This window comes from Dendrobium catenatum, unplaced genomic scaffold (genome assembly GCF_001605985.2).
Source record: "Dendrobium catenatum unplaced genomic scaffold, ASM160598v2 fragScaff_scaffold_1608, whole genome shotgun sequence".
Lineage (NCBI taxonomy): Eukaryota > Viridiplantae > Streptophyta > Magnoliopsida > Asparagales > Orchidaceae > Dendrobium > Dendrobium catenatum.
In genome coordinates, this window is record NW_021320070.1 from 1,960,344 (window position 1) to 2,031,642 (window position 71,299).

At 34.8% G+C, this 71,299-nt stretch overlaps 5 protein-coding genes across 10 annotated transcripts in view; 2 read left to right on the forward strand and 3 right to left on the reverse strand.

The window, feature by feature from the left end:
- Positions 1-1,457, forward strand: part of LOC110099829 (BEACH domain-containing protein C2) — a 111,554-nt gene extending 110,097 nt beyond the window's left edge. Inside the window, exons 28-30 of one of the 2 annotated variants that reach the window (XM_020827122.2) lie at positions 1-106; positions 198-320; positions 896-961. The exon at positions 1-106 is cut by the window's left edge and continues 664 nt beyond it. In XM_020827122.2, the coding sequence (XP_020682781.1) occupies positions 1-106; positions 198-320; positions 896-961 (295 nt within the window). Of the gene's footprint in view, positions 107-197; positions 321-895 lie in introns of both variants that reach the window. The other variant, XM_020827121.2, reaches the window with a different exon arrangement.
- Positions 1,458-3,247: 1,790 nt separating this feature from the next.
- Positions 3,248-7,040, forward strand: LOC110099827 (RNA-binding protein NOB1). The gene is made up of 4 exons (XM_020827120.2): positions 3,248-3,748; positions 3,969-5,263; positions 6,484-6,603; positions 6,693-7,040. The coding sequence occupies exons 1-4, from the start codon at positions 3,406-3,408 to the stop codon at positions 6,834-6,836; spliced, it is 1,902 nt and encodes a 633-aa protein (XP_020682779.1). The 5' UTR covers positions 3,248-3,405; the 3' UTR covers positions 6,837-7,040.
- A 1,390-nt stretch (positions 7,041-8,430) lies between these two features.
- On the reverse strand, positions 8,431-22,367 carry LOC110099821 (tRNA-specific adenosine deaminase TAD1). Of its 5 annotated transcripts, none has more exons than XM_028700976.1 (11): positions 22,202-22,367; positions 21,991-22,111; positions 21,734-21,912; positions 21,540-21,599; positions 20,562-20,711; positions 18,377-18,543; positions 18,224-18,285; positions 17,998-18,117; positions 17,776-17,863; positions 17,186-17,344; positions 8,431-8,545 (listed from the first exon to the last, which is right to left on the reverse strand). In XM_028700976.1, exons 1-10 carry the CDS (start codon positions 22,353-22,355, stop codon positions 17,234-17,236), a joined length of 1,212 nt encoding a protein of 403 aa, XP_028556809.1. In that variant the 5' UTR covers positions 22,356-22,367; the 3' UTR covers positions 8,431-8,545; positions 17,186-17,233. The 5 variants fall into 5 exon arrangements, with proteins under 5 accessions (XP_028556809.1, XP_020682771.1, XP_028556811.1 ...); XM_020827112.2 differs by having other exon boundaries at positions 18,224-18,300; XM_028700978.1 differs by having other exon boundaries at positions 18,224-18,300; positions 21,991-22,130; positions 22,202-22,328.
- Positions 22,368-29,609: 7,242 nt separating this feature from the next.
- LOC110099815 (acetyl-coenzyme A carboxylase carboxyl transferase subunit alpha, chloroplastic) lies at positions 29,610-59,688 on the reverse strand. The gene is made up of 11 exons (XM_020827103.2): positions 59,503-59,688; positions 53,431-53,875; positions 53,042-53,116; positions 43,024-43,131; positions 42,740-42,900; positions 41,748-41,862; positions 41,490-41,644; positions 40,438-40,489; positions 40,294-40,362; positions 38,780-38,857; positions 29,610-30,861 (listed from the first exon to the last, which is right to left on the reverse strand). The coding sequence occupies exons 2-11, from the start codon at positions 53,797-53,799 to the stop codon at positions 29,857-29,859; spliced, it is 2,187 nt and encodes a 728-aa protein (XP_020682762.1). The 5' UTR covers positions 53,800-53,875; positions 59,503-59,688; the 3' UTR covers positions 29,610-29,856.
- Positions 59,689-69,983: 10,295 nt separating this feature from the next.
- Positions 69,984-71,293, reverse strand: LOC110099814 (WD repeat-containing protein RUP2-like). The gene has a single exon (XM_020827102.2). It carries the CDS (start codon positions 71,219-71,221, stop codon positions 70,142-70,144), a length of 1,080 nt encoding a protein of 359 aa, XP_020682761.1. The 5' UTR covers positions 71,222-71,293; the 3' UTR covers positions 69,984-70,141.
- Between the last annotated feature and the right edge of the window lie 6 nt (positions 71,294-71,299).

The window sequence follows — 71,299 nt, forward strand, 5'->3', positions numbered from 1 at the left end:
CAAACCTGATTTTCAAGCAGGTTATTCATCTGCAGTTGTGAAACCCAAAAGAAGAATAGCAATTCCTGTGCCTTCAATATGCTTCCTGAATTTGCATACTCTGGAGGTACTAAAAAATATAACTCTTGATGCATTGCTTTTTTTTTTTTTAATACATGTTAGAATTTATGAGTAATTATTGCTTTAAAATGTTGTAGGTTTGTCATAGGCTGAACCTTGCTGAAGGTCAAGATGTCACTGCTATATCTCTAAACGAGGACAACACCAATCTACTTGTTTCAACTGCAGATAAGCAATTGATAGTCTTCACTGACCCAGCGGTGAGTCTTTGTCTATGGTTTTATTTTTACATACATAACACTTAAAACTATTGAAAATGCATATTTAGTATCTAAACTTCTATATTTATTAATATACCATCTAAAACCTCTCTTTTAATCAATTCTAACATTCCGTTTAAACGTTCCGTCAAAAATCACTATCAACGACTGTCTTCCCTGTCAATGGCATCCTTTCACAGTGAATACAAGTATCTCATCGCTTCAATGGAGTGGTAGAATAGAAGGAAAAATGAGATTTTAGGTGGTATATTAGTAAATATAGAAGTTTAGATATTAAATATGTATTTTCAATAGTTATAAAAATCCTTTTTTTTTTCATTTTACCTCTTTCTATGGCACATTCCAACATAAATTTAAACCAATTTTCCTGCCATACTTCTTATCAAAAAATAAACTAAAAAAACTAAAGCTTGGTGATATTTAAGTTTACATGCTTGCTAATTGCTTCGATAATCCAGCATCTGAATTTACGACTTCTGAACTCCTTTGATCTTTAATTTTTTGCTCATAACCAATAAGATTCTTTGAATATAACTTCTTTCCTTTCCTTGCAGTTGAGCTTGAAGGTCGTGGATCAAATGCTTAAGCTTGGTTGGGAAGGTGGTGGGCTTATGAAGTAGAGCACTGTGTCTTATCCATTCAATTGAGTTTTCATTGCTTCATCTTTGCCTCTTTGGATCATTTAATCAAAATTTGAAAGAACTTAACGTACATGAAAAGGAAGATTTGTAAATTTGTATGGAAAATTTTAAATATCAGAACCAGATGCAATCAAGCTTCTCTGAATCTCTAAGCTCGTGGTAATACAATTTTCCTGCTCTTGTGCGAGTAGGGCAGGGACTCTTAAGAGCTGGTTAGAGCAGTGGCAGAGAACATTTGTACAGTTCAAACAAGATAATTTTGTTCTGAGCGGAGGTGGAAATAGGAGATGATAGAGTAGTTAAAAGTTTAAGAGAGGCTAGATATTAATTCATGTAAACAAAGTGTTCTTTTGTATAAAATCATTATTCTTCGTTTAAACCCGATGGGGAAAATATTTTGTTTTTTGATAGTTCTTTATGTTGTTGAAGCCAATCAGAAATGCTTTAAAGAGTTGTTTTTTCTCTGCAATTTTTATATCCTGGTATGTGAAGGCTGTAGAAAAATTAAGGTTTGGTTTGGAACCGTTTTCTTTTTGCACTTTAAATTTTTGCTGTATATTTTTTTTTCAAAAATAAATTTTTATATTGAAAAGTTACTTTAGGCTTCATTTGGGACGGCTTCTTATTGCTTCATAAAGCAGTTTTCTAGTACAAAAATTAAAATTTTTATACTATAAAGTTGCTTTAAGAAGCAGAAAAAAAAAAGTCATCCCAAATGAAGCCTTAGCAGTAAGAAAGCTGTTCCAAACAATACCTAAGTCCTGATGGTACTGGCTATTGAAATTTTGATTAAGCTTTTGTTTGAGATGGCTTTCTTATTATTTTTTAAAGTAGCTTTTTAGTATAAGAATTCAAATTTTTTTATTAGAAAGCTGCTTTAAGAAGTAATAATAAAGCCATCCCAAACAAATCCTAAAAAAACTATCTGATGCTTTATTTTGGGATAATATTTTTATTGCTTCATAAAATAGTTTTCTAATATAAAAATTTTATTTTTTGTATTATAAAATTATTTTAAGAAGCAGGAAGAAAGTCATCCCAAATGAAATCTTAATATGAAATCTTAATGTTTTTTTAGAGCCAGAAAAAATTGGCCATTTGATAAATTCATTTACTCTAACATCTATGCCATGAATCAACTTGTCATGAAGCATCTAAAGAAGAGAGATCAAGAAGTTTGTCTCTAAAACAGAGAAGATTCTTCATTGATCTCTCTGTGAGATGAAGTAGCATCTAACAGTTGATGATAAGGGCTTTATAGGAAGAAAAATATTAGGGTTTGAAGCAATAGTCCAATGGTTGAGGTAGAAATTCCCATTGAGAACATCATTTAAAGTGCATTTGTTATTTCTTTTGTTTACAATTGTGTTCATGATCTTGATCAATCTAATCTAGGAGGTTCTAAATTATTGTGGCTATAATTTGGAATTTCTATGCCTCTCCTTATTAGATTTTCATTAAATGCATCATTTTTTTATATAATATATTATTTTTTCATTGTTTTCAAAAAAATTATATTAAAAAATTCTTTTGAAAAATTGTAAGAAAATTTTACCAAATAAATCTCGATGGATCAATTATTTTATGCTTATATTTGTATATTTAATAAAAAAAAATTATTACTTAAAACCTATTCACTTAATATCCCAAAAAAAAAAAAGATGATATGCCCAACTTGTCTATTTTTCAGTCAAAATTTTATTATTTTCATCATTTTAGATTAAAAAAATTTTAATTTTTTAGTAAAAAATTCAACCTTTTTGCAAAAGGAGATAAAGCTACCAAAATATTTATACAAATAACTCATAATAATATAATAAAATTATAAATATTATGTTAATGTGATAGCTATCTCATAATAAAACTAAATATTTTCAAAAAATATATATTTTTCAAATTTTCCAATGAATTAATGTTGGGAAGTAAGAATTATGTAATATATATATTTTTTGTATGTTACATCTAATACTTAAATTCATATATTCATTAGCATAATATTTTAATTTTTATATCACATAAATAAATACATCAAAACATAATTTATTTTATTATGTAAAATAAAATTATATTTTGACATATGTATTTTCAGTGATTTAAAAATTATAAATTTATATGAATATAAATATTGAAATTTTTGTTGTATTAAATGTACAAGAATTCGCGCCGTCCTCAAGCAGTGATATATTTATATTATTTAAAAGTAAATATTATATAAAAAATATAAATAGTCAAATATTGGAGGTATTAATTTGCAAAAATTCGTGCTAAGCCCCCTCAAAATTGTAATCTATCTGTCGGTATTTACGCCGACTCTTTGGTGTTTCAGCGGCGAGAAATCAAAACCCTAAGTAGCGCTCTCTCTCTCCCTCTCTCACAGACGCCCTTCGCCGCCGCAGCTTCAACTCTTCTAGCTTTGAACACCGATGGAAGCGCCGCCTCCGCCACTTCCTCCTCCATCAACTGCTCATCCTGACCAGCCAGCGCCGGCCTCCTGCTGGAGCACGATAGTTCAGAAGAAACCCCCACCCGCCACTCCTCTCTCAAACAGCGTCTTCAGCGACTGCAAATCGAGCAAGGGAATCTCCGTCGCCGTTCTGGACGCCAGCGCTATCATTCACGGCGATAAGTTATCTGGCTGCGCCGACAAGTTCGTATCGGTGAGGGAGGTTTTGGAGGAGGTTAGGGATCCGGTTTCTCGTCAGAGAGTCGCTCACCTTCCTTTCTTTGTCGAGACTATGGAGCCATCTCCTGACGCCATCAAGAAAGGTTAGGCCTTTCTGTATGTATCTATCGAAATTTTCTTGGATTATGTGGTATTTCCTAAAATTATTCGATATACTATTCTACTAATTGATGATTTACGGGTACTGGATAACTTTGTAACCTATTGTATTATTTCATACTTGTCAAATCAGCCCATTGGATTGTGGCGCTTTTAGTTTATTCATGAATTACTTATAATATAATTATTTTTCCACTTATGCAGTTGTCAAGTTTGCAAGGGAGACTGGAGATCTGCACACTTTATCGGATGTTGATCTTAAGCTTATAGCTCTAACGTATATGTTGGAGGCTCAGATCCATGGAACCAATCATCTAAGGGACAGTCCACCCATGCTTCATGTTGTCAATGTAAAAAGCCTTCCAGAGGCTAAAATGCCTGGATGGGGTGATAATGTGCCTAATTTGGCTGAGTGGGAGGCTCTTGAGCAAGTTGCTGAGGGTGGATCGATGGGGAATTCCCGGATACTTCCTTTGAAAGACCTAGATGATAATGTTCTTAAGGCAACTGAGGCTGCTTCCCAGCCTACAGAGCAGCAATATGAGAATCAGACTGTTTTTAGACCCAGAAATTTTAATTTTCCAAAGAGAGAAATCAAAATTGAAGGAAAGAAGATGGTTGCAGGTGGGGTTGATGCCTCCAAGGGAGAGGATGTTAATGATTTTGATGATTGGCACCCTGCTGTTAGCCGCAGTACTCACAGGAAGTACTTGAGAAGAAAGGCCAGACGTGAGTCAAGATTGGAAGCCATGGTTGATGAACATCCTGTAGAGGAAGCAAGCGCAATTGCTTGTACAAACAGAGGTCATGCAGCCACCTCCGAGGATAGCCGAGGTTCTATTGATTCTTCTAAGCATGAAGTATCCAATGATGCGCAGATTGGAAATGAGCCTTCTAAGAATGAAGAGTTGGAGAACAGTAACTTTGTGGAGAATATTGTATGTCCAGTCTTTGAGCAAATTTCATTAAGTACCGATAATTCTGAGTTTATGCAAGAACAGAAAGATCATGTCATCACCAATATAGAAGTTAAAGATGACCATAGTTTAAGTGATGGAGATGATTTGGATAATGGTTGCATTGCTGTAGAAAATGAAAATGACATATGTGAGAATCTAGCAGAAAATTTGGAAGTTTCTAGTAATGCTGATGGAAGTATGCATCCATCATTTTTTGATGATGCTAGCAGTGAGCAAAGTTGGATGATGAGATCTTTGTCAGATTCAACAGTTGCCTGTATTACTAGTGATTATGCCATGCAAAATGTTATTCTCCAGATTGGTCTTCGTCTCCTTGCACCAGGAGGAATGCAGATTCGCCAACTTCATAGGTGGGTCTTAAAATGTCATGCTTGCAATAATGTAACTCAAGAAATTGGGAAAATTTTTTGCCCAAAGTGTGGCAATGGAGGCACCTTACGCAAGGTATCAGTGACTGTCAGTGAGAATGGGATTCTCCTTGCGTCTCGCAGGCCGCGTATTATTCTTCGTGGGACAAAGGTAAATTTCCTTTTTTTTTTATCACTAGGATATCTTCCAGACATTTCCAGTTCATATATCTTAAGGTGGAAGACCTCTCATGTTTTTACAGTTCTAAAACTTCTAATTTTTATGGTTATTTCATATTTTTATGAGGTTGTTGAAAGCTTTGAATATGAAATAACTTCATAAAATATATGCTGGAGTCTATGTTGACACTTCCATGACTGGAAACTTAGTTCTATGTAGTTCCTTTTAAACAAACTTTAAAATTAGATTCCATGTAATTCATTAATGGCAGTTGGAATGAGTCTATGCAAGTTTATTGATAGAAGGAAACTTCTCACCCTTCAAGAATTGTGTACTTAGGTCTGTTCAGTTCCTTCTGAACAGATGACAAGGCCTAGTCATCCTTCAAAATAATTGAATCAAAAAACACATCTGTATCATCTGAACGTTGACTAGGGTCTTAACTGGATTTATCTAGCCGTCTTAGATTTCAGATTAGTATGTGATTTTTCTTTTTCAGCCATTTTGATCTTCAGTTGGTTATAGTAGTCAATAATATACAACTTATAAGTTTAAATTCATTCAACATCAAAAGCAACAAAATCTTTTTAGGGGAACTAAGGCTTTGTTTAGGACAACTTTCTAACCGCTTTATAAAGCGGTTTTCAGTACAAGTTTTTTTTAAGTTGGAAAAATGCAGTGGTCTACCGTTGTCCCAGATGAAGCCTAAAAGTCTTGACAATTTTTCTCTTTGCAAATGTTATAAATCATGCAATTTTTATGAAGATCTCTCTGTGGAGTGCATTTCCATTCTTTTTGAAGTTCCTTGGAAGCTATAGTTTCTTTTTGTACAAGAACAATCAACTATGTCATCTAAGTAGCAAGCTTAGTACCTGTTGTATATATATAATTTTCTTGATAAGAGTTCAGATTTTACTTGTAGTTATGAATGTGGAATGCAATTTTGTTCTTGCCTTTTGTGGTCAGCATTCCTGGGGCTAAATGCTGTGATAATCCTGATTTATAGCTTCCCTATTGTTTCAACAAAGGATCTTTATTGTTGCTGAAGGTAGATAGCTTGATATTCATTCCTAAACTTTGTGATTCTGAACAATCTGATTCATTTAAAGCATAAGCCAAGAGCTACTGAACACTCTTCTATTGTCCTTCATGTTCTTGCTTTTTTTAATGTAATCCATGTAATTGGTGATCTAAAATTCACAATTTGGCAGTTTTCACTTCCCTTGCCACAAGGTGGAAGGGATGCCATCACAAAGAATCTAATCTTGAGAGAAGATCAACTCCCTCACAAACTTCTTTACCCCAAAATGAAGAAGAAGCCAAACAATAAGGTGAAATTTATCTTCTTCTTCTTCTTCTTCTTCTTTATGTTACTTCCTTCACATAAAAGACTTTGCTTATGTTCTTTTCATTTGGTCAGGATGAAGATTGCTTGTGTGTAGATGACATCTTCTCCAATGTCAGTGAGAAGAGAGCCCCTTTGAAGCCTCCTGTAAGGAAAGCCCTTGCATTGTTTGGTGGAAAGAGAAACCCAAATGATAATCATTTTTCTCGTAAACACTGAGATCTGTTTGTTAATGCTATCCAAATAGTACTTTTAAAAGCTTTTCCACATTTCAAATGTGAAATAATCTGGTTGTTTTATTTGTTTTAGTTGAATTGAAAGCAGTCAAAAAGTGTTTTGTGGGAAGAGGAAAATCTTAGTTATATCGTTTTATAGCCTTAATATTGAGGGCTTAAGAAGTCTCTCTTTTGAGTTTTTTTTCAATCAAAAAGGAAATTGTGTGATGTAATGGCTTTTCTTCTTCTTGACAAAGCAAATTTCATTGAATCATATGGCTCCTTGTATGATTTTAACATCCACAATAAATAATAGAAAATAAATTTATTATAAAAATTAATTAAAAAAATAAGAGATAAATCTAAGATAATATAGCATAAGTTTGTCAAAAGTTTTAACCTATTCTAACACTTACAAAATTGCAACATAAATAAGGCACTTAGCTAGAGGTGAAAATAACATATCATAGAGCTCAGCTCAAAAATCATTTATTAAGTTGAATTTGAGCCAGCTCGTGATGAGTTTGACTTGCTTATACCCCTACACTCACTGCCATTTAAAGCAAAAAATGCTAAGCAAGGGTGTAAATGAGTTGACTCGAGTAATAGTATTATTGAGATGAGCTTATTTAGCGTAAGACTAAGCTTGAACTCTAACTCATCTCAAGCTTATTTAGTGAGCTCGAACTAACTCGTTGCAAAAAGAAAAGTTCTAGCGTGGCTGACTAGTTTAAAAAGCTTAAACTTGGCTCATTTATGAGTTAGAATTTTACTGTTATAAATTTAGAATTTAAGTTTCTTTTGGTAAATAATACTTATAATTTAAGGAAATATATACTTTTAACTAAAATATTGATTTTCACTTCAAAGAAGTGTAAAATATTATCAAATTACGAAACCATCTCAAAGCAAAATGAAATAAAAGTTACTCTATAGACTTCACAAGTATATAAATACATTTACAACATCTTATAAAATATAATTAGAAATCTTACAACTTTTAACAACATTACATAAGAAAGTCATAGCAAAATGTTCACAAATTACAAAAATCTTTGAATATTTCCTCATTAGAACCATTGATGGTTGAACTTCGAAATAAACATGAAAAAATAGGCCGAATAATTATTTAGGATGATTGAACAAGCACTCCATTAATCGAACATACAGCTACTACATTGAACATACAACCACTGAATTGAACATAAAACCACTAACATTGAAAGGATTTGAACATACATCCAGACTTCAACATATAGCCACTAAGTTGAACATACATGCACTGAGTTAAACTTAACATCATTAAAAACATGAATGCTAAGATTCATAACTAGAAAAAATTAATCAATCAGGTATAATCAACACTTCAGCAGGCGCCCCTCGTTCCCTAAGTTGTCAAACAACCTTCTCCCAAGGAGAAGGCTTGGTTGTTAAGGGAATAACATCATTGTCCACGGAAAATAATAGAATCCCACCAATTCTTAAAATTTAGAAAGTCCAACGGCAAGATGAACTAGAATCGAAACTCAAAAAGAAACAGTAGCAAGACAACATATCATGTATTCAAGTCCAGTGGTTGTATCATGTATGTTCAACTCAGAAGCAGCAAGACTCAGGGTAGAACCAACAATACCTATCAACATTACAAACTGTATGTTCAAGTCAACAGCAGCAAGCCACCATAGCATCCCACTCCCCTGGTTGCCAATCGACCTTCCAAGGAGAGAAGGTTTGCTTATTAAAGGAACAACATCATTGTCAACGGCGAAAAATACAATCCTACCAAACCTTCAATGGATATAAAATCAAACAGCAATTGGAAGAAACAAAAGGCCGCAATAGCAAAGCACCAAAATGAGATAATAGAGGAGAATCACATAATATAACAAGATAAAGTCATAGAGAGTTCGAATTTTTCGAATCCAATTGAAGAAAATAACAGTGTACAAAAACTTATATATCTTCAGTGGACAAAAACTTAAATAGCTTCAGGGCAATCACTTGTTGGAGCAATAGAGCTCCTTATATTTTCTTACCCAAGAAATCACTCGTCGTCGCTCTAGGGCACGGAAGGAGATCCTTCTCGCACAAATGCAACTCGCAGCCATCACAAATCGCAAGCTCTCCAGAATTGTAAAATAGAGCTAGGGCATAAAAGAGATACCTTATAGGGAAGGCTTCGGAGTAGACGATGTGGGACCTATGGGTCGTTCAGTCGAATTTTTTCATCAATCGAGCTGCTCGATGAGTTTGAGTCAAGTCAGGCTCAGCTCGAAATCAAACTCGTATATTATACTAGCTTGACTAAAAGCTCGAACTCAAAAATCGATAAGCTCGACTCACAAGATCATTAGCGAGCCGAGTTCGAGCTGACTCACAAGCCGTCTTGACTCACTTACACCCCTATTGCTAACCCAAAAAAAATTAGAACTAATATTAACAATAAGAAACCCCATAACTCCCCAGCAAAATCAACTCTCTTTCCTAAGCTTTTCTTCATCAAACTCTCCACTACTTCGTTTGTGTCATTAATCTTCTTACTGAGCAACTAGCTAAGCTCTTGAGTACTAAAAGGAGGTAATGAACAAGGCTCTGAGTTACTCGGCTCTATTTATCTGGATTCTAAGAGAGAGTCTCTCACCTTCCCCTGGAAGGGACAAGCAACTGATTCCAAGCAGAGTTCAATGGCTCCTAAGGCTTAGTTGGTTTGTAGGTTAAGAGCTTTGAGTATTCAGTAAGAAGATGGAGCATATTGTCGTATATATAGTTCATCTTCAGTTCTTCGTTAATGACTTTACGTCCTGCTTTGTCAATGGCTTCCACCAGTTTTACCAATTTGCACAATTTTTTAATTGGAAAATAGGAAGAGTTTAGCCACCAAATTCATGAATTATGCTCATATAAAATTATTATATTTAATCATTAATAAGGATGTAAGTGAATCGAGTCGAGTATGTGCCTAATAAAATTAAGTTTACTAAATAAGTCTTATTTAATTCTTACTAAGCTAGAGGTTGTTTACTAAGACCGGGCTTGACTTGTTAAAAATCATAGGCTCCAGCTCGTTTGAAAAGCTAAAACTTAACTCGATTGTAAAGTTCAATTTTAAATTATTAAGTTAAAATTTTCTTCTTCTTTTTTAGAATTTTTATTTTTAATACATAATTAGTTTTAGAATATTAAAATTTAATCATAATTTAAATTAATTTTTAAATATATTTTAAATTAATTGAGCAGCTCAATGAGCTTTCGAGTGGAGCTAAACTGAGCTTGAGCTCAAGCATGTTTAGTATATAAGCTTGAGTATAGGGTCGAGCTCAAATTCATGACTCTTGTTAACGAGTCAAGCTAGAGCCAGGTCGCGAGCCGACCTAGCTCACTTATACTCCTATTCATTCATATTCTTAAAAACATATAAATAATTTATTAAATAAATTGCTCATTTTTCTTCTTCTTTTTTTCTTATTGCTAATTTTTCTATTTAAAACTAACAATCTAACCTCTTTAGGGTTTTTGTTACCCCAATTAACAACTTGCTTGATGGCTCAACTAGGGCTGTCAAAATTTGGTTTCAGGTCGAGTTTGGAACGAATATATCCCTGTTGAATCAGCCTTTCAATTTCTTTCTTCAATTGTCAGCAAGCTTCAGTCGCATGTGCTCGGCTTCAATGAAAGTGATAATAATAATCTTGATTTTCAGTATTTAGCTTCAATGCATTGGGTCATTTAACATTTTGTATTTTCTGTATAGCCATAAGAATATTAACACGAGTTTTATTCAGTGGAGTATACTCCTTTTGATGTGATACAAGCTTGGAGTTACACAAGATTATCAAGAGAATTGAACATAAGTTTAACCTTTATAAAGTTATGCGTCAATTCAAAGTAAGTTACAGTAATTGGTGGTCTTCCACTTGCTTAGGCAAAGAATTATGTGAAGAATAACCAAGACACTCTCAATCAAACACAAAGGCGAAGTAATGTAAAAGCTTATAACACAAATCCAAAAGTTAATAATGAGATGTTCACCTTGAGGATCTACTCTCTCTCTACGGATCTAGGTTGAGAGGAGGAAGATCTTCCACAATAGAAATTAAGTGGCCACTAGGAAGAACGAGCCGAGGAACGTCGTTGTCGGGAAGGTAGCAGGTGGAGGCGGCACGGAACGTCCAATGAGGGACCAAGGGGTCATTGGTCGTTGAAGATCAATGGTCCCGGCAATGAAATACACGATCCAGTTGACGTAGCGTTCAACGGTGACGTCGCACTCCCAATCCAGTTCGTAGAAAGGGGAGAGGAAGATGTCAATCTCTCCTTGTTCCTTGTAGACGAAGTCGTGATCAACTTCTGGATCGGCCATGCACGATAATCATGGGGGATGAAGGACCACGAGGAGGAAGATCAAGGAGAGAAGAAGGGTGAAGGGGGGAGGCCGGCGGCTGGGCTAGAAGGGGAAGGGTGGGGGGACGGTTTGGAGATGTGGGAAGGGGGCTAGGGTTTGGGAGAAAAAAAGTTAGGGTGGGGGGTGATGTGGTTTGATCAAAATTCTGAAATTAAGATCATATTTTGATTAAATTGAGAGGGAAAACTTTTTGAAATTTGAGTCCAAAGTGAATGCAATTAAGGCATTAATGGAGGTTTAATGGGGTGGAGCCAAAGAGGGGTCGGCGGTATGGAGAGAGAGGAGTGAAGGGGTTTAAAACTGAAATTAATTTCAATTTTAATGAGATTGGGGGAAAAAATATTTGAAATCAATTTTGGATTCCAAATAAGGGTGAGGGAGTAATTGAGCAATTAATGGGGGAGCCCAATAGAGGGGCTAGCGGCATCATGAAGGAGGGAGGGGATTTGGGAGAAGGTGGGGAGGTTTCCAAATAAGCAATGAATATTAGGAAAGAATAAAATAAATCCACTTTGATTTATTTTGAAATTGGATTCATGAATAAAACTTTCCTAATTTGGATTTTCTCTAAATGGAAAGAATTTGAAATTCGAAATTTGAGTTTCAAAAATTGAAGGTTAGGGAGAGGAGGGCCGGTGGGTGGATGACTGGAGGGATGGCGAGCCGGCGGGTGGGAAGGTGGCCGGCAGCTTGTGAGCCCAAGTAGGCCGACGGCAAGGAGAGAGGGGCTCGGGTTCTCCAAGGAAGTGGTGGGGTGAGGATTTCTTGAGGGAGAAGAAGAACGAACGAAGTATATGCAAAAAGTAAAGCCACGAACCTCAACACCACATTCACTAGAACTCACAAAGAGATCCAATATGCTCTCTCCTCAAGAACTCACAAAGAGATCTAGGGGAAGTTTTGGACTCACAAGGAGATCAACAAGAGAAAATTTTCACTCATCAATAATCCAATACATAAGAAGATGGCTATGTATATAGGCCTCAAAATGACAAATAAAACGAAAGACTAGAATGCCCCTTGGGCTACAATAGCCACCAACTACTCATAAGGGCAACAACGAAAAACTGAAATAAAATTATTAATACATAAAATGCATCAAAAGTAAAGACTCTCAATCATGGCCATTGATCTCCTATGTCGCCTCTGATAATCGCGTTGAAACCTCTTGTCGATGTCCCCATCATTCTCCATGGGTGGGAGAGAACTCGAACCCATCGAGTGAGTATTATGGGAGCTCTCGTATAGCTCTAGAAGGTCTGGATCCAATCTCTGTAGCTCCTCTCGATCAATCCACGTGTCCTCTGTTTTCGGTGTTCCTTTTCAATGAACTAGGTACCTTCGACGCCCTCCTTCCTTTGTGGAAATAATCTCATCATCTAGGATGGTTTCGATCTTCTCCGCATTGGGTAAATGGGGTAAATTGGGGAGTGGAGGGAGGCTAGGGATCTCACCAGGTGGGGTCACACAAGGCTCATTATAAAGTGGATTATTGGGGTTAAATTCAGGACCCTCGAAGGCTACTAGATCTTCTATATTAAAAGTTGGATTTATGTTAAAACCTCCTAGGAGGTCCAGCACATAAGCATTACTGTTAACCTTTGAAATTATCTTAAAAGATCCGGCGCTTCTTGCATGCAACTTCTTTACATAAACAGGAGGAAAACACTCCGGGCCGAAGGTACCTAGTTCATTGGAAAGGAACACCGGAAATAGAAGACACGTTGATTGATCGAGAGGAGCTACCGAGATTGGATCCAGACCTTCTAGAGTTATACAAGAGCTCCCACAGTACTCACTCGACGAGGTCGAGTTCTCTCCCACCCATGAAGAATGATGGGGGCATCGACAAGAGATTTCAACGCGTTTATCAGAGGTGACACAGAAGATCAATGGCCATGATGGAGAGTCTTTACTTTTGATGCATTTTATGTATTAATTATTTTTATTTTAGTTTTCCGTTTTTGCCCTTATGAATAGTTGGTAGCAATTGTAGCCCAAGAGGCATTCTAATCTTTTGTTTTATTTGTCATTTTGAGGACTATATATATAGTCATCTTCTTATGTATTGGATTATTATTGATGAATGAAAATTTTCTCATGTTGATCTCTTTGTGAGTTACAAAACTTCCCCTAAATCTCTTTGTGAATTCTTGAGGAGAGAGCAACTTGAATCTCTTTGTGAGTTCTAGTGAATATGGTGTTGAGGTTCGTGGCTTTACTTTCTGCATATACTTCGTTTGTTCTTCTTCTCCCTCAAGAAATCCTCACCCCACAACTTCCTTGGAGAACCCGAGCCCCCCTCTCCTTGCCGCCGGCCTACTTGGGCTCACAAGCCGTCGGTCACCTTCCCACCCACCGGCTCGCCATCCCTCCAGTCATCCACCCACCGGCCCTCCTCTCCCTAACCTTCAATTTTCGAAATTCAAATTTCGAATTTCGAATTTCAAATTCTTTCCATTTAGAGAAAATCCAAATTAGGAAAGTTTTATTCATGAATCCAATTTCAAAATAAATCAAAGTGGGTTTATTTTATTCTTTCCTAATATTCATTACTTATTTGGAAACCTCCCCACCTTCTCCCAAATCCTCTCCCTTCTTCATGATGCCACCGGCGCCTCTATTGGACTCCCCCATTAATTGCTCAATTACTCCCTCACCCTTATTTGGAATACAAAATTGATTTCAAATATTTTCCCCCCCAGCCTCATTAAAACTGAAATTAATTTCAATTTTAAACCCCCTCACCCCTCTCTCTCCATACCGCCGGCCCCTCTTTGGCTCCACCCCATTAAGCCTCCATTAATGCCTTAATTGCATTCAATTTGGAATCGAATTTCAAAAAGTCTTCCCTCTCAATTTAATCAAAACATAATCTTAATTTTAGAATTTTGATCAAACCACATCACCCCCCACCCTAACCTATTTTCTCCCAAACCCTAGCCCCCTTCCCACATCTCCAAACCGTCCCCTCACCTTCCCCTTCTAGCCCAGCCGACGGCCTCCCCCCTCCACCCTTCTTCTCTCTTTGATCTTCCTTCTCGTGGTCCTTCATCCCCCATGATTACCGTGCATGGCCGATCTGGAAGTTGATCACGGCTTCACCTACAACGAACAAAGAGAGATTGACATCTTCCTCTCCCCTTTCTACGAACCGGATTGGGAGTACGACGTCACTGTTGAACACTATGTCAACCGGATCGTGTATTGCCTTGCCGGGACCATTGATCTTCAACGACCAAGGACCCCTTGGTCCCTCATTGGACGTTCCGTGCCGCGTCCACCTCTGGCTACCTTTCCCAACAACAACGTTCCTCGGCTCGTCCTTCCTAGTAGCCACTTCATTTCTAGTGTGGAAGATGTTCCACCGCTCAACCTAGATCTGTAGAGAGAGAGTAGATCCTCAAGGTGAACATCTTATTATTAACTTTTGGATTTGTGTTATAAGCTTTTAAATTACTTCTCCTTTGTGTATGATTAAGAGTGTCTTGGTTATTCTTCACGTAATTCTTTGCCTAAGCAAGTGGAAGACCACTAATTCCTGTAACTTACTTTGAATTGACGCATAACTTTATAAAGGTTAAACTTTTGTTCAATTCTCTTGATAATCTTGTGTAACTCCAAGCTTGTATCACATCATATTTGGCCCATCACCTTTGGTTTATAATCTCGATTTTGTTGAGGGAATCGAGGTGGAAGATCTTATTTTTTTTTTAGGATTTTTAGGATTCAATTCCGGCTTCGTTCTCATTCTTCCTTTTATTAGAAGGTTGCTCAAACTATTTTCAATAAGCATTGATAGTCTCATCAGCAGTAATTTGAGTCTCTACTCCGTGAATTAGGAGGGCGTAGGATCGAACTGTTTCTCGCATCAGCGAAGAGTAGAACAGTCCATGGCGTAGACCTCCAAGAAAAACACCTCGCAGGAATTCAGGATTCACTACTGGAATTTGTTTAGTTTCAGACGAAAATTTTTGAAAATAATCTTTCAAATATTCTCCTTCGTTTTGACGAATTCTAAAGAGATGCAATGAATCCTTAATAATTCTTCGATTGGCAATAAATTATTCGACAAAGAGCCTTGCAAGATAAGCAAAATTGTGGATTGTATTTCTAGAGAGAGTGAGGTGCGAGCTTGACCCTTGAGAGTGGCAGAGAAAATTTAACAAAGAAGTGCATCATAAGCTTGATGTATGTGCATGATTGTCTTGTAATGATCAATGCGCTCATAAGTATCATATGATCCATCGTAAGGATCAATGGTTGGTAACTTGAACCCTGTTGAAATAGGGTGTAAGAGAATCTCGTATGTCATTGGAGATGATTCTTGGAAACTGTGCTGGGATTGAAATGGTTTCTATCACTTATCGAAAACTTAGGGGTGTCAATTCGAGTCAGCGGGTCGGGTTCGGGTCGAACCCGGAACTGACCCGGCACTGTTCGGGTCAACCCGAACCTGACCCGTTTTTAAACCCGACCCGTTTTTAAAAACGGGTCAGGTTTCTGGACCCAAACCCGACCCGATTTGGGTCCGGGTCAACCCAACCCGACACGAATGACCCGAAGTTGACCTAACAATCTAACATTGCTAATTTTCGGGTCAATATTCGATTTTCGGGTCAAAATCGGGTCAAAAACGGGTCAATCTCGGGTTTTCAGGTCAAATATGAGTTTTCGTGTCACTTTCGGGTCAATTTCGGGTTGCTGGGTCAACCCGAACCCGACCCGATTTTTAAAACGGGTTGATTTGTTCAACCCGAACCCGACCCGTTTCGGGTTTGGGTTGACCCAAACCCGAATTTTTCCGGGTCGGGTTCGGGTCGGGTTTCGGGTCGTGTCAAAAATTGACATCCCTACGAAAACTCTTCTTCGACAATATGTCGTAACTCATCACGTATAACATCACAAGGAGCTTTTAGAGTGGGTTGAAGATTTTGAAGTTGATGGTCTCAAGGTGGAGGATGTGTTGAACTTGCAACATCATCTATTTTTGGATCATATTATGGAGGAGGAGCATTAGTCTGACGATAAACATTTTCAAATTGCCAACCCATATTATGCTGATAATGTGGGAGAAGAGCTTCGTCATTTTGAGATGATATCCTTTGTTGGCCAACTTCTTCCAGTATTTGCAAGATTTGTGCTTGTTGTTCCTCCATCCTTCGAATTCAAGTTTCTAGGAATAAGGTTCTCCCCTTGAGTGATTACGACGTCCATGATAATCAAATGGGAATGTAGTTCAAAATGTGTTGGAGCGAGAAAGCCTACTGTTATAGATGATGGCTTCTTAATAGTCTCCTCTTCATTGATTCCTCCCCCTTAATTTGGCTTTACCCTCTTTTTGTTTTTTTTTTTTTCTTGTTATCTCTTGCTTTCTTCATTGCATCTAATTCTTCTCTCTCCCTTCTGGACTTGGGGACAAGTCTTTACAATTTAAGAGAAAGGGGTGCTGATTATTACATATTATTTCTTAAATATTTAATATAATAATACCATAAAAGTTTTACTATATTTAGAAATTTATTGTCAATTAAGTAGAAAGGTTCTATGTTTGAAGTCAAGGATAATAGATTCATTAGAATGTTTTTTATTAACAATACCTATAATTATATTATCTTTGAGTAACAGTATAGAACAGTTGAAATCAAAGATCTTCTGATTTTATATAAATGGTAATTAATTAATGTTTTTTAGTATTTTAATATGTTTGCAGAGTTTAAAATTGTTTTCTAACAGCATTTACTTTTGAATTTTAAAGAACCAAAATAGACGTACAGAACCAAACGAAGCCTGAGGCTTCTCCTACTGCCTGAGAATTTTAAAGGTTATTTGGTATGCTTATAATTATTTATTAAAATGAATAAATAAATGCAAGTTTCATGGCATTAGTTCCAAATTTTAGATTTCTCGTAAGAATATTTCTGAAAACTTTGAAAAGGAGAGAAATTTACCCGAAAAAGATTCAATTTCCATGTTTGCCGCTTTTGTTCTCCAAGCTATTATCTTGCAAGCATAAAATTCTCGAGGATTGGAGGTTTTGGATGCCAAGAATTGAAAAGGGGGCTGTCTTTGAACAGCTTGAGAACAGATTGATACTCAACAGCCATTTCCTACAAGAAAAAATATATATATGTTATCAAAAAACAATGAAATGAGAAGATATCAGTTCATAATGCAATTAAAATTTTGAAATAAAGCGTTAGTCACTCACAGCATGTTATCTCAAGCTTATTTTTGAATTGAATCTAGCATAAAAATAAAGCGCCTCAAATCTTAGAGAGACTGAGAGATTTAAACCTTCCAGACAATTCTCTAGATCTTTTAATTGATAGCTACTATTTTAGTTTTTGTCTGCAATGTTTTCATTTCTTGTTTGTGAGGAGTGGAAGGGGAGCTTTTCTATTTTAATTAGTAGAATTGCAGGTACATAGCTGGACCATGAAGGAAATACAACTGCAATAGAAAAGTTTAGAACTCTAAAAGCTCGGTGTGAACAAAATTTTAATCAGTTATCAGATTAATAATATAGGAAACATCGTACCTTCAGCTTACGATAAGAAAATCCCTCCACAGTATATGCAAACGATATTTCATGTTGCAATGACATAAACACTTCCAATAACCTTCTCCTACATTAATTAAATATGCATTCATAGATTACTTGTAAATGTATATATATATTAGAGAATAATATAGGAGAAAATCTAAATAGTGTGACAACAAAAAAATATCTAATGGCAACCATAATACCATAATAACATACTTGCATAAAGAAGATTCTGTTGATGGAAATTGAGAACCTTTTGAAGAAGTTCCTTGCTTTCTTCCAGTTGTTCCGAGTATAACTTCATACAATCCAGATTTATTCCAGCAGATAGAGTACCTAAGATTAGAAGAATCGTTAAAGAAAAGTCATATATTCTACATAAAAAAGTGCAGAAAGAATATTTTAAATGCTACATTCTGCGTGAAAAATAAGGCTCAAATACCCGCATGTTAAATTAGGTGCATCATTTTCCGATTGCTGAAATTCTTTTGGTGGAAGAGACGCCTCAAAAACAGGAAACTGTCAAAAAATGTTTTTCCAAACGAATAATCATGTAAATATTTAACAAATCATTAGATTTGCAATATAAAAAGACCTTCAGTTGAAATGGATTAGAGAGTTTAATGTTGAAAGAAATTGCACGATCATGAAGGGCCCTTTCTAGATGATTTGTTAAAGAAAGCTCGTCAAAAGCATGAATAGATTTTCCAATCGTCAAGGAAGAAAGATACACCGGCTGCAGAATGTTAGAGAGCAAAGCACCTGAAAAATAAACAACTGCACAGCTGAGCTTGAACTAAATAACAATAAAACTGAAATTATTATTCAAAATCAGTATCAGTTCACAAGCGGACATGATAGGAATGAGAAAGATCTCATGCCAAAAAGGTTCTCAAGCAATGCCCTCTAGAATATGATGCACACACTTCTCCTCAAAAAGTCGTGCAGTGTCCGACACGACACGCATCCAACACGTGTCGGACACACCGAAAACGTGTATAATTAAAAAATATTAAATATATATTGAGTGTGTCCAACATACTTGTCTTAAATATTTTATACAATTTTTTTAAATATAATTACTTGTATTTAAATTTTTTATTTATGTAAAATATAAAAGTAAATTTTTTATTTCCAATCCACAACATCAAATCAATCGCCCGCACTCAATATCTCATTCGTCGAATAGTCTTATTTTCATTTCTCTTTGGCAGGTCGTGACTTTGGTTTCATAAAAATGTCCAATGTCAACTCAACATCGATGTCTAACAAAATCATCTCAACATCAAATTCTGACGTTGTCTTGACATTAATGTTCGGTGCTAGCTATTTCTACAACCACAACTTGACAGCTCAAATTGTTCCAACGCCCACTTGACATCGATGCCCGATACTTACTGCATAACATCGATACCCCACTCGCAACAGTATTGTCGTATCCTCTTTTGATGCCTGAAACACGGCATCGACGCCCGACTCTCGACATCCTAATATTAATTATTTTAAAGATTAATTCTAATTAAATGACTTATTATTTCTAAATTATTTTTTAAATTACATTTATTCAATTTTTATACAATTTTTTTAAATATAAAAATTATAATAATGTGTCAAACCCATGCTCGTGTCTTATGTTTTCAATAATTAACGTGTCCCGTGTCCGTGTCGTATCGTATCCATATCGACGTATATGCGTCTGTGCATCATAGATTTAGAAGATTTTTTTAAGAAAATCAATAATACATCACTACAAAAAACTCTACTAGGCACGAACCTGAAATTCAAACTAAATAAGGTTCACTGAATTCAAGATCATCTCATGTTTACTCATAATTTCGAGAAAATCACAAATTTCAGGTGCTTAGATAACCTAGTCTACATGGCATATTTTTAGATACTTCCGCTACATAATTCCACTATTTTCAGAATTTGGCTAAGCCAATTGCAATTATGTACGAAATTCAGTGTTTGTTTATTTAAGTGGCGGCTGACATTTCAATAAAATTGGCTATTTGGATCAGCATAAATACAATTACTCATTCAACCATCTCCAAAATAACATTTTTTGCAAATCAACGGGAAAAAACAAGAAATGCATTCCTAGTTTCCATACTTCAACATCTTCCTCTAAATTTTATCTTCCAAAGTGCTTTTCAAACATGAAGAAAATGATGCAAATAACTCATTCCAATCTAAATGTTCAAAAAAGTGAAACATACGCTTCAAAAACTATTCTTAAGAAATGTAATTCTTTTGGATTCTGCTTTGAGGGTGGCGTTGTTGGAACATACTCATCACAGATTTCAATTCCAACTTTGAGTAGATTCAACCTAGGTTAATTACAAGTATCAGGGGAAAAAAAGAACTCCAGGGAATCGAAATACAAACAAAAAATAAATTATGGTTCAAACCTAAGACCTCCAATTTCAAGATAAAAGCCAAGACCAATCAACCAAACAGTTTGGAATATGGTTACAGATATCAGATCGAAAACAAAATTACTAGGGAGACAGAGACCATCCTCATAGAGTACACAGAAAATCAACCTATACATATCATCTTCAATTCAACATCAATTCCAAAGAAAAAAATCAAAATTTATTTTAGAAGACCGAGATTGCTTTTGAACTAAACTATTGTTTGTTTGGAAGTTAAATTTAAACCATAAAAAGGTTTAAAAAAAAGGATTGTCCATGAAATGTTAAAGGAATATATGCAAAATCAAGAACTTCTAGGTAGCAGATATAAGAAAATGATATTATGTTATCCAGAAAACAAACCTTGGATTCCCACAATATTCCAGCGGGTTATTTTATCAAAGCAACTCATCGAAAAAGTTGCATCACCACGTCCAGGTTTCTTTTGAACAGTTACAGAAGAATTCAAAATGGGAAATCGAAGTTCCTCCTCTGACTGACGAAAGCTTTTGACTGTTAATGGATTCATGAAGATGTAACATACTGCCATTTTTAGTAAGCTTGGAAATGGATATAAATACAAGAGTTATTGTAAATAGCAGTTCACAATGTATTGCTATTGTCGATCAGAGAATTAGATAGCTATTTTAATCTCGCATTTTACAGCACTACAAAAAGGCAGCATGAGCAGTGACAGCTATTTGATGCATGCAAACTAAGAAGGTAATTTAAATTAAATAATAATAATAACAATAAATTAACTATGCAAACAAGTTTTCTTTTTCTTTTTCTTTTTCTTTTTTTTTAGTGAGAAAATTAGTAAAGGGAACATCATACACAACTCATCTTAATCTGTTGGTTGAGAGCTTTAGCAATTAAAAGGTCTTTGAGTGAGTTTGACTTAATTGGCTCAAAAGTCCAAAAAAAAAAACATCATGCCCCGTGATAAGAAAAAAAACATTATAGTTTATCCACATATATTCTCTCTCACCCTCTCTCTCTCTCCCCTTCTCTCTCTAATTTAAATTAAATTAAAAAATGAAGAATCTGACTCTGCCCACGATTGGAAGATTGTGCCAATTTGGATGAAACTGATGCTTAAAAACAGATATTATGGCTACCAAAGCATACACAAACAGGCGCAAACAATGCATGATGTGTTATTGTATTTAAAAGACTAACAATATGCTCCAAAATCAACAAAACAGGAGTCATACCTTAAGTTCTAACAAAAAGACAATCTTTAAAAACCCAAAACACATTTCTCTATATGAGGGAATCAAATGAGTAAATTTTCCTAGAGAAGATACAAAATTACTGTCATGGAAATTGCGCACTTGCCTTCCACTAAAGAATTCTCTTTGGCGCCTCTTGACAATGAAGCAGTGTCCAATGTGCCACCTAAAGGAAAAAAACAAGCAAAACAAACGCCATAGTGCATGGACATGGCATCAATATTAAAAAACAAAAGAAGAAGGAAATCATCCAATGACATTGTAATGTAAACTAAACTCAGCACAGAAATCTAAACATACATGGCAACTGGGTGATGTACAAATGTATGTGCCAGCCAGGAATCATTTCATACTTGGAATTGCTAAAGCCCTGGGTATCCAAACGAAAAACAATATCTGATGCATTTGAATTTCTTGCGCCACCTTTTCCGTCATCACAACCATTGTTTCCAAGCCGTGCAATCTCTGAATAAAAGAACCTAATTTCTCCAAAAGATAAGCCACTGACGGATTTCGCCAAATGGTTCTACGAACTCAGGCTCGTACTAAAAGGTTACCTCAGAAGCGCTCTCCTGGCAACGATCTCCGCATGGGAGTCGTTCACAACGTCACCGTTAGGACTAAGAAGCGACTTTCCGATGCATTTGGTCCCCGTCCCGAGAGCCACGACTTCCAGAGCTGCAAGAATTAGGTTTTCCAAAAATAGAATGAGGGTTTTCCTGGGGCAAATAGGAGAGATGAGGAAAGTCGGAGTGTGGCGAAGAATACCATTAGATGGAGAAGAAAGAAGGAAAGCTGACAAGACAGTGATTTCACGCCCCTGGGGCTTTCCCTTCTTCGGAAGCGAGCGGTAGAGAGAGAAAACAGCGTTCGAGACTCTGTCTCCCCAATCCACCTCGGTTCTCGGAGATCGCCATTCCATCTTAACAAGCTGCTCAAATTAATGAGATTTGATTTTACTCATATAGATGTAATTAGTTATATAAGAAATTTTTTTAATGAAAATAGATAATGGGGATATATTTGATCAATTATACAAATTATAAGGCATTTAAATAAAAAAATTTAATTGGACAAAAATCATAAAAATAAAATTATTAAAATAAATCAATCAATAATTTAAATTTATACAAATTTTTATTGAAATATTTTTTTATTAATTTATAATGCTAATCTTTTAGTTTTAAAAAACAATTTCAATAGTTCCTTAGTTACACAAATATTATTTTTTTTTTTAATTATTGATACATCAACAAAAATCACTTTGACCGGGCATGAATCTTGATGCACTTATAATTTTAAAACTTCTAAGATTAATTTTGGAACATCCAAACTTAGATTTTTAGCAAAATTATAATCAAATTGAATGTTTTGATGGGATGAACGCAATGACACCAAAGTCAATCCAATCCGAGCCCAAGTAGGTATAAATCAAGGGGCCAAAACATATTTGAAAGTTTCAAAATATTAATTGGATAACCAAATAATCTCCAAATATGGAATGCTTATAATCGAATCGAGCGACTCGTTAACTCAACTTCAACGAGCCTAAGATCACTTAATTTAGACATCATTAAGGCACTTAAATACTTAACTAACACTCTACAAGTGAGGGAATCAATATGGACCGTCTGATGGAGCACTATGAATTTGCTTTAGATCAACTTCATATTTATGGAACATGTCACTCTTAAAATCAATAAATATATCATCACTTCATATGAAAGGAGAAGAAAAGAGAATACTAAAGAGAGCTTTCTAGCATTTTCCAGCCATCGCCTTCGACGATCACCACTGACTATTGCTGTCGACAATCACCATTGTCACCATCTCAAGAATACTAACAAGATTTAACCATGCTATTTGATATAGTTGTCTGCTTGCATACACCTATCTTTTATAATCTCAATTAGGAAAATTAAGCCCTAGTGTTTGGTATAAATTGTCCATCTATGGATATTTGATTTATGTAATCTTCATCAAGAAAAATCAGAAGTTAATTTAATCACGCGCTTCTTCAACAGTGAAGAAAAGAGGCTTCTTAAATCACTTACTATGTAGTAGATTTTTCAAATGGGTCAGGCCCTGCGATTTTTTTCTTTTCCGGATTTTTCTCATAATTTTTTTTTACTTATTATTGTTGTCTATACGTGTTGAATTTTTATATAATGCTGAGACGTAAAACACACTCTCTATCGACTCAATTTTCCTAACACAATAATTTGGTGTCGTCTATGAGAACATTTCCAACAATTTCTTCAATGGCTAACAATCAATCCCAAAATCAATAACAATAAAATGAGGGTGATAAAGTGTAACGTCCCAAAATCTAATTTGAAAGAATTCTTTTTTTTTATCATTTATTATATAATAATCAAAGCTATCTAATATCATATATCAGTAATAAATAGCAAAAACAAATTTTATAATTCAAAATATCAATGTATATATGTATTCATTACTTCATAAATCATATATAATAGTAAGAAATCATAGAACCATATCATGTCTATCCAAATTTTGAAAGAAAAAAACAACTAAAACAAAATATATGAAAACTGAGAAATCCTGGTCAATCTCAAACTGAGGATTTAAACACTTCAGAATTTTCAACTTTAATATCTTTCAATTAAGTTTTATTTGAATTTTTAATAAAAATTTATATAAATAATATTGCATATAATAAAAACCCTAAGAAATCACACCCATAAGTTAGCCTCGATGGGAAGCTAGTAGTGGACATGATCCTCATTAGAACGACCCTATGAGGGCAAGTGGCAAACAAGGTCTCCATCACAGGCCTAGGAAGGCATGCCAATGAGGTAGCTTAGAAGGGAAGTGTTAAGTATAAATTATGTATTATATATGGTGTTAAAATTTAGTGAAATGTGTTATTTTAGCTGTGTTTGGTGTAGGAAATATTCAGGAGAAGGCTAAAATTTATAAGTGTTGAACAAGAGATGCAATGCCCACAGATTATGCATCACATCATTATCATCTAGAATGCCCTAATGCCTAATTCAGATATTATGACATTGACCGCTTCAAAATTTTAAAAAGATTGGCACCGTGGTAGAGCTAAGGTCAGTGCCACATTGCATCAGAGCATCTCTACGCCAAAAATTCAAGTCACAACACTTGAGTCTTAGGAATTTAAACACTGAAGCACTGATCATCACAGCGTCGCAACGTCGGATTGCACTTTCAAGTGTCATAGTGCTCAACCTTTCCAGTGTTGAGGTGGAGCAGTTATCAAAATGAGAAGTCGCACTAACTCATCCAAAAGATGCATCAATTCAGTTGTTAACTACGCCATGTCAGCACATCACCACAGCGGAGCAAGCCTAACAACACTAAGATGCTAGTTTATTTTATAACACGACAGCACCAACACTTAGAGCGTCATAGTGTCTGAGGCCATTTTTGTATTTGTAATAAATAGTTTTTAAGTTCTTAGGTAATAATGTTCTATCATTTTTAGTAGTCTTATACTTTTAAGTGTCTTTCTTTAATTCTCCCTTAAATTAAAATCTAAAGGAGGCTAGGGAAGTGCAAGATACTTCCTCTTGGAGATCTTATCTTATATTGTGTAAGCAATTATGCTACTGGAGAAAGGAGTGTGTAGATCTTCAATTGATCATTCTTGGTGGCATTTATCTCTATTGATTCTTATGTATCTTTTTCTTATATGAATGGAATAAATATGAGTTTTTTTTTTTTTTTTTTGTTATCAATTTCTAGTTAAATCTCTAAATTTTGAGCTAATTATCTAAAAATATAGCAAGTACTGATGCAGACTATTATACTTTGAATTAGTTTGAAGATAATTTTCAATATCTCTCATTCTTAATTTAATGCGTACAATGGTTATATATGTAGTTAATATCTAGTGAGATATATTATCTTGATGAAAAAAAATATTAGAATAAATAGGAGTATTGAAATGAAATATTAACATACCTAGATATAGGATGATAAACATACTAGGTTATATGAAAATATTATAATTATAAGAAGGATGTAATCGTTCCTTTTTCACCCATACCAGCTTGATAGAGATCTAGGGATGCATCTGCTCTGATTTACATTTAAAATAAAGAGTCTTATTAGGAAAAGTATATTGTCTTGCATTCATTAATCTATAATATTGTATTTATATTAATATTCATTTTCTTGTAAGTCTTTAGTAAGTGACAAAAACTAAAAAATGGTTGCTTTTCATTTAGTAGGTTAAATCGTGCATCTAAACTAGATAGCAGTTGTTTAATTATAATTAAGTAGAACACTTTCTTGTGGGATTGACACTTTTCACTATCACTTTATTATTTTATCGACACGTATACTTGTGTATCTAGGGGGTTCTCATTATTTTTATATAAAAGAAAATATAAGCATATTTATATTACACTCTAGCTCTTTATGTAGCTCAATTCGATCACAGCCCACACCATTAAAAAGCTAGTAGTAGATAAAGTCCTCACTAGAAAGACGACATGAGAGCAAGTGGTTGACAGGTTCACCACTCATTCAAAAATCTCAAAAAGTAAAAGCCTTTGAGGGTTCAAGATTATTTAAAAACCTTTAAAGGTAAATGCCTCAAAAGGAACACATCTACATAAAATCTCAGAAGGCAACAGCCTCAAAAGATAAATGTATATCTAAAACCTTAGAAGGCATAAGCCTCATAAGATATAAGATTATCCAAAAAATCTCAGAAGGCATACACCTCTGAAGGTACAAATACACTAAAAATCTTAGAAGGCTAAAAGCCTCAAAAGGTACATGTATAAAAAATCTTGTAAGGCTAAAAGCCTTGGATGATATATGTTCTTTGATTCTTTAAAAATCTCAAAAGACTAAAAGTTGCATAAGGAATACATTTTCTGCTCTAGTTGCTCTAACTGGCGGGCAATATCTCAAAGAATGTCTTAAGGATGCATAAATGACTTTATTTCCTCTGTGGGGTAAGTTCATAAATTATAATATTCTTACATAAAGATTGAGCAATCATTATTTCAAATAAATTGAAAGTCAACATCCATCAAGCTCATATAAACATCTCATAGTCATATATAATATTAGTGTAAGGATTTGAAGATAAAACTCCATGAATTAAAGTACTTTCATTAATGTCATTTTTACATCCAGAGTTATAATAATTAACAATGATGATCTCCCAATTGGAAAAATATATATATGAAGATTCAAAATAGGATGAAAAATCTCTCAAAATAGAGTCAATCAACTCTCTTTTAAGATAAAGACCACAAATCTGCCATCAAAAATATTATGTATCACTCATAATTATGCATAAAGAATAACTCATTCTCTACAGAGAGGGGAACTAGATCTTGAAAGTAGATATCATATATTCAAGATAGTATAATGTCTCTCATGTGAGAAAAAAAAGTGGAGAAGAGAGAAAAACAAAAAGAGCAAGCACAACTTATTCTCTATAGAGAGGGTCATTGGAGCTTGAAAGAGGATACAACATATTTAAGATAGTGGAATGTCTCTTGTATGAGAAGAAGTGGAAAAGTGAAAGAAATGGGGGCAAGAATAACTTTTTTCTCTACAGAGATGGACATTGAAGCTTGATAGGGGATAACACGTATTCAAGACAGTTGAATGCCTCTAATATGAGAAGAAGTGAAGAAGAGAGAAAATAGGGAAAGAATAAATTCTTCTCTAGAGAGAGGGGCATTGGAACTTAATAGAGGATAACACTTATTCAAGATAGTGGAATGCCTTTAATGCGAGAAAAAATGAAGAAGAGAAATAAAATGGTGATAAGAGTAACTTCTCTATATAGAGGGGTATGGGAGCTTGATAGGGGATATCATTTATTCAAAACAGTAGAATGTCTCTAATGTGAGAAGAAGTTGAGAAGAGAAAAGAAAAGGGGGCAGGAGCAACTTCTTCTTTATAGAGAGGGAAACTAAAGCTTGATAGAGGATACCTTCTATTCAATATAATGAAATACATCTAATGTCAGAAAAAATGGAGTAGAGAAAGATAATGGGAGAAAGAGAATATTGGAGAGTAGTTGTGCAAAATCGTCCTCCAATTAAGGGTTATTTATTCTTGAAGGGGGGAGAAGAAAAGTTACATAACTTTAAGTGAGAGAGTTATATGTATTTAAGGAAGACAGTTACATGATATAAAGGAAGGGAGTTGCATGGATTTAAATAAAAAATTTAAAAAAAAAACTTTTTATATAATATAAAATAAATAATTAAAAAATTCCCATTTTAAAAAATATATATATTTAAAAAATCTATAAAAAAAATTAAAAAAACTTTCAAACAAAAAAGAAGTTTTGGGACAAAAAAAGGGGTGGAGCCAAAACGGCACCACACTATGATGTCAAACAGCAGCCCATTATGGCACCAAAATGACGCTTGCGGACGTAATGCACCCCAAGGCTTGAGACAAGCAATGACATGCTGCCAGCTAGTAGGTCCAATTGGCGTGATCCATTACAAGCCCAATTTCCAGTCCATACACATCTATTCTAATATTTTTGGGGCCCCGTGACCATTTTTCAACGTTATGAACTCAATTTTGACTCTTTCAAAGCCCAACAGAGCCTCTACAATTAATTTTAGACAAATTTAAAAGCTTGAGAGCAAATTTCATTGACATCTCATGCTCCAATCGACACGTCAACTTTATGAATTGCTAAAATTATGATCAATGACATTTTACAAGTTCGTGATCCCAATGGAAAGTTCACATTGATGTCTGAGAGGTTGCATCTCGTAATTATCTTGAAATTCTAATTTTACCTCACCAAAAGTTTGAAAGGCTCAGACATGTATTTTTGGGCTATATAGACTTCAACGTCTGAAAATAGGGAGCAACTAACATGTTGCCAAAAATCAATGTGATCGGGCTTGAATCTTGATGCACATATGAATTGAAAACTTCTAAAATTAAATTTGGGACCATTCAAACTCTCATTTTAGCAAACTTATAATCAAATTGAACGTTTTGATGAGACGAATCCGATGACACCAAAATCGGTCTCATCCGAGCCAAATCAAGAAACCAAAGCATATTTGGAAGCTTTAAAGCATTAACTGGATAACCAAACAATCTCCAGATATAGCATACTTATAGTCAAATCGAGTGGCTCAATGAGGCGAATCCAATGAACCCAAGATCACTTAATTCTTATATCATTAATGCATTTAAATGCTTGATGAACACTCTATAATCAAGGGAATCAATATAGATCATCCAATGAAACACTTCAAATTTGCTCTAGATCATCGTCATATTTATAGAACATGTCACTCAAAAAAATATATATACATATACAACATCATTCTTCACATGAAGGGGGAAGAAGAGAGAATACTATAAAGAACTTTCTTGCATTTTTCAACCATTGCTTTGATGACCACCACCAACTATTATTATCAACAACTACCATTGCCACCATCTCTAGAATATTGACAAATTTTAACCCAACTATTGGGTATATATTGTTCCTCTGTGGACATTCGCTTTATGTAATATTCATAAGAAAAAAGCATACGTTTATTTAACCACCTTTACTTCAACAATAACGAAAGAATTATTCATATATCACTTACTACATAGTAGATTTTTCAACAGAATTATGCCCTATGATTTTTTTCCTTTCTGAGTTTTCCACGTAATTTTTTTTTTACTTTTACTACTATTATCTATACGAGCTGAATTCTTATACAACGCTGCGATATAAAACACACTCTACCACTCAAATTTTTTGGCATACAATAATTATAAATATTGCATAGAATTTATTGAGTGCATGAACATTTATTAACTCGTAATTCACCAACTTATTGTTTATTCCTCTGGAAGTTCAACAACTTAGGCATTAGCATATTCAAACGCTCTCATAGAGCCCAACAAGCTACAAAATAAATAGACATATCACAAAATTTTTATGCATTTACCTATCTAATACTTAAAAACTTTTATATTTATTCATATAACAATTTAATTGTTCAATCATATCAAAACATATGCATAAATAAATTTCACTTAAAAGTGAATATTATTGATATTTTTGATATGATCTAAAATCTTTAGTGTTATATAAATAAATATAAAATTTTATGTGTTAGATATATAAATATATAAATTTCCTATGATTTATATGTAAATCCTCAATTAAATATAGTGAAAGTGAAACTGAGGTCGGAGAGAAATTATTCTGTGCGGTCACCAAACGGTCCAGAGGCGAATCAAAACACGCCACATCACTCGGTACCGCACTGTACACAGCAAAAAAACAACATGGCGTGTTCTCATTCGTCTCTGGATATCGTTCGATGACCGCACAGAATAATTAATCGAGGTTCGAGGCAAAGAAAGCTAAATCTAATCTAATAATATTCATAAAACAAAGAAACAAATTACTGAAAAACCTATTTCTTGTCAGCACTGGCACCAACTGCTTCAGGAGCTGCTTGCAAACCAACTGCGCTTTTAACCTTCTTTTCCAATTCCTCTGCATCTAGTGATGTAAACACACCTTCCTTTATCTCTTTTATCAAGCTCTCTATTTTATTCAGATCTTTGCTTGTCCCCTTGTCAATCTCTGATCTCAGCTCAGCTAACTTTCCTCTCAAACCAGCCATGTCAACTACCTGCTCTATTTCCTTGAAGATCACTTCATTAGCTTTCGCTACCTTCTCTACTAAAACTGGAGGGGCTGAAGGAGCTATCTTACTGCTCACTCCCAACACTTCAAAGTTTGCAGATTTCAGCATTTCTATTAAATCATCCTTAGCCTTGCTCACCTCTTTTAGTGTATCCTCATCCACCTCCTCTCCCTTTCCCACCAAATCACGAGCCTTTTTCACTAACTCCATCTTCACTTCAGCCTGTTTTTTGAGTTTTTCATTGATCTCCTTCTTGAGTATCTCTCCCTTTGTCTTCTGTTCCTGTAGGGTTCTTATCTCTGATAACATTTTAAGCTTCTGTTTTAGCCCATCAAATGATCCAGGTGCAGATAAGTTGTTCTTAAATTCCTGAGCAAGTCTGTCTATCCTGTCCTTGAGAGCTGGGCTGAGATTCTGATCAGAGGGTGCTTTGGATAAATCCATCTTGAGAGCTTCAAGTTTCTCCTGTAAGCCCATGGAAATGAAGGCATTGGTTATCTCCTTGTCGACTTCTTGCTTCACCGTCTCCACATCCTCATCAGAGAAAGCAGGTCTAGGCCGGGATTTCTCCTTGGCGTCTAATTCTACCTTCAGCTTTTCAAGTTCTGCTTCCAGGTTGGCTGTTATTTTGGAAACGTCAAGCTCCTTCTTCTTCATGTTACGCTTCATCTCGGGTTCTACAATGGATCCTTCTAGGAATCCACCAAGTTGGCGGAATTTTAAATGGCGATGGCTAAGTAGAGTATCAGTGTCCATTTCATTAAGTTCCTATGAAAATTCATCTCAGTTGAATTAGAAAAACTATAGGCATGAATAAAATAGTATAAAGAAAAGTGCATAAACTCAAAATTATATCCAAATTCTTCATTATATATAATGCCTGAATAACACGATGAAATAGAAGGAAAAGTTAACAAGACCCAAACTAATTTTCAGAACTTGAATAGAGAAGAAATAGCATCAACTTACAGTATCATCGATTGGATATCTTCATCTAACAGTTCAATAATGAGAAAAGGACCGAATTGGTCCCCTAGCATCTTTTGAAAGATCAAAATAATCTTCCACTATATAAAAATATCAACTTATTCCCTGATTCTTTAAATAGGGACCAAACCAAATTAGTCCTGTAATATCACTTTTAGTCAAGGGATAAAAATAAAACTTTAAATAGCCGGAGACCATTTTATCCCTTCGTAAAGAGTCATGAGACCATTTTGATTCTTATCTTTTTCAACAATATTACTAGAAATTTAGGTAATATCAAGATGTGATGGGTATTGGAACTATTACACTGAAAAATGAGATCATATATGCTAATAAAATTTATAAAGTTCAGATTGAAAGTTGAATGGAGATGCGTTTCAAGAGCATCATACAATCAAAGGATAAGACTTAAAAAAAAAGGTAAAGTTCATCAAACTGCAACAAGATAAAAAATACTGCATATTTGAGTGGCAATTTTAAAAAATCATTCATAGCCAAAAGGAGCACGACAAACATGGAAATGTTAAGATAGATTTTGGATAAAACTTTAAATAATACATCGAAAAATAATTATATTATAGAGACTAAGGCTTCGTTTGGGACGGCGTTTTTATTGCTTTCTGAAACGGAGTTTTAGTACAAAATTTTGTGCTAAAACTCCGTTTCAGAAAGCAATAAAAAAGCCGTCCCAAACGAAGCCTAAGGCAATAAGAGCATCATACAATCAAAGGATAAGACTTAAAAAAAAAGGTAAAGTTCATCAAACTGCAACAAGATAAAAAATACTGCATATTTGAGTGGCAATTTTAAAAAATCATTCATAGCCAAAAGGAGCACGACAAACATGGAAATGTTAAGATAGATTTTGGATAAAACTTTAAATAATACATCGAAAAATAATTATATTATAGAGACTAAGGCTTCGTTTGGGACGGCGTTTTTATTGCTTTCTGAAACGGAGTTTTAGTACAAAATTTTGTGCTAAAACTCCGTTTCAGAAAGCTGGGCCGGTTCAAGCATAACAGAAGCCTAAGGCAATAGTGGAAAATAAACATGTAAAATTTGGGCAATTAACTGTAGAATATGCACTAGTAAGATGAATGAAAAAAAAAATTATGTGAACAGACTATGAAGTGAAACCAGTAGATACAGGTACCTAGGCAAAAAGTTGTGTGAAATTTTTTGCAAAAAATAGAATTAATCCATGTGCATCACTCAATAAGAATGAATGGAGCAAACCGGCTCCTAATCCTAACCCCAAATAATAGGTATACGGCTAATGAAGTGACAATGATATAACAACAAAATCAAGCCTTTGTCCCACTATGTGGGGCCGTCTACATGAATCCTTTTTCGCCATTGTGTAACAGTTATGAGAGGAATGTTATGATTATTCGACAAGTTTTATGCTAGCTGTCGACTACCTAACACAACTCTTCACTTTTCTCATTCAGGACTTGGGACCTAGCAACAGTAATGATAACAAGTTATAAACAAGATGAAAGCATTAATGAGTGAAGTCAGAGCATGATAATGCTAAATGGGTCTGTTCTGTTTCATTGATATTCTGTTATTTCCCGCTCCAAGATGCAGTTGTGATAACAGGTAATTATATGTTAAAAACCAAATCCTCCCGAAAGACTCATGAAGAGAATGAAGACTTGCGTTTCAAACATACATATACCTAGGATGATCACGTTTTAACCGATAATTATAAGTTACAGACTAAACCGTCACAAAGCCTTATAAATAGAATGAAGACTTGCTTTCAAAACATATCATAGATGTTGCATAGGGTTATGAAGCCACGATATATATCCTATCATCATTTATTTCTAATTAAAAGTTCAAATTTAATCAGAAAAGAAGCATCAAATAAATTGCTTTTTTCTTCTTTCCTTAATAAGAAAAGAGAAACTTCATTATTTTGATCTTTTAATTATACTTTAACAGCTAATCAATGATTTTTTTCGCTTTATTAACTAATGATGATGTAATCAAATTTAATTCTCATTTGGTTTAGATTCTAATCGTTAAGTTGAAAAAAAAAAAATTTGTTGGGTATATCAGTTTGTATATCTGAATTAAAAAGAAAAGAAAAACTGATCGATTGGCATTACATTAATTTAATATCTCAGAAACAACAACCAGGATTAGTGTAAGCTAATTTGAAAATAAAAAGGAAAATGAGGCGGTTATCAAAATAAAAGCATTGTAACTGTCTTAAATTTTAAATTTACGCAAAAAGTATAGATGTTTAGATTAAAGCATTTTCTATAAGTCATAACTCATAAATAAATTTGTAGGTCGAAATTTTTATAAATGGGAAAGATTGTAATATCCCAAACTGAGGATGGTCGATTCGATTGAACCTACTATATCTATTCCATCGTTCTATTGCTTGGCGTCGAGGAAGATGTAGGAGAAGTAAATAAGAGGTCAGTTGCATTGTTTTCAGTTCATTTTTTTAATATTGATATCCGGGTTTTTAAGTAGGAAAGAGAAGAATATGAGATTAATTGATTATTTTATGAACTTTTTTATAATTTAAAATATTGTGAATTCATGAAATAATGAGTAAAGTTATGCATTTAAATTTAAAAATAGAAATTAATTATTTATGAGATATTTATATTTTAAATGAGAGAATATATATATTATATGTGTGTGTATGTGTGTGTTAAAGGATGAAAACTTATTTGTAATAGTAAATTTAAGTATCATAATAAAGAAATTTTATCTTAGAAAATAATAATAATTAGATGATGATGATCCAATTTTTTTAATTAAAATAATTAGTGATAAATTTATGCATATAGAGAGTGAAGGAAGAGCGACAGAGAGAGAGAGAGAGCACGTGCAAAGTTATTGTATAATATTTTTGTAATAATTAATAATCTAACTTCATAAATTAGATTTAGATACAAGAAAATTTCAAGTTAATGATATCTTGTCTGAAAAAATGAGAGATAGTTATGAGAGATATTATTAAGTATATATATATCTGTGTGTGTCTCTCTTATGCATAATTATAAGTTTTAAACCATCAACATTGCAGTAAGGAGTAAGAGTGAAGTATCAAATAACTTAATTCGTGATGAGTACTCATGTACATATTCTTATAGTAATAATGTTGTTTTTTCTTAATTGATTACATTGAATAAATTAATACTTGTTTAGCAATTATTATTGTAAAACTCAAGCAGTAGTTATCCTTTTCTATTTCAATGAATGGTCATATCAAAATAAGTAATAGTTAGCATGAGATCTTTCAATTCATCATCATACATAGAATGTTATTGAATGACATACAAATAAAGTGACTAAATAAATATGCTTGCATCTGCATGATTGAATGATGAAGTACATCTCTTTATAGTACAAGTTAGAGGAGTGATGTACCCGCACGTGTGAATTGAAAAATGAAATGAAAATGAAAGTAACTTCGTATTATTTAGCCAGTGTCTCCTATGACAATTTCATTGGTTATAGAAAATAATAAGACCCGATGTGTGTTTTGTATGATATATATTTATGGTCATTTTCAAAAAAATAAATAAATGGAGTTATCATTATTAAGTAAAGTTAAATTATTTCATGTTTTGCAGCAAGCATACATATTGTTTAAACTACAATTTTGTTACTGTAATTTAGATGCATTATGTGCTCACTGAGTTGAATTATGATGCACCTATATCATTGATTAGATGTACAAAAATATTATCTAAAGAAATTCAAATGAGCTGAAGAGGATAGAATATGGGTGAAAACGAGTCGAGTCAAGCTCGAGTCATGCCTAACTCGAGCTCGACTCGTCAGCCAAACCCCGAGCTCGAACTCAACTCAAGCTCAAAAGGCGAGCTCAATCTCGACTCGTGGCACTTAAAACAACTCGCAAGAAGCTCGTGAGATCACGCCCTCACCTGAAATTGCTGGAGATAAAGAGTGTATGCCGCCGGAGAAGAAGTAAGGCGTGCCGTCACAGAGCCTTGAGCTCACGTTTTGGCAGATAAAATCCCGTGTAGCAAGAAGAAGAGTCTATTTTATTATTATTATTTTAGAACTGCTTGAAAATAGCTACACTACTATTAATGTAAAGCAGCTTTTTTGTCTTTTCCAACACATGGCTGCACTTTTTATTTGTTTGGAAAAATAACTTTATTATTTTATATTTTTTAGAAACTGTTGTAACCCGCATTTATTATGTTCCATCTTTAACAATTGTTTTCTTAATATTTAAATTTAATAAAAGTAATAATTATTTAAAAAATTCTAATAGTTATTCGAGCATGCTCGCGACCTTGTAAGTCGAGCATCATCAAGTTCGAACTCGAGCTCATTGATCTCTATGCATGAATATATTTATTTAAGCAAAGCCTCTTAACCAAGTTATGCTTTCATTTGTCTTGTTCCTAAAAACGAGAAAAGTGAACTTCTTCAGGTCTTTAGTCCTATTACTCTTCTCAAATAGTTCATTCAAAATTTTCACTCATGTTTTTACTAACAAACTCAAAATTTTTCTTCCCAATTTGGTTTGTCTCTCAAGGTGTTTTTATCACTAGTACTTGATAGATAAACTATCAATTCTATTGTTGTTGCTCGTGAATCAATTCACTCCATCATCAAGCATAAGAAGGAGAATTACATGTTCAATAGAATTTTGAAAAAACTTTTGACAATTGTTGGTGAAACTTTCGATCAACTCTCTTTTAAGTTAATTCTTCCCTCCAAAATTTATCTCTCGCGTATCTTCTCAAAACATTATTAATGAGAATCTTTGGAAGCAATTCAACAGTTCTAAGGGACTTGGACAAGGAGACCCCTTTATCCTCATCCGTTCGTCATCATACAGATGTTCTTCATAAATTGCTAGAAGTTATTTTTGCCAATAAGTGTATTGAGGGCTGTTATTTCAAAATTAGGGACCCGACCATTAGTATTCTTCAATTTGGAAACGAAACTTACTATTTTGTAAGCATTTCCCTTTCAAGCTAATATTTTCAAGAGCATTTATGCATCTTTCAGTGAATTTCTAAGCTTATAATCAACTTCACAAATCTATTTTGATTTGCCTAGGTAAGTTGTGTGGTATAAATTTATTTCTTGCTAGTATGTTGGGTTATTCTTTTGAATATATCCCCTTCAAGTAATTGGGTATTCTTTTTGGATCTAAAATTTTTTAGCATGTTTTTTTGGAATCCACACATTTAAAAGATTCAGTTGAGGCTTTTTTCTTGTAAAGGTAACTGCCTGTCAAAAGGTACTAAGATTATGCTCAACAATTCAGTGCTCAACTTTATTCCTCTCCACTTCTCTTTCTTTTGAATTCCTAATAGGATTAACAAAAAGTTCGATGATATTGAAAGGAAATTTTTTAGGAATGATAAGTATTATAGTGGTGCTCTAAATCCCATCAAATAGAAGAACATTTATTGACCTAAAGATAATGGACGTCTTAGTATCAAAGACTAATGTTTCACGAAATTTGTCTCTCCATGATAAATGGATTCAGAAGGCAATGTAACTAAACAATGATTTTTTTGTTGTTGCCATTATCATTTGTGGCAAGTATTTTAACAACTTGACTCCCATGAACTTTTGGTCTGACAATGTATCTCAATGTTGCAATTTCATTGAAGGGGTCCCTAAAGATATTGTTCCTTCACATTCTTACAGCTCTTAGAAAGTTCATTGGTAGAATAATCCACTTTTTGGAAGAAAAAAAAAGAATTAATGATTGCTCCTTGCTACTCAAGTTAATGATCTTTTCACTTTCGCCAGAAATTATAACAAGTTTATTGCTTCCTTTCACTCTACTAACCATGATGGATGGATATGGGTTATGGAGAGGGACTATTTCTTTCATCTCAATGATATAAAGAACTTCCCTAATCTAAAAACAATCTGTTTAAGCTTGATTATGATAGGTACATCCCTTATTGGTTTGCTTCTTCTAATGATAATTTCTATCATTTCTTACTACTCATTTTTATATATGATGGTGTTTTACTTCCAGTTACTCTAGGATCTAAAAATCTATTGTCCCTCTCTCAAAATTGTGTTTTTTTTTTTTAAATTGTGGTTCTTATTTGTTTTCTTTATCTGACAGAAATTCCTTACAAAGTCATCTTTATTACAAAGGGAATATTAACATTACCATGCGTAAAAATGAATATCACATTTCTCCAATTCAATCTCTCTGACTATATCAAATTGGTCTAAAATAGTCCCTCAAGTACTAAATTTGGATGATCGAGGGAATAAATATGGATGGTCAATGCGGCAATAAATTTTATATCACACTTTTCATTATTTTTTACTTAAGGGGGGATCAATTTTGTATGGTAAAGGGAATAAATTGGAGAAAAGTTATATTCTTAGACTAAATTGGCCACATATGAATAACTGGAGGAGTATTTTAAGGTTTTTCCATCATAAATTCCAAGAAGCTGATTTGTTATAAATCCCTAGAAATTGGCTATTAATGTTACATAAAGTGGTGGGCGAAATAGTAAAAAAAAGTATTACCAAATGCTACTAATTTTCTAGAAAATTAGGATTTGCTTCAAAGTTGTGAGAATCGGACCGGGCGTCGAACCGGAAATATGAGAGGTTCAATAATCAAGATTTAATGGTTTGACTAGGGTTGAACCGGATGACATAATAAATATTATAATTATTTAAATTAAAAATAAACGATATAATAATTATATAATGATATAAAGTTGTAACCTAAAAAAAATTAGTTTATCCATAAACTTATAAATTTAATATAAATTATTACTAATTTATGTTCAATTTAATATAAATTATTATAAATTATTGTAATATATGTTATATATTTAGATAAAGTTTAAAACCATAAATTATATATTAAATTCACATTAAACTTTACAAGTACAAATCATTCATATTAGATTATTTAAATTTAATAAATAGATAAAATTTAATTTTTAATATGTAATTTAAAAAAAATAAAATATAAAATAGATAAATAATTAAAATATAATTACCAATAAAATGAATATTATTCTTATTATTAAAAAAATGTATAAAAATATATAATGTATATGTCTTAAAGTAGAAATTTTAACTAATTGTTACATCACTTGAGAGCTTTGTGGTGTATTGTTTATATAGCTTTTCTTATTTTCATGGTTAAGAGCACACATGGGGTGTAGGACTATGTGGGTATGATTTGTTAGTGCTTAATTGATACATAATCATTATTAAATGTTTTGCTATTATTAAATAAAATATGTTATATTTACATTAATTTAAAATATTAAATAAATTATTTAAATAGATTATGAATTGAACTGATCGGTTCGTAAAAATCAGGTCAGGTTCAATGATTGGTCGGTTGAACCGACGGATCAAACCAATACTCACTGGTTTGATGCTGGGCTAGTTTTTCATGAGGACCGAAACCGGCTATATGTCCGATTCACGGTTGAACCGGCCGATCCGGTCCCGTTTTCAAAACCATGTTTTGCTTTTCAACTACAAATGCTAGATTATAACAAAAAACTAATTATACCTAATTTTGGTCAACGTTCGGCCAACTTTTATCCATTTCAGCAATGCTCGAGAGATATAAGAAAATAGAGAAGTCTTAACCGATAATTTTTAGGCATCTTTCGACAAGGCATTAATTTATTCTATATACCATGAATGAACGCTTTGTTTGAATTTTTACCTTCATGGCCATCGTAACTGCAACCTTTATTTGTTGTGATGTCCATGTCGGATCAGTGTGCGCACCACCAAGGGGTTCCTGTGATCCAGACAAACATTCAAAATAGGAACAACTACCAAAACGTAATGCATTTCATTGGATGCTGCACTAGCATACATGATTGATCATATAGTAATAAATGGTGAATAAAAGGAAATGCTAAAGAAGGCTCTAGAAGCAAGGATGCACTATAATGCTCATTAAATAAAGTAGTTGAAAATATCATGAAAATTAATCGGAACATAATGTTAAATAGCTTGCATCATAACAGCGGATAGCTACACGTGAACCTGATGTGTTTCATTCTATTACGCCCCTTCCATGAGTTTGCTCATAGTGCTCAGTAGCACTAAAGGTCCAGCGAGTAAATAAAATCTTGATGAATTCCCTTTTAGTTCTATAGGTTTAATCCAATAAATCATTTGCATCAATGTTGTTTGATTTTTGTTAACAAATGCAATCAGCATTAGATTATAAATAATATAGGAATGACATGATGCAAAATGATTACATTAATGAGGTGCCAAATGAAAACAAGATAGTGAACATTAGAAAAGGTAATTTGGCCGTATAAAATATAAGGCCCATATAGAGGCAGGAAGAATTAATTTGAAAGGGCTTTAGTTAACATAAGAGGCATATGAAAAATAGCAAGGAAAAAAGTTGTAAGAAAATGTGGCTCAAATCATAGTTAACACCTCACATAGCAGCCAACAAGAATTAATAGAAAAAAAAAAATCATAAACACAACTCCTACCCTTCCCTATTCCTTGAGTGGCGTGATTTGAATTGCTAATATCAAATGGATTTGGATCTGGTTTAGATGCCTATCAAAACAACCACTAAATTTAGACCAAACCTCAATATTCATCAAAGTTGGATCCCAATTAAACTAAGATTATGGGTGTGAGTTAAACCTACTCGAGCTCGACTTGATAAATAGCTTGTGATTCAAGCTTCATGATCTAATGAGCCAAGTTTGAGTCAGTCTCGATTCAACTCACTAGGTCATGAGCCGATTCATTTAAAAAATATTAATGTAAAATACACTTAAAATATATTATAGTTCATGAGATTAAGTGTAAAGCTATTAAAAATGTTTAAAAATTATATCTCATTTTCTTATATCAAGTGATTCTTTATTATTTCTCTTTTAATTTTTTATTTCTTTTACAATTTTATTATAGTAATGGCTTGGATCATAATCATTTTCTCTATTTAATAATAAACGAGCCAACTCATAAGTTAACTCCAACTTGCAGAAGCACAAGCACAAGCTCAAGCTAGGGGTAACTCTAGCTTAGCTCGACTCATCAACACCCTAAACCCCGACCAATTCCGACACCACAATGCATTGGCAGAATACTTCTGCTGAAAATTATTTGATAGATCTACAAGAATACATACACGTTTTCATTTACTCAAATAGTAACAAGTAAATAAATGACCAATCGCAATAATTCAAGAACATATACCGGAATAATCCCATCTGCAATTTTGAGCTTACAAAGTTCTGTGGCTGTGATCTTGAGTTTTTCAGCTGCCTACAAACAGGAGCCATACTTAATTAGCTAAGGCCTGATTGGATAATTAAAAGAGCATAAACAAAATCAGCTTACCTTTGCAGCTGCTTTGGAAGTTTTCCATAAAATTGCTGCGCATGCTTCAGGGCTAAATTTTGAAGGGAAAAAAGGAAAAAAATGTAAATAAAAATTATTTGGAAGTCCAAGTACATATCTGCATGAAATACAAGAGACCTAGGAAAGCATGGATCGATAATAATCACATGAACTGAAATTGTAGTCTCTTATGATCCAAAAACAAAATGTACGAAGACAACAACCTTTTAAAATCACATGGATGAATAAACTACTCCAAATGATCCTCCCACTAAGATTAAGAAAAATAATTAACGGTTGTATGCACAGAACACACCGATATTTAGGAACCTTAACATATTCAATGTTGTCCCAGGCTTGCTGAAACATCACTGCTATGACATATGGTTCGAAGATCATAAATTATGCAAAAATAGCCTCTCAAGGTTCAAACAAAGCAGGATTTCCAAGGGACCAAATGTACAAGATAATATGCTAAGAAAATAAATTGTTTGACAATATTTTAGAAGTTCAAATCAAGGGAAAGAAACGCAAAATTTTGATTAACATTTGGGTAATCTTTCTAATTTGAATTAATAAGAATGAAAACCGTATCTTCTAGATTTGCACTAAGGTTTTAGCCAAGCATGAATTGTAATTATCACAGTACGCATGCCCAGTTCAATATCAAGTTTTGGCTCTATTATTACTCAAAAGTCAAGCAAGGGGGTATCCAGTAGACAAGTCTCCCACCAATACAAAAATTTGGGAATGGTTTAATTATGCAATCTTATCTCACATCATTGCAAAAAGGAGGTTTCCAATATTAGAGCCCATGGCCTCCAAAATTCAAATGAAGTTAACCTAGCAATAGCTCTAAAACTTGCACTCTAAATTAAACAATTAAAGAAAGAACCATAAATCCTATTTTTCATGTGGTTTGTGTGTAAACATGCATTTTGGGAGTTGGGAGTCGAGAATTGGAAGTGGTGAAGACTGATATAACTGAAGCAGATTACTACTGATTAATATTTTTGTAAATGTAGTTACACTACTTATGATGGTCACCTCACCTTGCAACATAAAAGACTGCATTTTCTAACATAAACAGTTTATTTGAGCAACCAATTGCAAGAGCTCCACCAGATCCACCTTCACCAATAACAACCGTTACTATTGGGACCTTCAGCCCGAACATAGCTCTCAGGTTGTAAGCTATTGCTTCACCCTGCATGCATATCAACAAGCTGAATAATTTCATGCTATTTATCTGAGACAAATATAACACGATAACCTTCAAACACTACAGAAAACTATAGAATGAAACTTACTTGACCAATTTCTTCGGACTTGAGATCAGCAAAGGCACCAGGCGTATCTATAAATGTGAGAATGGGAAATCCATGGTGATCAGCATAATTCATCATGCGCAAAGCCTTCCGGTATCTATACAGGGCAGTACAATTTCAAATGGAGTTCCACGACCTATTCTAGCATGTTAAAGATGAAGCATAATTGAGAAACATAGGTCCAAAGCCATACTTATCAATAAGGAAACTGGCCTTAAATAACTTAACAACTTGTTGAATTATTATCACGTACATCGTAGTTGAAATTAGAAAGGATATAGATGTAAATTATCGGGTATAAGATAGGTTGCATTTGAACAGAGTAAAAGTTCGTATGAAACCATTTTTAAGTCTCATTTTACATGCAACAGTCCATGGGCGGATCCACCTTAATGCCAGAGGGGCAATTGCCCCCCCTGAAAAAATAAAAAAATTCTGTATTACATGATTCTTTAGGTATGTGTCCCATTTCATGTATTTTTTAGTCTTTATTTTCATGTATTTTTTAGTCTTTATTATATGGGTATTTAGGCAATTGCCCCCCCTAAAAGTTTTAAAATACTATGATCTTTAGGCAATTGCCCCAACATAATTAAACACATTGTGTAGAGATGTTATTGTTAGGGAACGATGAACCAAATACAAAGAAAAATAGTAAAGAGAATCCAAAATATCCTTACAATCAAAATTTGTTCCAGGGGCGCTACCCCTTGACCCCCAGAAACCCCGCCAGGGGGCGCTGCCCTCTTGGACCCCCGATATCTGCGAAGCGTACAACGATGAACAAATAGGGGTCAAGAGGTAACACCCTCGGAACAAATTTTGATTGTAAGGATATTTATGAAAAGAAACTCTACACTTTTAATTATAAAGTTTGCCCCCCTGAAAATTAAAGCTAGATCCGCCCCTGTAGCAGTCATCAAAACATGGCAGTAGTAAGGATTTAACTAATGAAACCCATGATATATCATTACCCATGCGGAGTTGGCATTCCAAAATTCCTATGAATGTTTTCTTTTGTATTCCTTCCCTTTTGATGACCAATAAACATATAAGTTTTTCCATCTATACTTCCAAGACCAGTGACAATAGCCGGATCGTCATACCCTGCACGATCACCATGAAGTTCCACCCACTGGACAGCATCATCGAACAAATAATAAGAAAAGAATGAGCTTAAGCATAAGCCTGAGAAGAATAAGACGATGAGCAAACGTGATAAAATATGAGTTAAAAAAAAGTAGCAAAGAGAAAATACTTTCTCTGTTATGTTCAAAACATGATCCAGAAATGTTGGCCTATTTGGATGCCGGGCAATATTAAGACGTTGAATTGGAGTCAAATGGGTGTATAGATCTTTTAGAGCCTGCAGAAAATATGGCAAAAATACATCAAGGAAATTAAAATTAAGAACCCGAGAAGTGATTAATGATAAATAATATCTAAAAAAACTGCATAAGACCAAAAGATTGGCAGATGAAAAACAAAATTTGGAGATCCATCAAACTGACCACATAATTAATTTTGCATTTAAAAAAGTTGGAAATGTCCAATGATAATGCAAAGGCCAAATTTTATTTACATTTCATACTATTATAGCTTTTCATACTTGTTCCTTCACATTTAGCTTCCCTTGTTTGACGGTTATAAACAAAATTTTGTAAGGTCAACTGAATTTACTTAACGGTAATTGTTCACCTCACCTTTATGTCATTAAGCAATATCTTCATTATCAATGCAGAACATTTTAAGAAAATAAACATAAATTTACCGATAATATAACCTACTTCTCAAACTGAAGATCAAGATTTCTTCAAATAGATAAATGCTAAATAGTTTGAATCTTTTGATAAAGTGATACATGGGGAGATTACTACGGTACCAATTTGATGATGACCACTTAATAATAAACTCTTTTTTTCTTTCTTTCTTTCTTTCTTTTTTTCTTCTCTACCTCTCCTCTTTATTTTGCCTTGTAATCACTTGTATTCTCTATGCAATAAGATCCTTACTTCAAAGATGCGTTGAATTGGGCTCAAAAAGAGAATCGTGGAAGTGGAGCAAAAAAGAGTGGATAGAAAGTGTGTTTAGTGGGGATCCTGAGAAAGGGTTCTCAAGATGAGAGCCTTCCATATGACAGAGGATTTCCATGAATGCTTGATGTGGGCAAACTAAAAAGAAAAGATAAATAGGAGAACACCAAGACAAATGAAACCCAGTTCAATTCAATTTAGATAGCAAACATCCAAACAAACACAAAACAAACGAAAAAGTCTGAACAAACGAAACAAAATTATAAAATAAAAATACTATCCTCAGATCAACCGACAAGCGGTTTCCTCACATGCAACGAGAAGTAGGAAAGATATGATAAAGTGCTTAGGCTTGCAAACCGAGGGTCCACCACAGCAAAAGGGTCCAACTTCCTACCAAACTCTTCCGACAAAACCATCCCGGTCGGACCTAAGGTACAACGGCCGGGGTCTTCGACATCTGTTTGAAATTCAATGTTATATATATACAATTTTTTTTTGTCTTCCCCCTCTTTTTTTTCTTCTTCTTCTTCTTTATAATATATATAATATTTTATTACCTTTAATATAACAATATAATATATGATATTATATTATTATTTTATATATTATATATTATAATTATAATAAAAAGGAGAGAGAGAGGGAGAGCACAATCGGGAAACAGGGGGAAGCCCGATTGGGCATAGGTCGGAGGCAAGCACGGCTCGGGAGCAGGTCGTGGTCGTCGAGTCACCCGGCGGCGTCGGCTCAGGTGGGATCGGCGGCAGTCAGGTTGGTCGATCCTTGGTTGGATCGGCTTAGGGCACGGTCGGGCAGGGGCTCACGAAGTCGAACGGCAGCCAGGGAGTTGCAGAAGCGACGTGGGCGATCTCTGCAAACTGAAGCCGAACAGCGACGACGAAAAGGGAAAGAAAGTCGTGCTATCTCTGTGAAACAACGAAGCCAAAGCAAATGACGGAGTCGAACAGTCAGTGTCCGTTCCTACCTTCCATTTCTCCCTTCCTTTTTATTGAGCGATTTGTTGAATAGCAGTTATGAACATGAAAAGCCACGTCGTTTGGTGAGGTGGGGCCGGATTAAGAGCGTGAACTGTTTTCATTTTTTTTTTTGGTTCTATATTTATTTTAACAGTCAACACCTCAGATCAACCGACAAGCGGTTTCCTCACAGGCAACGAGAAGTAGGAAAGATATGATAAAGTGCTTAGGCTTGCAAACCGAGGGTCCACCACAGCAAAAGGGTCCAACTTCCTACCAAACTCTTCCGGCAAATGTCTCCCAAATCAGCCAACAAACATCTCCCAATAGCTCAAGAATAAGGATATAAGTGGAGTGGAACTTGCGGAGAGAAGAAGAGATTAGAAGCCAAGACGAAATAGAGGAGAGAAGAGATGGAACAAGCTCTCAAGCTTTTCCAAGAGAAGAAACCCTCAAGTTTTAACAATCTATCTCCAGTCAATCAACAACCTCCTCAAGACAAAATACTTCATATTTATATGAGAGAAATGGGAGCCAAACAACCAACTTCTACCTTCAACCAAATCAATCAGGTAAGAGGAAGAGGAAGAGGAAGGGCAGCAGTTAACACAAAACAGCTCCCAAAAATCAGCACATGAACCGGGTAGAAGAGGCCACGGGAACACAGCCAGAGAGGGACCCGAAGAGCCAACACAGAAACCGGGCAGGAGAAGCCACGGGAAAGCAGCCAGGGAGGGACCCGAAGAGCCAACACAGAAACCGGTCAGGAGAAGCCACGGGAAAATAGCCAGGGGGAAAACCGAAAAGGCAACCAGCACCCAGCTTTACTCCACGGGTACAGCACAAAGAAGAAACCGAAGAGACACAATAAGGGGAAGAAACAAGCACCACTCCACATACATTTTCATATTTATGAGCTAAGAAGTGCAATTAATCCTCCACATAATGAGCTAAACATCAGCTCAAACATTAATGAGCTAGCACCAAATAGAACCCAACTTTTTTTAGCTCAAAACCAAGCAGCCAAAGCTCAACCCGAGAGCAGCCAAGGCCCAATCCGAACGACAGCAAGCAGCCCAAAGAACAAAAAAGACCCAAATACTAGCAAACACAAGCCTTGATAGCCCAAGCACAACCTACCATAATCATTGGATGTTCTCCATCATTGGATAGCATTTAAAAAAAAAAACATAAAACACAACTAATAATGTTCAAATTACATCAAAACAAAATAAGCCAAAATATAAATGCATCAATGCTCTATTACATGTGTTTTCCGCCAAAGAGAGAGAATATCACGTAAATTTGAAAATCTATATGCATTGAAAACACAAATAGTGTGTTGAGATGAGCACAAGGTTATGTTGAGTTTTAAAAATTATTTTAGTTGTTTTGATTCATGAGGGGATTTTATTTATTAAAATACCCACAAATCCCAATATAAATCATTTTGAGGTCATATTCAAATAAAAATATAAAAATATACAATAATAATAATAATAATTCAAAATATTTTGAGTGAAGTCTATCACCCTAAAACTTAAAGCAAAAATACGCACACTACCCAATTGTTTGTCCATAGTGATAACACAATGAATAACTTTAATTCACAAAAAATCAATATCTTATACAGAATATCCCAAAGATTTATTCACAAACAATCTATTGTTAGTAAGGATGTGGCATACTGGCATGTGTCATCTAACAAGTAATTTTATCACTAAATGGCATAACATGTAAATATTTATGACTAGGGCCCTTTGACTAGATTGTTTTGTTGTAAAATGACATCATTAAATTACGATTATAACCAGAGCTCATAAGTTTTCCAATGGTTAAAAACCTTGGATTAATGAATCATGGGATATATTTAATAGGGAATAAAACCCTTTATTAGTCCTCTTAGACAAGCATTCACCTAAGGCCTATAAGGTACCTTTAGACTAAACAACATATAATTGTCGACAAGAATCATTTGGACAGGTTGAGTCAACTACCTCTTCTGACTAAGAGAATGTTTGGTTGGATTACTTTAGGGTGTAAATTATTCCAAATGCGGGAGTTTTATCAATTTTGGTGTTTAATTGAAATACAAAATGAAGCAAAGTATAGAAAATGTAATTTAAGTGAAGTATTTCATTTTGAGTGTAAACCAAACTCCTCCAATTTTGAGTGAAAATTGTTTATACCCCAAGCTTGCTTGACCGCCACCCACCACCAGCTTTTGTCCTCCGCCGCCTGTCACCGCAATCAACCATCACCATTTAGGACCTTACTCTACATTCATTACTTCTAACCAAACAAAAAATAATCATTCACCTGCATTTATTTTATATTCATCCAAACAACTACAAAGTAATCATTTTACACTCATTTCTTTTACACTTCATTCATTTTGCATTGCATTCCTTGTTCAGCCAACCAAACATCCCCAAGTAGATTAGAAACTATGACAACCAACAACAACAATAATAACAACAGGAACAACATCAAGCTTTTATCCCACTATGTGGCGTAGGTTACATGAATCCTTTTCTTCATTATGTTCTATTAAGAGTCAATTTCTCATTTAAATCTAATAAAAAAATGTAATTTCTAATATTTTTAACCATGTTTTTTTAGGTCTACCTCTTTTTTTTTAGGACTACCTCTACCTTTTCTTAACATAAGTCAATTCTAATACATCTACTTTCCAAATTGGGTCATTGGAAGACCGTCGTTTTATGTGACCAAATCATCTAAGGCGACTCTCTCTAATCTTATCTTAAATTGGAGCTACTCAAACCTTTTCATGTATATGCAGTTATGCACATTTTGTATCATGTCTCTACGAGAAAGCCACTCAACCACCTGAGCATCCTCATCTCTGCAACACATAATTTAATATTATGCTTCTCTTTTAATGGCCAATATTCTGCACCATAAAGCATTGCAAGTTTCATCACCATCTTTGATGTGAAACATATCCATGCGAAAGTGATTTGCTTAAAGAAGTTTGCACGCTTAGATTTAGAGGCAATAATAAGTAAGATCTTATGCGGAATTGAACGATAAGATAAATATTAAGTGGTACTTAGCTTAGGTTAATTCACATGCATAGAAGTTAAGTTCAAAAGATAGCCAGCTTAATCCAACATTGCATACATGGATAGTTCCAACAATAGATTCAAATACTAACAATAAGATTAGTTGCTATGAGAAGATCCCTCACACAACTCATCCAATTACTAGGTTTTAGCATAATATGATCTTCATGAAGATAATAAATTCACATTCAAGGATGCAACTATGAAGATAAAGAGTCGGGTGTCAAATTTACCCAAAGACGAGAGATACGTGCTCCGGCAAAGTTGTGTGGTAGTTGGGAATGAAGTGGGCAGCAACCACGAACCTCCTCGCACTTCGCCGAGATTAACCTTCCCCACAAGCGTGGACAGCAGTTGGTGGCTGTAGGAAATTTCCAGGACAGCAGGAAGTGATGCCGAACTCTCTGGATAGCAGTTTTGACAGCAAGAACAGCAATTTTGTCTTGTAGAAAACTTGGGACAACCACTTGGAGGACTTGGGAAAGTCCTGGACAGCAGTTGGGAGGCCTTCTTGGACCCCTTCCTTGCTGGTTTTGGCTTTCCTGGACTGGTGACAGCATCCAATGGTTCTCCACGCAACAAGTCAGCAGTTAGGAGGTCTCTCAGGACTGCTTCATGGCTGATTTGAGCGCTCCTAGACAGAGGACAGCAACCTGGATTTGTCCAATCAGCTGGACAGTAGGTGGAAATGCAGGAAACGTATGTACCATCCCTTGAGAATCCTTTGGACAGCAAATTGATGTTTGTAGCAGCAAAACTGTGGAGTTTCCTTTGCTGGAATTTCAAGACAGCCAAGTGGAATACTCAGGAATCTAAGGAAACATGTTACGGGCCAGGAGGGGGGGAAGAGATTAATTCCTACCTAATTGATTTCTTAATTAAGGTAAGAAATAAAAGGAAAGGGGAGAGGGAGAAATTATAAAATCTGAAAATTACTTCAGATTTTAATTAATGTAGGGTTAGGGGAATTTCAAATTTCAAATTTGAAATTAAATGAAATTGGGAGGGAATTAGGCCAGGAGATTTAATTAATTAGATCCTTAATTGGAGTCCAATTAATGTGATTGGAGAGAGAAAGGGGGAGAGTAATTGAGGAGCAATAAATGCAATAGGAGAGAGATAAGTCCAATGAATGGGGCCAGCCAAATAGAGAGAGGGGAGGGGAATTATGGTTGATTAAGTGGGGCCCACACATTATTCAAAGCATTAAAGAAAATCTGAATTAAAATTCAGATTTTATTTCAAAGAGGGGTTTCCTAATTTAAGTGCTAGTATTTGGAAAGCTTTTGAATTTCAAATTTGAATTTGAAATTCAATTAATAGCTCTCTTAATTACTTGGCCTTATTTTATGGAAGCAATTAATGACCTTTTGAAATTTGAATTTCAAACATATGTGTTGGGTGAAGGGGGGGCGGCGGATTGAGCAGGGGAGATGGTGGCCGGACGGGTGGCTGGCTGGAGGCCGGCGGCCAGGTGGTTGGCCGGCGGGTGGATTGGAGGAAGTCGGCGGCTTGGGCGTTCCAAGGAGGCTGGCGGCAAGGGAAGGACTCGGGTTAGGGAAAAATTACCAAGAAAACTTTGTGGGTAATGAGGCCGGCGGGTGGGGAGTTGGGAGGGAATTCGATGCAAGGAAAAATAAAAGAAAAGAAAGATAAGAGAACCGCGAACCTTGGAATCCACCAAGATTGACGGGTATTGCAAATCACCCTCCTCGGGCTCCTCTCATAAACTCACTAAGAGATCAACATGAACTCACTAAGAGATCACAAGAACATAAAATTTCATTATCAATAATTCATCATCCCCTCTCCAAGAGGAGGGAGAAGGCTTAAATAGCCAAATACATGAATAAAAATAAAAAGACACAATTGCCCTTCCGGCAAACACATGACGAGGCCCTTAAGCAAAGGCATAAATGGAAAGAAATACAAAAGACTCATAAAACATAAAATAAAATATATCAAATACAATAATAATCAAAAGTAGATCGTGGCCGTAGATCATGGATCTTCTGATGTCCTCATCAATCTTATAGAATTTTTCCTTAAGTTTGAAGGGGACTTTTCTATCACATAACAAGCCCAATGCATTCCTCCATTTCAACCATGACAATCGTGACAACAAAATTATAGTATCGTGATCAAGTTAGTTATCATTCCCCCACCATCAGTTTTAAGTGCAAAATGAGAAAATTCACTCTATTTCAAATTTACTGCTACTATACGTTTGATACTAAGCGTAGGAATAGCATTAAATGAAAGTTCTCTCTCATTGTAAGAATGGGTAAGTAACTATAAGGGTTTGCTAACAAGCACTTTCAACAGACCACTTTTGCTTTTTAAATATGATTTGCTCAATTCTACGGTGTTACTCATGTTCTACATAAGTATACATATTGTGCCGAGAAATAAAGTGATGAGAGAAGAATCGTTCCCATAAGGAGTGAAATTCTTAAATTCACTTTAATATTGCTTAATAAAATTACTCACATGTACAAAATAGCTAATTCCCCACCAAAAATAGTCTCTCACACTCATTCACAGGCACGCACGCACGCACGTCTCTCCAAGTTGACAACCCTTCCACATGAATAATAAGGCTACTATTTATAACCTTGCAAGATAGATGAACTAGCGTTGTGGCGCTGACTTGATGGACCAACGCGTCGGTTCACCATCTTTCGCATTTATTCACTGATGCAACTATTTCTAGCTGTAACGTTGGGTGATTTGGCAGCGCTCAATCTAGCATTGCGGCGCTTCCTGTATAACACCACGGCACTAAGCTCACTAGCTTTTTTTTTTTTTTTTGAAACCTCTGCTGAGATGCTGAATTTGTAGCACTGGTTCTATTTTCATGATTTTTAACCTATTTCCTACACAAAAACATATGAAATAAAGCTAATCATAATAGCTGCAATTTCGACTTAGTTATTTTTCTCTTATCACTTGCGTCTATGAGAAACCTGAAACCATTTTATAAACTCCTCGCAAAATGATGGTGGAATATCTGGAGAGTGTCTTATCTTAAATTTTAATTATATGCTAAAAATTTAAACAACAATATCCTTAAAACTCTCCCAGCATGAGGCCGAGATATAATTTTTTGTCGACTCCACAAGGAAAGATTTATATTTCCATCTTTGGCTAGTCAAATATAAGCTATAGTAACAGCAAAAGTATAATATTAGAAAAATATTAAATTACATAAAAAATTAAATATTTAATGAACTCACTAAAATTCTTTAAGTACGATCTTGCAATAATACAGAGCCTGCTCATTCACTTCTATTAGTTTATTCAGTTGTGCCTCTACATTTTGAACACGTGGGTGATACATCAAATTATGATTATTAATCCTCATATTTCACCCGTGTTAAATGGAACTTTAAAACGCCACATTCACTATCCAGTCTATCCAATTGGGACGAGAAGCCAACATTTAATTGATTAATTTTATCATCAACACCGAAGACTCTGTAGCCACCATTTGGTGGTTTATAAATTCCTGCTACCAATGTCAGGGCAATTACAGTGCCCATTACAAGCATGCAAATAGATATTTATTGATACTAAGCATGGTATGCTGATATTTACAAATCTAATACATTTTTATAGAATCACTAGTTTAAATGACTTTGAAATATTTTTTAATTAGTTCAATTCATACGATTATTTGATAGAACATAATATTTATTTAAGTACATAGAGATTGGTTTTTACATACCATATTCATCTTTGATGCATGTTAAAGAGATTAATTGATAAGAGGTGAATATCAATGTTAAACAATTTTAAATGATGATGAAAAGATTTTAAATTGAAAGAAGCAAATAAAAGGCCATATCATATGAGATAGGTTGGCAAACTATGATAACTTGCGCTGAGAGAGATAAAGGTTTTGACAAGATGAGCCTCAATAAGAAATAAAAAAGTTCCTAAATCTCATACTAGAAAGTTGATACAATAAGTTCAACCTTGAGATCGAAGGGCCATTAATAATTGTCATGTCCAATTGTCCAAACTTTGTCAATGATTTTTAGGGCCAACGGGTTAGGTGAGAACCAATAATATAAATGCACTAAAAGCCTATTTGCATTACATAATATTTCTAAAAAAATTAATGAGTAATAATGAAAAAGAAAATTAAAGTGGTGAAAGTAGTGCAAGTAATTAATAAGTAGAATATATTTCAAAATTTAACACTTGATAGATGTATTTCATTTTCTTTCAAAAACTCATGCTCCTTATTTAAAATTAAATCTTTCTTTTATTTAAATAACAAAACAATTTTTTTTCTTTAAAGTATATCACTACAATAAGCCAGCTATATCTATAATAAAAAATGCTCATGTTAGTTCAAAATATCAACATTCTTAAAAAATCCTTCTTATATGTTTGAACCTTATATTGGATTTGTTTTTTCCCATTCAGCATTTAGCTCATTAGATATTAGGATGATCATTTTTTAGAAAAGGAAAAGGGGCAGGTGAGACCATATAAAGTGACCCAACTTATCATATATCTTTTAGTATTATGGATGAATGTCCGGTTTTCGATGTAATATAGAAAAGAATGCACATAATATAAATTAAAAGCTTCTAGTATATAAAAATTTCCTATAAAATTAGTAGTTATGCAGTTTATATTAAAGATTTAAATTATGCAAGCTTACATATCAATGTTTATGCTATATCTACTAGAAGATTAAGAGGTGTAATGTAGATTTTGTGCCGATCGAGCCAAACTAATTTTCACTTACTCAATCCTGATTGGTAAAAGTCAAAATGGGTATTAGTGTGAAATATGTTTAATAGATTGTCTGCTTCTGTTACGCCTCATGGTTGACTAAAAGGAGGTCAAAGTGTGGCGTGACATTTGTCTCCACCTTAATTTCATCAAATATACACAACAATGTCGACTATTGTCACGTAATAGTGTAATACTTTGTAAAAAGATTTTTTTTTTAGGGCACAACTTTAAAAATGCTGCTAGTGAAGTTCCCATGTTAACCTTCATTCAACTCCAAGAAATATATCAGTACTGCAAACGAGAAACATTTTTGAATTTCATGGGTCATAACAGCAACTACTCCAATGATATTTAAATGAATATCTCTTTTATTTTCCTATATCCAGGAATGTGAAAAATACAGAAATAGCATTCATGAAGCTAACCTCTTGGTACTTCCTTTCCAGTAAATTAATTTGATCGCTGAAATCCAGCCCAGTATCATCTGCCATTCTGCGCACCTAAAATAACGAGGAAAGAATGAACAACAAAAATCAGTGATGACTAACAAAAATGTTTGGAGAAGCATATTATTCTAGAGGGATGTATGCTTGTAAAGGCATATAAAAAAAATAAATGGCATGGCAGACACTGTAAGAGCATTTGGTACCTTTATTTACAAATATAAATGCTATTTCCTAGGCTAATTAAATCGTCATAATATGCCAGCAGATTTATTGAATATAAGACAGATTTGCGTTTAAAAACATTTTTCTACAAAAACACAGATAGGGTACAAGCACGTATTTAGAGCTTTATGTAACAAGGAACTCACGTCAGTTATTTTCTTTTCCAGCTCAACCAACGGCTTCTCAAATTCAAGTGTAACCGGCTTAGGCTTCTCTAATAGAGGTTTAAAATGAGACAAATATCTCAAGTGTCCACTTTCTAGATTTGGATCAATATCATCTGGCCATGGATAATCGTGCTTCTGTCCCTTTTTAACCTTAGCACTAACGCTGAATTTGCACCTGCTTTTGTAGCGTGATTGTGGGAGATGCCTCAACCAAGCTCCATTTACTCCATTTGATGGATTTAGGTACAGCTCAACTCCGAAAATATCTTTTCTAACATGAATGTACGAACCAGACACAAAGCTGCAACCCTCTCCAGTAAATGATGTGGACAAGGATAAAGAATTCATCCTAAATACCCCGATATCAGAAGTAACAGCAATTTTTCAGTAGTCTTTTGTTATACTGCAGCTCAACTGCACTTCCCTACAAAATACACAAGAAATTGACAAATTGTGAACGGAAATGCATGAATTGATAAAGAAAACTAAAAATTGTTCAAAAATAGCAAAAGGCATGTTTTATGTCAAATATCATCAGCAAGTGAAAGATAATGGCAGGAGCTGAAGCTGATTAAGTGAGAAGTGGGAGAAAAGGCATTCATTACTGATGTCAAGTACCACATTGAGAGGAATTGAGATGGAGAAGAATAAGTTACTCCCAATCCAATGAAAGCTATTCTTTTACAGGCATTGCTATACTAAACTTTATTTTAGCATGTAGCCATAATTCAATCCTCTATCAATAAGATGACAAGAAATGTAAAGACCAGAAAGTCATTAAAAAAATCAACAATTAAATAAAAATCATTAAAGGACGACAAGGATTTAATGGAATCGCCTAGTTTAATTGTAAGAAAAGGTGTAAATTGTATCATTCAAAAGAATAATTAATTACTTGATGTAAAAATAATGAACTTTTGAAAGGTATTATGTTTCCTAGAGGATTCATATAAGATGATTTTTTACAAAAAAATAATTATGTAATGATTTAAATAATCCATAAGCATTCTAAAATCTAATAATGCATTAAATCTCTAAGATTTTTTTTAAGTAAAACAATTATTATTAGTCAATGAAATAGTACTATGGAGAGAGTTATGGAGCATAGGTTGCAATGTGACACTAATGTTTCTCAAAATCAATTTGGATTCATGCTAGGTAGGTGATGCAAAACTAAGAAGGATTTAAATGAATGCGATAAGAACTTGAACATTTTGAATAAGAGCAATTAATAATTACGAACGTTCGCCACTAAACGACAATAGAAAACAAAAGAGGGGAGGTTTCGCTTAGGCCAAATCACATGCTAAGAGCAAGAATCACAAAAGTAATTAGAATTTTCAACTGATGCAAATTAAGTAGATGTTCAATAGAATCCCTAGGTTAACAATGAGTTAGAAAGCATAGAAAATCAAAACTCAAATCCTATAGTTACTAAGCGAAGGCAGAGAGCTTTGGCACGACTCCTTGTGCTTGAATCACAACCTACAGGAGCAGAGGATTAGAAGAAAATTTGAATAGGGGAAAAAGTTCACCCTCGTCGTGGAGCGAAAGTGATTTTCCACTGAATGTTTGCAAGCTGCTCTTCGATTGCTTCGGACAAGGTGAAGATGATGCAATCCAGGTATTCTTCGACGGAATTGTCTATTTCCAGGTTGACGTCGAAGAATGTTGAACGGAGGATGTCAACGTTTCCTTGATCGTTGTAGACGAAGCCGGAGTCAAGATTGGGATCGGACATTCATCGATTTTGTTAGGGTGAAGTGTTGGCGGTGAAGATCTTTGCTTCCCTTAAGGATTCCTCTTGAAAGAAAGAAGTTTCTCTCAAGGATTCAAGTGGAGAAGAGGGAGAGAGGTGGCCGGCCAAAGATGGGGGCCTAGGGAGGAAAGAGGTTCAGATTTTGGGAGGTATGATGGAGGGAAATTAGGGAATGTATTTCCCCTAATTAATTATTGAACTTGGAAAGAATTAAAAGGGGAAAGGGGTGAGAGAGAGGGACGGGTCGGAGAGGGACGGGTTTTGAAATCTTCCAAAAGAGAGGAGTCAACAATTTGGAAAGAAATCAATTGGGGAATTAGGGAGGGCAGGCGGCATAGAAAGAGGGGGGCCGGCGATTTCTATAGGGAAGAGGGATTTAGGGAGAGGCTTTTAAGGTTGCTTGTTTTAGACTTGGATATTTGGAAAGGTGTAATTAAATCCAATTGAATTTAAATTCAAATAAGATTTAATTTTAGAAACTTTCTAAAAATAAAATTTCGTAATTTAGGAAACAATTCAAATTCAAATTAAATTTGAATATGAATTAGATAAGTTTCCTATCCCAAATTGGAAAGGATTGAATACAAGCCTTGATGGGGGAATTCCCGCGCGGGGGGCGGGGCCTACGGCTTATGTGGGTTGGCCGCCGGTTTTGGGTGAAGGGAAATGGGGATCGGGTGAGGTGGAGAGCTAGGGTGCTAGCCCAAAACCAAGGTGGAGGTGGGCTTGTGGTAGGCCGGAGGTGGGAGGATTAAAGGGGTGGCCGGCGGTTTAGGGTTGTAGGTGGACCGAGAGATGGAAGGGAAGGGAGGGAGAAAGAAATAAAAAAAATTACGAAGAAACTAGCCACGAACCTGGATTCTTCCAAGGTTGGTGGGTGATTTGCTTCCCTTTCCAAGAGATTTCTCTCCAAACCCTCTCAAGCTCTCACAAGAACTCAATATGCAAAAAAAAATTATCATTCATTCATTAACCTTCAAAAGAAAACATAAGGGTTATATATAGCCTCATACAATTGACGGAAAAATAAAAAGACGACTTAGCCCTTTGGGCTTACACATGACCATCTTTAAGTAAGGGGCAGAAAGAGAAATACAAAAACAAATAAATAAAAACAAGTACATTTGAGAACTTAAAAATATATCGGCAAGATCATAGCAGTAGATATGCGACCACGCCTCTGATAAACTTTTCATGCTCCGATGTCCCCATCAGTAGGTCTACTATGGAAGCTATACATTTATTGAGAGGTTTGATGGATAAGTATAGAGAGAATAAGGAGGATATACAAATAAAAAAAATAAAAATAAATAAATGAGGATCTACATATGATTTTTATTGATTTAGTGAAAATATATGATAAAATTCCAAGAGACATGCTATGGAGAGTTCTACATAAAAAAGTGGTTAATAATGTTTATATTCAAGTCATTAACGAAATATATGCAGGTGTGGTTAATTGTGTTCAAACACAAGGTGATTTGACCAAGTATTTTCCTATTTCAGTTGGATTACATCAAGGATCAGTCTTAAGCCCACATCTTTTTGCTTTAGTCATGGATGTTATCACTAGACAGTTGCAAGAGGTTGTATTCATATCGTGGATGTTATCACTAGATTAGCCTTAAGCCCATATCTTTCTCCATTATGCCTTGTTAAGAATCAAATTCTCATTTAAATCTAACAAATAAATGTCATTTCTAATATTTTCTAACCAAGTTTTTTTAGATCTACATCTCCCTTTCTTAACTTAAGTCAAATCGAAAGGTCGCCGTTTTTTGTGACCAAACCATATAAGGCGACTCTATATAATCTTACCTTCCCCTGGAACTACTCCAACCTTTTCACATATATGCTCATTTCGTATTCTGTCTCTAAGAGTAAAGTCACTCATCCATCTGAGCATCCTCATCTCTACAACACTTAACTTAATATATGTTTCTCTTTTAATGGCCAACAATCTGCACCATAAAGCATTGTAGGTCTCACTGCTATCTTATAGAATTTTCTCTTAAGTTTGAGAGGGGTTTTTCTAGCACACAACAAGCCCGATGCATTCCTCCACTTCAACCATCCAACTTGAATTCTACTAATAATATCCCCATCCATTTCACCATCACTCTGAACAATCGACCCAAGATATCTAAAATGTAAACTATCATGTGAGAACATCCATGACTAAAGCAAAAAGATATGGGCTTAAGGCTGATCTTTGATGTAATCCAACTGAAATAGGAAAATACTTGGTCAAACCATCTAGTGTTTGAACACAAGTAACACCTCCTACATAAATATCCTTAATGACTTGAATATAAGCATTATTAACCCCTTTCTTTCAAGAACTCTCCATAGCACTTCTCTAATAACTTTATCATACGTTTTCTCTAAATCAATAAATATCATATGTTGACCTCCTTATTCTCCCTATACTTCTCCATCAAACATCTCAATAAATGTATAGCTTCCATAGTAGACCTACCCGACATAATCCAAATTGATTTTGAGAAACATTAGTATCATGCTGCAACCTATTCTCCATAACTCTCTCCTATTGTTTTGAAGTATGATACATTAACTTAATTCCTCTATAATTCGTACAATCTTGTGTATCACATTTATTCTTAAAAATAGAAATCAACACACTCATTCTTCAATCATCTGTCATTTTTTAAGTCTTCAAAATAATATTAAAAAGTTTAGTAAGCCCAGAAATTCCTTCATCTCCTAAGCATTTGCACACCTCTATTGGAATATTATCATGTCCAACAGCTTTTCCACATTTCATTTTCTTTAAAGTCTCTCTACCTTCGATTTTGCTAATACACCGATAAAAAAAATCTTTATTTTCATTTAGGATGCTAAGGTAACTAAAGTCAATCGCATTTTCACAATCATAATTGAAAAGTTTAGCAAAACATATCATCCACCTTTGAATATCCTCTTCTAATAAAAGCACTCTTGATCTTCATCCTTACTACACTTCACTTGAATTAAATCCTTACTACTCATATCTTTTTGTTTGGCTAACTTATACATATATCTTTTGTGCTCCTTAGTATCTGATCAATTATATAAATCATTAAAAGCTAAATTCTTTGCATCGCATATTACTGTCTTAGACTCCTTACGGGCCTCTTAATATCTTTCCCAATTATCAAAACTTTTACATCTAAATCAATCTTTATAACAATTTTTTTTCTTCCACATTTTGATTCCACCACCAACTATTTTTACTACTAGGAGTTTTTTTCATTAATACTTCAAGCACATCTTTTGCAACATTCTTTATATTACTAGCTACTTTTTCCCACATAACATTAGCTTTATCATGCATAGACAAAATCTTATAATCTAGAATCTTACTCTCAAAATAATTTTTGTTAATATTTTTTAAATGTCTTCATCTAATCCTAGAACAATGTTTTACTTTTTTTTTTTTTGTCCCTTCATCTTATGGTCCAAAACTAATATAAATGTTAATGATATGAGAAGCCAAATACTATGATTAGTATACATTTCATAGATAATAACTAACATGCATATTGCTTCCTTTTCTCTGAATTACTTTACTCTTGTACATTTGTTCACCCAATAAGTTCTTCACATTACTCACCCAGATGTATGTCAATATTTTTTATGCAAGTTGAGCTTGATGAGGCCATTGAAGGCTAAGAGCAATAAGAAAGGAATGGTTAAGTTTAAGTACAGTTCTAAGTTATTAGTTGTATTTTGGATTTAGAAGCTTTCATTACAAGCCAATTATGTATGTAATTGTAGTATTGTTCTTCTCACAGCAATGGAAATGATAGATCGGGGAGTGGCTTTGACAATCCCATCACCGTTATACTCAGAGATTCAGAACCGATTCGTGATAGGAGAGAATGAAAAACAGAACAATTCATACTGCTGCAATTAAAAATGAAAGTTAACAAACAAATGCGCAAGTTAATCTTGCAATATAAATCACTGCTGCTGCTCAGTTTCATGGCAAAATATAAATTCAGATCGCTAAACAACAGCTCAAACAACATTTGCATTTTCATTGCTCGCACTTCACAGAAACAATAAAAAATTAAAAACTGCCATCTAGAACGAGCAAATTCAAAGGAACCAAGACAGCTAAAAAAAATACAAACGCTGCGAGAAGAAGACACAGCTCATCTACAACAGTCCGAAGGAAAATAGTCAATTAGGTCCTATCTGCGCATCTTAGCCACCATTTGCAGCCGGATCAAAGGAGACGCAATAAATTATAGCTGCAGCAAAACTTGATAAACTGTACAGAGGCATACCTTCGAATCAGCACACCGACTTCACCCGCGAATTCACTACTTGCAAATCAGAGGAATGAACTGGATAAATCTTATTCCACAGTAGGGTTTGGAGACGAGAAAGAGAAACTTCGTTCGATTAAATGGACCTTTACAAATTTTCATTAATGGAGAGGGCGGACAAAACTATGATGTTGCTCGCTCGCACACGACGCTCTGGTTGGATGGCAAGACTAACGGCCAAGATCTTGTATAGAACACATGGACGGCAGAGAGTGCAGAGACATAGAAATTTCTATGCGGTAGTAACCTAAAATTAGTTGAGTCTGGAGGGGAACAGATTGGACCGCCGCAACCCGCGGCTCCGTGTTCCGGCCAACTGGACTACGGGGTCCAAACGGTTACACGTGGCAAGCGTATATGGTTATATTTTTCGTGTGTGTAGGTGGCTTGATGCTTTGTGCTGAGGCATATGAAATTTTAGTTTATGCCTCATTTACATATAATTAGCTAAATATCTTCTTATTTTATATATTTTGAAAAATAGTCCAAACTTTCATTTTAAATATTTCCTCTCTTCCACATGTGCGGTCACCAGATCATTCGGAGGTGAATTAAAAATCTTGGTGTCTCATAAATGCTAGACACTCTCTCCTTATCTGATTGCGTGCCAGATTTTCGTACAACACTAAGACGATAAACTTTATATTTCTCCACCGCCGCGAATACTCCTGGACGCAACAATAAATAACAAAATGATGATATGACGCATCTTGATTCACCTTAGGACGATATCCGATAATCACACACAATAATTTCTTCTCCTCGACTTATCATTAATTCATCGATACCTATATTCAACAATATAGACAGAGTAAAAAAAATTAGTAGAACACAATTTGTGATTTTAAAAGAATTCTTAATTTTTTTCACTCGGGCATGAAACCAATATTGATGGTTTTTTTTAGATATTTTATTATAAAATATACAATATAAATAATGTTTACTTTCATATTCTAAAAAGTTGGAATAATTATTTGAATGGTGCCTATGATCATTACCAAATATGAAAAAAAAATGACATATTATTGTAGTGGGAAGTGCTTTATTGTTTATAAACACTAAAATATCATATTCTAGTAGTAATATTTTATCAATATTCCTCTTATAATATATGTAATTATTCTTTATCTCAAAACTTATACAAATATAGTGATGTTGATTTTATTTATTAAATGAGTAATTATTTTTAAAATATATTTAGAACAAAAAACTAAAGAGGCCTTAAGAATAGAATATTTAATTTAAGGTAGATAGTCTTCCTCGTTAGGGGTGTAAACGAGTCGAATCGAGTTGTAACAAAATTTGAGCTTGACTCGTCCCTCTAAAGAGCAGCTCGAGCTCGAGTTGAGCCCATAGAACCAGCTTAAGCTGGACTCGTCCATTTTTACTTGAGTTGGACTCGTCCATTTTCCTTTGGCATTATCTAAATCTTGGCCTCAAAAAGACAGTAACGGTCTAAAGATAGACCATTCTTCTCATTTGATTCGGGATACACGTGGCGTTCGCCCCCTCCCAATCAAGGCAAAATCGATCCTATGGGGATTCGATTTGACCTCTTTCACACAGGTCAACGTCGTCGAGCAAAGACTTCGACATACAACCTCGGATAGGTCTTATATCCTTGGTAGATTCTTTCGACTTCTTCTACATAAGTTAACAATTTCTAATTTCTGTACAAGAGGAGGGGCGCTGAGTCAAGTAGGGAAAGTCACATACTAAAAAACAACGGAAAGCCTCAACTATCAGAAAGCTATATAGAGAATAGGAGAAGGACCGCGCGGGACGCGCTGTTTCGTGGGCAGCAATTTTCGGCCCAGACGGTTCAAATCAAACATTTATGGGGTCCATGGACATGTTTTTTTGATATTTCAGACTCGATTTTGATACTTTCGGAGCTCAATGAGGCCTCTACGATCAAATTTGAGCAAGATTTTAATTTTTGGAATGTAATTTTTTGCGGTTCGGCTAATGTGAAATATTGACACATATATTTTCGGACTTCTGGAGCTTCGACGTTCAAAAATAGGTGGGCAACTAATACATCATCAAAAAAGTATATTGATCGAGCACGAATCTCGAGGCAAAAATCAAGTTGGAAACTTCAAAAATTAAATTCGGGATCACCTGAACTCCGATTTCAACAAACTTATAGTCGAACTGAGCATCTCGGAAATACGAACTCAACGACACCAAATTAAACTCAATTCGAGGCCAAATGAGTCCAAATCAAGGACCATAAGCACTATTGGAAGGTTCGAACCACAATTTGGATTACCAAACGTGACGTGCTTATGATCAAATCGAGCGGCTCGACGAGACAAATTCAATGAGCCTAAGATCATCGAATTCCGACATCATTTAGACCTTTAAATGTCTGACAAATGGTCCACAATCAAAGGATTTAATATCGGCCGTCCATTCAAACTACTCCTGATTCGCCCCTGAAATCTCACCTATTTACAGGCCATGCCACTCTAGAAATCTATAAATAGACCTCTCATTTCTCTTGAAGAGGGAGGCGAAAGCAAGGAGAGCCCCAGGCAAGATAAGAAGGAGAAGAGAAGATAAGAAGTATAGGAGGGAAGAACTCCTCGACCATCGTCGCCGAAATTCTGTCCAAATGACGCCGAAATTCCGCCCTGACTTACGACTAACGCCTGAATTCCGCCTGATCTCCAAGTGACTATATATGTAGTTTTGCCCGAATACCATAATGTCGGAGTTCTCCCCGGCCTCCGACTGACGTCAGACTTATACCAGACGTCGGGCCTCCGCTCATCGCCATATTTATATCCGACGTTGGACTTCTGTCCATCGTTAGATTTTCACCGAACATTTATCTGATGCTGGATTTCTATCCATTGTTGGACTTCTACCTGACACAGTCCTTCCAACCTCTATCGCACGCCGACTACAGTCTTGCTGACCTCCGTCGCGCGCCAACTACAGTCCTTTTGACCTCTATTACCTACCGATTATGGTCCTATTGACTTACGTCGCCTATTGAATACAGTCCTTTCGACCTCCATCTCCCGCTGATTACGGTCCTTCTGACCTATGTCGCCCCCCGACTATGGTTCTGCTGACTCACGTCGCCCACTGACTACAGTTCTTCTGACCTCTGTCGCCCGCCGACTGCGATCCTGCTGACTTACGTCGCCCATCGACTACTGTTCTTCCGACCTCCGTCGCCCGCCGACTACGGTGCTTTCGATTTACATCGTCCACCGACAAACAGTTCTCCCGACTAAACGAACACGTCAATAGTGACTCTTTGTATTCACATCATGTAATGTACTCTATAAGATGTACATCAAATTAAGGCATTCCCCCAAGGAAGTGCGTCATTTGTAATTAACTATAATATTAGTGGATTCATTCAAATTGGGCTAGGCCCCATGGTTTTTCAATTCCCCTTTTTCAGGGATTTTTCACGTAAAAATCTTGATGTCTCATAAATGCTAGAACCTAGCTCTCTCTTATCTGATTGCGTGCCGGATTTTCGTACAATGCTAAGACACTAAACTTTATATTTTTCTACCGCCGTGAATACTCCAGGACGCAACAAGTGATAAGATGAATTTCAGTGGTGAAATTCTAATGAGGAAACATTTGTAATACTCAAAAGTTTCAAGTAAAAATATAAATTTGAATTAGTTAAAGTAACTTGAAAATTTATATGAAAGTATAAGGTTTAATTACTATTAATTACTGTTAACAGCTAATTACTATAATCATTAAATTATCATTAATTAGAAAATTATTAATTAATAACTTACTATAAAGCAGTACTTAAATATTAACACAACATTAATTTAAATTAAGTACTAAGTAGCAGTAAACGAATGTTAATTAATTAAAGTGTGAAGTAAATATGTAAAAGCAGTTAAATTTACATTATCCTTCTGAAAATAAGCTACTCTTTTGTATTCCTGAATAGGTGCTTGCAAAGGATGTGACCTTGTGATTGTAGTTATACGTGTGGGACTTTATTTATTCACATCAATTGATTTTCACACAAGCAGGAGCAAGGAGAAAAGGTTGCTTAGTGCTTACGAGTTCTGTGGGAGTAAAAGGACTATTCTGTGGAGTAATTGAAGTCAGTTTTGTAGTGAGTAAAAGGACTATTCTGTGGAGTAAATAGCAAAGGAAGAGAGAAGAAGGGAAATAGAGAAATTGAAGGAATAAGGAACCAAGGTAAGCATTTTTATTACGTTATAGTTGTGTATTGTAAGTTTCAAATATTGGTAAAAGTTCTTAAGAAGATTATACTTTATGTAGTTAAATAGCAATAATTAATGTCAGATTTATCTGTGCTCCATTGAACATTCATATGAAAGTTAAATATATAAAAAAATGATAGCTAGAACCTTAAAAAATTAATTGTAATATTCATTACAGGCTTCAAATAAAAAAAATGATCATAAATATGATTTTATTTGTAAATATTTATAAGTTGATACAATTATGATTTCAATTATGTTATTATTTATAATGTTGTATTTAATTTTTTTATTTAAATTGTATAAATTTATGAGCTTCATAGCTTATTAGCTTGTATACTGACTCTTGTTATAGGGAAAAATAAGAAAAAAGTTGTAGTATATTAAAAAGGTTATTGAATATTTAAAAATTTTTTTAGCAATATTTGTGAGTCTTCATGTGAGATATTTAAACTATTAAATTGTGGTGATGTATTTTAATTTTCTTAGAGGCTCTATAATTACTTGTGCAATGAAATTAGGACTATATAGATACTTCTATTTATTTAGAAAATGTATTGTTTAGTGGATGGATTACATACAAGTATTCAAATGATGAAAAATATTAGATGTTAAAAACTATGAATATTATGTTTATCTCTATGAACTATGTGTTACTGGTAAGGAATTTTGTTGGATAGATGTTACATTGATTATCCTAGACATTTTAATTGTAACATAGTAAAGATTGGTTATTCACTTACGTTAAATGAAGTCTGATTGATCTACATAGGATAATGGGTCGATGAGCTTTCATTTAAATACTGTGATTTAGTATTATCATATATTGATTCATATTATACTGATTGAGAGTTAGTTAGAAGGAGATCATTATTGTGATAACAGGTAATGAGTGACGATTATGTTTAATGAGTCAATGTTTTACTATTTTGATATTATACTAGAAAAATAATGATTAAGTAAGGATGTCTTATTTAATTAGTGTGATCAATACTAAAATGCATGTTATTTATTTATTATTATTTTTATTGTACGATTTCATTACTTTATTGTAACAATTTATTTATTTATAATTATTATATAAATTTACTATTATCGCATTACTTTACTGTTAGTGCCACTTATTTTTCTAACAAGACTATACTGATAATGCTATCGATATGGATATCACTATTGTTCAATACTACTATTGATTCATTGTATTGAGTAGTGATATTGATTCACTGTACTTATATTGAGTACGTGATATATTGAGTGTATGATTAAAATACTAATTATTTGATGTCGTTATAATATTTTATTATATTAATATGAGTTTTACCACTTTATACAATTATTTTGTTGATTGATAGTATAGATACGACGCTTGCTTTACTTATTCGACATCCATACTATTTTACTGATTTCCCCACTATACTGCTTTATTGATTTTTATGTCGTACTATTTTATTATTTACAAATTATATTGCTACTGTATGTGAGTTTTACTATTTATGTACTGATTCATGGTCATATGACTGTTATTGTTATAAAATGACTTATGACATGCATACTGCTTCTTTACCGTATTTTGAATTCGGTTATAGACTTCAGTAATATGTTGGGCTATTTAGTTCATTATATGTGGTTTAAATGAATTTAGGTCATACCAGATGATCATGTGTGTGAGATTGATTAGAACATAATTTTCAAATTTATTGTTGGTTTATTTCTTTCTATCTTTTAGCTATTATTTTATACTCAATATTGATGATGATAGATTGTAATTGTATGATTCATGAGTATTGTATATGATTTTGGAATAATAATGATGTTTTGATTTCTAGTTATTTTTAGCTGATATTATATTGATAAAAGTTAAATAGATAGTTCTAATGTTAATTATAAAGGATAAAAGAATAATTCTTCCAAATTAAATTCCCGGGCGCCCTAATATGTAGGAAAAATATGACCATCAATGATCAATTGACCACCATATACTAACATAAGCGATGCAGCTGATTGATCCATCTTGCAATAGTTGTGTAATGAAAATATCTGCTAATGGATTAGTATAAAGAGAGAATTCAAACTCTTATATCCTAATACTTTATATGATCATCGTTAAAAAAAAAAACTTCTACATTATCTAAAATGGTACGTGCCTAATTAGTTCCGTAATTAAATTTACTAATCTTAAGACACGTGCACAATTAATGTTGAGACTAGAGGTGTCAATTTCGGGTTACGGGTCGGGTTCAGATCGAACCCGAAATTGACCCGGCACTATTCAGGTTCGGGTCGACCCAACCTGGTTTTGCAAAAGGGGCGATTTTCTGGACCCAAACCCGACCCGCTTCGGGTTCGGGTCAAACCGACCCAACCCACGGACACCACAGACGAGACATGGCCTCTGGACGCCGACGACGCGGAACTGCCGGACGCAGGACGCCGACGCGGAACTGGCCTGGGCCGCCTGGCCTCGCCGCCTCGGGACGCAACGCACGCGAAAATGGCTGGCCTCGGGACGGCGCGGAACTGGCCTGGCCTCGGGACGGCGCGAAACTGGCCTGGCCTCGGGACGACGCGGAACTGGCCTGTCCTCAGGACGACGCGGAACTGGCCTGGCTTCGGGATTTTGGACGCAGCGCGGAACTGGCTTGGCCTCAGGACTCCGATGCGGACATTCCGGACAGAGGTTGTGTGCATTCCGGGTCATTTCGAGTTATTCCCGGGTCAAGCTGAACCCGACCCGCTTCGAGTTCAGGTCAACCCAAATCCGAAATTTTCGTGTCGGGTTCAGGTCGGGTCCAATATTAACAGTTCTAGTTGAGACACATGCTTAATTAAATATTTTTTGCTAAAATAGGGTATGATAAATAACTGGAATGATAGAAGTACTAAATATTTAATATAAGAATCATATATATAAAGGATTTAGCTGCTTGTGCGGTATGGATTAGATGGAAGAGAGGATAACAACAAATTATAACAGATTTGTATATTCATGAATTAACATTAAATAAAATCTCTTACTCAAATATTTTGGATCTTAAACAAAACAAACAATAACAAAAAATTCTCCTAAAATATATAAATATAAATAATAAATCCAAAATTGTTTAAGGCAATGTGATATACTTGAAAAAAATGGGAAATCTAACTATTGCAAAAAAAAAAAAAAACATATATAGAGAAAATAAACTAATTGTGCGAGATGGAACCGTTGAAGATACGGTCATGAAGCGCACTCATTAGATTTGTCTCATCGAACTGCTCGATTTGATTATAAGCATGTCAAGTTTGGAATTCGTTTGGTAATCCAAACTATGCTTTTAACCCTCCAAATATACTTTGGACTCTTGATTTGGGCTCATTTGGGCTTGAATTTGACTGATTTTTGTGTCGTTAGATTCATCTTTCCGAGACATTCTGTTCGATTGTAATTTGCTGAAATCGGAGTTTAGATGGTCGCAGATTTAATTTTGTAAGCTTTCAACTCAATTTTGCCTCGAGATTTGTGCCCGGTCTACACAAATTTTTGATGATATATCAAACATAAAGTTCTCCTAAAGATTTTAAATTTAAATTTAAATAATAAATCCAAAATTGTTTAAGGCAATGTGATATATCTTGAGGGGGACAAGGAACAATAATATTCAAACACAAAACTTCCAAATCTACCAGATTTAGAAGAAGCTTTACCATCCCAGATTAAACAGTCAGTATTGCAATATACTATAGGAATAACAGAAATCTCATTTAATAGCGATGCAGGCAAGTATACAAGAAGAGTCCAGGCACCATTAGTAATGAAAGAGGATACCAAGGTGCATAAATTAGAGGTTTGACACCACACATAATAATCTCTCCAAAATTTCTCCACTACATCACGTCAGAGCCAATCATTGCCTAAGTAAACGATTAGCCTAACATTTTTTTTTTTTTTGGGAAATTATTAGCCTAGCATTCATTTTATTTATTTATTTGATTGGTTTTAACGAAAATAATTTTCAATCGAATTTTCAGCGTATCTTCTACAGTAATAATCATAATTATGGACATCCAACTACTCTCCAATTTATTCTGAATTGAAAATATACCTATATATTATAATGAATTTAATATCAGCCCTACAGAATAGATTATACCGTGAAGGAACTATTGGCGTCCGCCGTTCCACAACAGCAGCCATAAGTTTCCCGAAGCGGTAGCCGCTAATTTATTGCAACTACGCTTTGGCTCCTCGGCCTTTCCTATTCATTGCATAAACCTTTATAAGTTACTGTTGATTCCATGCCCCACCTGTCCACCTCTACGTGGACCTCCGCCAGCCCTGTGCTGCCATCTACGTTGAATTTTTTTTTTAAGTAATAAAACTATTTATTCTTATAATATTTTTATTATATTTGTTTTGGATTTTAAGTTGTTAAATTAAAAGTTGTGAAACAAAAAATAAAAAAATTGATTGTTTTTTTTAATATTACAATTTTGATTTTCTGATTATTTTGAATTTTATTAGTTAAAGTTTTTTTTTAATAATAGATGAAGAAATATGCATATGACTAAGAAATTATACTCTTAAATAGATTATACCATACTTTTATAACTCATATGGAGAGTAAGACTTCATTTATCATAACTTTTTTATTATTTTTTAAAATAAGTTTTTTAGTAAAAAATTCTATGTTTAAATAAATTTTTAAGTAAATTGTCCTAAATGAAACATAAGTATATTATTTACTTGGAAAGTTAAGTAATTTATTTTTATTATATTTTATCATTCAAGTTTTTTGAATTGCTAAAATTCAAAACAGTTAAAAAACAACACTTTATGTTTTTTCATCATAATATTTATCTTTCGTCTCGTAAAAAGATGTCATGCTCATGCAATGATTAATAATTGTTACTCATACAATGCATGAGTTCACTCAAGCTTGTTCGTTATATGTATGCATATAATTAAGGTTTTGTTTGGGATAATTTTTTTACTGCTTTATAAAACAGCTTTCAAGTACAAAAATTTATACTTCAAGAAATTTTCGTCCTAAAAAGTCGCTTTATGAAGCAGTAAAAACTCTGTCCCAAAAGAAGCCTAAATTAACAGACAAATTTGAAGATTCTCTCAGCACAAAAAATACGAGTTTCATTGAAACATGAGCACACATGCATCGAACTTAGATGGCATGAGTTTTTTTTACTATTATAAGATCTATAAATTCGAATATAAGTGTATATTCATTGATGCACTGAATTTAATGCACATTGAATGACATGTTTTTTTGATTAAATATTATGAAATAGAATCTCATTGATTTTTATAACTTCTAGTACAATAAAATGCTTAACAAAAATAGTTTGAGAGGGAGAGATTTAAAATATATGATTGCTTTAAAATGTGTGCCTTAAATTAATCAATATTTGCCTCCCTATCTATATGCAAAGTCAAGGTCAATATGACATAATGTGTTATACAAAATTAAATAGAATTCCATCAAAAAATTAAAGTAAACTAGTCTTTTGACTCATTATAACAAAACTAATGCCTAAGAAGTCAACTTTGAATGAGTCATAGTTCTCAAACTTTTAAATGAGATACACCAACCAATAGCTAATATGGAAGAGTCCAATAAATAAATTTCAAAGTCAAAGTCATCGAATACAATGTGAGTAAGACATAACTCATGAGAAACTTATTAGAAATAGTCTGAGCCATGCACTTAGAGCAATCTACATCTAATACTCAGCTTGAACTAAGTCAATTCAACGTTAGGCAAGTTTTCAAATTTTACTTATATCTATCATAAAATTTGTTGATCTAGTTAAGCAAAGTATGTAGCGGCGAAACCAATTTTTCTTTTGAGGATAAGTAAATTCATTACATGAATAACTAATTGCATATATATAAGATAAAAATTGGTCTTTCTGTAAGAACAAATGAGAATGAGAGGAAGGAGATAGAGAAATCTTCTGTACCTTTAAGAGAATAAGAATAGGAGTAAAAATAGATAGCACACTGATTGCTACACACTCAACATGAAAGGTTCCCCTCGAAACAAAAAAAAAATTTATGTGCGGATATCGGACGATGCTCGGAGACCAATCAGAACACACCATGTCACTTTTTCTCTCGGTACCGCTCAATACCAAGAGACATGACGTATTCTAATTGATCTCCAAACAGTCTAATATTCGCATAAAATAATTTCTCTTCCTTAAAAATATGAATGAACCGAATCACACAAGATCTCCAAAACCTTCTTAATAAGTACTCATAAATAAAAACAATTTCAATCTTTTTTTTTTTTAAGTACATTCACACGAGTATCGAACGATCACAGAGAAAAAAAAATATTTTATTTGAAATAAATGTAACTCGAGTACCGGCTAATTAATCAATCCGCCGGCTGATTTCGCCGGCAAGAAAAAAACTGTAGAACCCCGTCAGATCCACCGGCGATCAGCGTACAATCATCAGTACCGCCGGCGCCGGCGCCACGCCAATTGACTGCGCTCGTAAAGCTTGACTCGGCCGGCCCGAATCCTCGAACCCATATTGGCTCTCCCCACCTCAAATCGTAAACAAACACTTCATTAGTCTCGGACCCGCAACCGATAAGCCCACCCTCCCGCCACACCGCCATACCAACAAAACTCCTCCCGTTCCTGTGGCCTCTGTACGCCCGCAACTCCCTACCGCCGGCCTCCCACAGCCGGTGGGATCCGTCCGTCCCCGACGACAGCATCCGCACGCCTCCCATAAATCGGACGTACGTCACCGTTCGCTTGTGCCCTCCGAAAACCGCCACCGGTCCGGCCCCCGCTGCCCGTAGATCGTAAACATAAGCCCGCCTGTCCGCACATCCCAGAGCCAGATACGGCCCATTATCAACTCGGTCGAATTCCACGCAACAGACCGATCCAGTCCCCGCGTGAACCGCGGTTCCCGCCGCGGAACTTCGCGGGTCCCACACCTTCGCCACCCCATCGTCGGAGCCCGAAGCCCCGAGATCGCCGGCGGCTGAGAAATCCACGCTCCAGACCCGGCGGCCGTTATGGTCGTGGCGCTCAAAAACCGACTCACGATTCTCGAGGTCGTATTCAGTAACAACTCCGTCGTAGTCGGCCGCGGCGATAAGGCGGGAACCGGTGGCTGGACGGAAACGGAGGCTGCTGAGCTTGGCGGGGGTGCAGAGATAGAAGTCGCATGCGGAGGAGTGCGAGAGAAAAGCCGGGGGGTTGTGAGGGAGGAGAGTGGCAAGAGTGTAAAAACGTATCTTGCGGGCGATTCCAGCGGTGGCGAGGAGGCGGTCGGAGGGGTCAAGTTCGATGGCGCCAATGGCATCGGAAGCCTCCGGCCTGGAGGCCGGCGGCGAGACGACGGTGGCAAGACGGAAGTTCCAGTCGCAGTGAGCTCTATCTGCTTCTTCCTTGTTGGTGTTCGTCGATTCTGGTTGTTGAGGCTCCGCGTTCATAGTCCATGCATCATAGGCGCGGCGTGGAGGGAGAGCGGCGGAAGAGATAATGTAAGATTGAGAAGATTTTTGCCTTTT

Coding starts and splice junctions, on each gene's coding strand:
- LOC110099827 (XM_020827120.2), top strand. CDS start 3,406: ATGGAAGCGCCGCCTCCGCCACTTCCTCCTCCATCAACTGCTCATCCT. Junction 5,264..6,483: donor TTATTCTTCGTGGGACAAAG/GTAAATTTCCTT, acceptor ACAATTTGGCAG/TTTTCACTTCCCTTGCCACA. Junction 6,604..6,692: donor AGAAGAAGCCAAACAATAAG/GTGAAATTTATC, acceptor TCATTTGGTCAG/GATGAAGATTGCTTGTGTGT.
- LOC110099821 (XM_020827112.2), bottom strand. CDS start 22,355: ATGGAATGGCGATCTCCGAGAACCGAGGTGGATTGGGGAGACAGAGTC. Junction 21,600..21,733: donor GTACATCACCCAGTTGCCAT/GTATGTTTAGAT, acceptor TTTTTCCTTTAG/GTGGCACATTGGACACTGCT. Junction 18,544..20,561: donor GAATATTGTGGGAATCCAAG/GTTTGTTTTCTG, acceptor TTTATTTTTCAG/GTGCTTTGCTCTCTAACATT.
- LOC110099815 (XM_020827103.2), bottom strand. CDS start 53,799: ATGAATTCTTTATCCTTGTCCACATCATTTACTGGAGAGGGTTGCAGC. Junction 40,490..41,489: donor GCAGTCTTTTATGTTGCAAG/GTGAGGTGACCA, acceptor TTCAAAATTTAG/CCCTGAAGCATGCGCAGCAA. Junction 40,363..40,437: donor CTTCCAAAGCAGCTGCAAAG/GTAAGCTGATTT, acceptor TCCTGTTTGTAG/GCAGCTGAAAAACTCAAGAT.
- LOC110099814 (XM_020827102.2), bottom strand. CDS start 71,221: ATGAACGCGGAGCCTCAACAACCAGAATCGACGAACACCAACAAGGAA.